At 37.8% G+C, this 58,251-nt stretch overlaps 2 protein-coding genes, 1 long non-coding RNA gene and 2 other non-coding genes across 6 annotated transcripts; 3 read left to right on the top strand and 2 right to left on the bottom strand.

Annotated features, from left to right (window-relative positions):
* The first annotated feature begins 10,611 nt into the window (after nucleotides 1-10,611).
* LOC121324610 (adenylosuccinate synthetase isozyme 1 B) lies at nucleotides 10,612-26,234 on the top strand. Its single transcript, XM_041266679.1, has 13 exons — nucleotides 10,612-10,875; nucleotides 15,589-15,691; nucleotides 15,790-15,852; nucleotides 16,407-16,457; nucleotides 17,985-18,051; nucleotides 18,961-19,068; nucleotides 20,351-20,432; nucleotides 21,134-21,260; nucleotides 21,624-21,778; nucleotides 22,482-22,606; nucleotides 23,345-23,442; nucleotides 24,184-24,333; nucleotides 25,412-26,234. The coding sequence occupies exons 1-13, from the start codon at nucleotides 10,687-10,689 to the stop codon at nucleotides 25,462-25,464; spliced, it is 1,371 nt and encodes a 456-aa protein (XP_041122613.1). The 5' UTR covers nucleotides 10,612-10,686; the 3' UTR covers nucleotides 25,465-26,234.
* Nucleotides 26,235-32,133: 5,899 nt separating this feature from the next.
* Nucleotides 32,134-32,248, top strand: LOC121325062. Its single transcript, XR_005951299.1, has one exon. It is a non-coding gene; the product is annotated as a U5 spliceosomal RNA (small nuclear RNA).
* A 687-nt stretch (nucleotides 32,249-32,935) lies between these two features.
* On the bottom strand, nucleotides 32,936-33,050 carry LOC121325061. Its single transcript, XR_005951298.1, has one exon. It is a non-coding gene; the product is annotated as a U5 spliceosomal RNA (small nuclear RNA).
* Nucleotides 33,051-51,129: 18,079 nt separating this feature from the next.
* Nucleotides 51,130-55,279, bottom strand: LOC121323858 (zinc finger and BTB domain-containing protein 18.2-like). 2 transcript variants are annotated; one of them, XM_041265145.1, is made up of 2 exons: nucleotides 55,174-55,279; nucleotides 51,130-53,695 (listed from the first exon to the last, which is right to left on the bottom strand). In XM_041265145.1, exon 2 carries the CDS (start codon nucleotides 53,679-53,681, stop codon nucleotides 52,164-52,166), a length of 1,518 nt encoding a protein of 505 aa, XP_041121079.1. In that variant the 5' UTR covers nucleotides 53,682-53,695; nucleotides 55,174-55,279; the 3' UTR covers nucleotides 51,130-52,163. The 2 variants fall into 2 exon arrangements, with proteins under 2 accessions (XP_041121079.1, XP_041121078.1); XM_041265144.1 differs by lacking the exon at nucleotides 55,174-55,279 and adding an exon at nucleotides 54,356-55,140.
* Nucleotides 55,280-55,342: 63 nt separating this feature from the next.
* Nucleotides 55,343-57,808, top strand: LOC121323859. The gene is made up of 3 exons (XR_005951189.1): nucleotides 55,343-55,425; nucleotides 55,922-56,049; nucleotides 57,714-57,808. It is a non-coding gene; the product is annotated as an uncharacterized LOC121323859 (long non-coding RNA).
* The last annotated feature ends 443 nt before the right edge of the window (nucleotides 57,809-58,251 follow it).

The raw sequence follows: 58,251 nt of genomic DNA, 5'->3' as shown, positions 1-58,251 counted from the left end.
AGTAAGTGACCTACACAAGAAGGAACCACTTTTTTTCTCTAAAATATCCCTTTAAGGGGGTCCTTCAAGCAATTTTTAGCTTTTATATGTTAATCATACATTTGTACAGGAATGACAGGTTACATTTAGAGGAAAAACATTAGCGGAAGTATATTGAAATAGTTTATCTGCCACAAGATTTGGTCAATGTAAAATGGCTCAGACACTCAATGCAGGTCTGCTAAATAGCTATGCATGGCGGCATATTATACTCTCTGAACTTGTCAATGCTTGTATTCATTCCAGCTCTACTCGCTTCAAATATGATAGAGATATATATTGGCATATGACATTTTATAAAACATTATTGGAACTCTACATTAATGCTGTGCTATACAGCTGAACATTTTGTGGAATTCCAAATAAGCTAACAGTCGCACTTTTTTTGGTCCAGAAGTAACTAAGTGGGTTGTGAAGTTGCTTTCAGGGGCAAGGATTAGTTTCTTTGGGTGTTGTGTGAACTCTCGACTCGAAGTGTGAAGAGAAACGGCAGCTTGTCGGCTCAGTTTCACACTGTGTTTATGCCAGTGGTGATGGTGGACTTAAATTCTTGACAATTTAGTGGCACAGAAGGCAGCGAGTTAGGTGTGCCACGCTTGCCCTTCCAATGACAAGATTAACCCAGATGGCTCTTTTTCCCCATGCAGTTCGTAAAGGTTTCCCGAAGCAGGAAGAGGAGTGCGTTATAGACTCTCTCCTGGCGGACATCCGGAAAGGCTTCCAGCTGAGGAAGACTGCACGGGGCAGGTGCGAATCAGAGTGCACTCCTTCTAGTGAAACACATGGAGGTAAAACAGAGCCTGGTAAGAATGAGAAACCTCCATGTACCTGCATTGCCAGCAGCCATGCCGCCCAACTAATCTAGCTTGTCAGCTTTGCTTTGCACTTGGAAAAGAGCGGTTTTCTAGTATCGAAAGAATAACTGCCTAATCATGCATGCTGCTTGCTTGTGCTAAATACCTCATTTGCTAGTGCTAGTAACCATGATGCATGAGTATTTCAAGCAATCGTGTGGTGGGTTTTTTCTTTTAACACTGCAGACCTGTATATAGGTGTAGAAAAGATAGGTTAAAACTACAGACTACTGTAGTAGTATCGGAAGGTTCAGGCAATCTTTTATGTACCCTCGAGTGCCGAGGTTGTATTGCACACTGATGCCGCACATGCAGTACTGTGTTCCGTTGTGGTCCCTGCATTACAAAAGGAGTGACAAATAATCCCTGGCTGAAAGGTATAACTTATGAAGAAAGGTTGAGTTAATTTAATCTGTTTAGCCTAGAACAAAGACGGGTGGGTTGATTAAGTTTGTAAATCCTTTAAAGGAGATGATAGTTAAGATGCTGATTTTGAGTGGAGATAAAAAAAAAATACATAGCCGACTCCTTTAAGATCTATTAAGAGCCAAGTAGACAAAGTTCTAGAATCAATTCACTACTAAGAACTGGACAAGTGTTGTTCCATTAGTTTTGTGTAATGGAAGGTAGTTGCGAATGCAGGCTTTTGAATTTCCGTGAGGGATAAAGCTCTATTGCTGAGCAATATGCTGTTGGTGCCCATGACACGTGCCAGTTGGTTTTATTTAAAGGCTTTTGAAGAAAATGTAAGAAAGCTTTTGCATTTTTATAACTTCATAATGTTGCAGGTGTGTGTTTAATTTTTTTTTTTTTTTTTTTTTTTACTATTTAGTGTGTGGAATTTACTGTAATCCCATGGCCTTAAATGAGAGGCTGGAGACTGCAACCAAGCTGAAGCCTGTTATGTGTGTGTTTTTGTTTTTAACTCTTCAGGCAAAAATGTCAGTGCGACAAGAGAAGCAAAAGCCTTGGTTACCAAGGCAACCAAAACCAACAGCCGTCAGCCACATTGCGCAGTTGGAATGGACAAAACAAGCGGTGTCGTCTTGCCCCCTTCTGAACCAGACCTTGCAGTACAAGAGGAGGATACTAGTGCTGCATGTTCACAGGAAGGCCTTCCTCCATGCCAAGACACTGCAGAAAGAAAAGCTACACAACACAGCCCAATCACAGTGACTCCTGCAGACACTGGGAATAAATTGGACAATAATGGAAATGACACCCAGGAATCAGGTTTCCCTGCTTTAGCTAGCCACACACTTCATGTTTTAAATGAGCGGTGTGAAGGTAACGGGGATGTTGATAGAAAAGGGGGCCACGAGCCCAATGCCGCACAGTTTGATGTTCACGGAAACAATAAAGATGAAAGTGCAACACAGATTAAGCACGGTGATCTAAATGCACTTCTGTTTGAATCTGCAGTGCACACCAACAGCAATGGCAATGATAGCCCCCAAAATACTGCTTTAGACAGGAACACAAGAGAGAGCGACGTTCCTGATGGTATGAAGGGAGCGAGCGTCTCTGAAGAGCCATCCCTAGCAGTAGAATCGGAGCAAAGCACTTCCAGTTCACGCAAGTCCACAAACTCCCAGAAATCTGCAGACAAAGGGCTGTCTAAACACGTTGGGAAGAATAAAAAGAAGAGTGGTGAAGGTAATCCCAATATAGTTTTTGTGAAACTACCTAAAATATAGAAATGTACAGAATAAAAAGTGTGTGTATCTTTGTAAATAACTATTTAATTTAAATGTTGTGTGTTACGTACAAGTGCAGTGCATTTAAAAAGGAAGAGTTCACTAAACTGCAGTTGTTTGAGGAATGTTATGTTGGGAGTTTTGGGGACCATCTTGTGTCTCATCCGGTAGCTATTTAATGTTCTTGTATGTTGGCAATTGCGTAAGTTCCTTTTTAGTTCATGTTTTTGAATTTGGTTTCTATTTTCACATAGGTGAAACTTAAGTAAACCAACCAAGTATCAAATCTCTTGAATGCTATCCAAGTTCAACCACACTTCAGTCTCACTGATCAAACTAGAATACACTTTTGCTGCTATTCTCAATACAAACTCATACTTGGTCTTTTGCCTGTGCCTGTTGATGAAAGTTGTTTCTTTGGGTATTTGGAAAAGGAACAGATCATTAAGAAATGTGTTTTGTGTCATTTAAGAACTACAGTACTACTTATACCATAACCCTAAAGCACATGAATTCTGTGTTTTGATGTAGATGTGTGGGGAAGGGTTTAAAAGACCAATGTAATCAATAACCAGAAAGTCAAGCACATAGTGCAGGTTTTTTTTTTTTTTTTAAATCAGTGCGTATTATCAGAAGGAAAATATTTACTCTGCATTAACAGGGTGATTTTAGGATTTTTGACCTTCTGTACCACAGCTGCTTTCAGCTACGCAAAGAGTTGCAGCCATTTCTGAATGTTTTTCTGTTGACATAAGCTAGCAGAGAGGAGAAGCAGTGAGTAAAACGTTTTCGTATCTGAACGTAGGTCAGATCTCCGTTGGTAGATTCTATTAAATATATGTACCTGGAAAGGACAATTGATAGGTTAATAGCAAAATTAACTAGCTTACTTCAGTGTGTCAAAGGGCTGCCATGACCCTTGAATTCTCTTGCTGTGCCATCAAGAAACAGAAATCCAGTGTATCAGTTTTTTTTCCTAGTCCACTTCTTGAGCTGCAGTCCCTAGTAGGTTTGAGACAAAGGGCCTTTTTGGCTCAAGCCTGTAGTGGCCATACAACAAAATAAAACTGAAAACAAGCACTTTTCACTAAATAAAACATGTTTTGAAATCATGTAAAAATAGTAGTTGCCACTTTGCCCCATAATTCACTTTGGGATGGGGCAGGGTTTTTAAGTTGCCCTTAAACTGAAAGAAATAAACACTTGAATTGAGCTCTAAACACTTGCTTAATTTATACTGCTTCTTAATTATCTTAATCAATGTGATAATACAGATCTTACAAAAAGCATCTTGAAATGTGTGTAGCTTTATTCAAGATACTAATTTTACAAAATAATAAGGATTTCAGTTATCAATATTTAAGTTGCTATTTATACCCTGTTAATTAGTAATATATAACCCTAATTTACATTGAAGCTCCCTATTAAATAACACTGATCAGCTGTTCACGCGGTCTGAGGTCAGGAACAGCTGGTCAGCATTCATGAACTGAGCGGGAGAAGGTGATATACAACTAGAAAATTTAAAATATATATTTTTAAAACTATTAACAAAATAAATATTGATGATGGTACTTATTTAAAAAGCTATTGTAGTGTCATGCTGCCTCGAGATAATCAACAAAATCAGTTTAGCAAGGGTTTAGCACTTATTTCACGTGTTCATTTCCTTCAGTTTAAAGGCAACTTCAAAATCCTGTTCTGTCTCGTAGAACCCTAGTTGCCAACCCACATTCAACAGTTTTAGATTATTTGGATGTTGTTTAGACCCATTGGTCATGTGCTATGTTTTTTAAAGTTTCAATTAATACTGGGTATGATTTAAATGAAATGTCTACATTAAATAAAACCCTCAGTCAAGCTCTATCCAGTTGTACAGATCTAGCATCTAAGGCAGGGGTGTTCAACCCTGGTCCTGGAGCCCCAATCCTGCAGGTTTTATAGGTGTCTTTACGTCATCAATGGCTAAAGATATGGAACATTTGCTAATCTTGACTAATTAAGCCAATAATCAGTTTTATTAAGTAACTGAGAGATTGGTTGAAATGAAAACCAGAAGACCCTGTAGCTCTCCAGGACCAGGGTTGGAGACCCCAGATCAAAGGTAATTGAGTTGGCTCGCTTGCCCTAACCAACATCCTATAATATAAATGGTTGAACCAAGTCTCAACTTCAAGGTAACTAGGTGTGCAACTGTTACATTTTAAATGTGATTTCATTCAATGTAATTGTTAAAAAAAAAAAAAAAAAAAAAAAAAAAAAAAGATTTTGGATAGAAGTTTAAAGTGCTGACTATAAGGGTATGTTTGCTTTTTAACTTGTGTATGTACCGGGCTTTTTCAATTCCATTGAGCAAAATTGCAATTGGCAGTATTTTGTTAAAATAGCTTCTCATAGTGGCAACAAATTACTTAAGCTGAAGTCACTGCTAGTCATTCAATTGGCTTCAAGTAAAAGCAGTTGAACAATATAATGTCTCTAAAATATAAATTCCAATTGCAAAGAACAGTTATGCAACTGTTTAAATAATTTACCTTGAATGTACTGAGTAACCTGCAGATCAGCCTTTATAGGCTAATAACGGGATTGTGTCATTTGCTTGAAGTAATATTTTAGTATATTTCTTTTTTAAACAGCAGTTTACAAGGAAAATGGACACACAAAGTCAAAAAAAGGTTGTAGTTTACAGTGAGGTAGGTAAAAATAGGTGTTTGTTGCACTAACATTGTCAAAGGAAATGTCCATGTGATTAATTACAGCTCTGGTCACTAACGCGTACACAAATCTAACACAGTCTTTGTTTTTAACCAACTGTGTATTGCATTCCCATCAGATGTACAGTACCTTTTACTTTTCCTACTCCAATAACCTTCAAATCAATACTGACTCTAAAACTTTATATTCTTTTAAATAATATGGGTTTTATTCTGAGTAACTGAAATGCAAAGACAGGAATATAAATAATACTTGGAGCTCTGGGACTGTGGACTTTCATTTGCCATTCATAGCAGCTGTTGCTATTGCCTGATGAGTTGTGTGGCACGATCCTTGCTAAGATGAATACCAGTACATTGGATCTCCAGACAGCCCCTCCTCACTTCCAGTCCTGCCTGAAGTAAAGTTTATATAATTTAGCATAGTAATGGTGCAAAATCACACATGACACCAAAGTAATTATTTTCATGGACCAGACCCTTAAAGAGTTACAGAAGACCCTGCAAAGGTTGCAAGAAACCCATTACATTACCTTCGCTGTGTCTCCTGATGTCTGTATCACATCGTTATATTTTTAAACACGTTCCAGACTCAACTGTTTGTCAGCATTTCTCAACATTTACTCTGGAATCATTCGACAGGCGAAAAAAAACAAGTATATTCTTAGGAACGCTCCCTTCTGCAGCAAAGCTGGTTTTCTGTTCCCCTCATTTCACCACAGTACCAGCATTGTTGCAGGAGGGAGCAGGTTCTGGATACACGGCGATGTTTAGAAGAACAAATCTCTTTCTCCTAGTGAATGTTCTTGAGTAAAAGTTGAATAAAAACAATCCCTAGTTTATTTACCTCCGAGTGAAAATATATCAGAACTATCTGGAATATGTTTGGGGGGAAAAAAAAAAGATGCAATGTGGGCAACTAGGGACGCAACAAAGGTAATGTTTGTCTCATCACCATGGTGATTTATTTTTTTTTTTAGTTCAGTAACGATGCCGTTTGTATGACTCTGCCTTAATGGTGTGATTAAGGTTGTGAAAGGTTTATGTGTCAAAACAACCAGTAAATAGGATCTACAGAGAGCCCTGATTGATTCTGTGCAACAATTCCACCATCTTTCACTGCTGCACCACAAAGATGCAGAACGGCAATGAAAGCACAGGCTGAAGCCCTTGAAAGTCGCACTATCTTTATTGCAACAAGATATGCAGTCTGTCACCTGCAGGTCCTCTGCTTGATTCTGGTCCAAGAGGGAAAGTTACATAAGAGTAATTCATATCAGGAGGCTATTTGGGAGCTCTGTATTAAATATGTAATGGCAATTAAGGCCCAATAACAAGTTGATATTTCAGTAAATTGCTTTTGCGTGATTTATGGAATCAAAGCCTCGATACACTAGCAGTTTTAAGGGGAAATGTTGCAACATATAGCCATCATATTCCAGTCTCTAGGACTCTGTCAATGGGCTTTTGCCATACCAGTCTATCATAGTTGCTAATATGAAATGTGTTGCTGGTGGTCATTACCCTTCAATTGCTAGTGTGTGGAAGATCACATACTTGATTGGCTGATGTGTTGATGAAACGGTGATGTTGCCCTGTGCCCACCCCCTCTACTGTGTTACTAACTGTTGGTTTTGTATTTTATGTTTGCAGGTGGACCACGGAAGAAAGGCAAGACAAAAGCCAAAAGGACATGTTGAGTTTGGGCAGGTGGCTTGCCTTTCTATATGGTGTTATCATTTTGTAAAACTGTATGATGATGTACTTTTTTGCTGATTCCCTGCTAATGCCATGAAGCTAATATTCAAGTGCTGTTCAAGAAGACTTTTTGGGTTGAATCACAGCAACGGGACCTTAAGTATCCCAGGATTTACTTGCAGCCATCCTGTGAATTCAAGGATCTAAAGAAACGAGTGCCAACGATTAATCCGGTCTTGCTTGAGATCCAAAAGGAAGCCGTAAGGAAAAGACTGCCAGTGATAGACACACTCTTCAGGATTAAAGGGATATGCTTATAAAATAATTGTGCCATTTAAAAAAAAAAAAAAAAAAAAAAAAAAAAAAAATTCTGAAAGAAAAATGCACCAATAATGTTACAAAACTAGTACAATTTTGAAATTCACAGCCACTAGGGACTGGTCAATAGAGAAGTGGTCTTAGTACAGTAAATCTAAAATTGGAAAGGGATTGAAAGAAAGTGGTGTTAATGTTAAATTGGTCTTCATATAATGCTGGTCACAAGGAAGGAGTTCACTATATGGAGATAAAGAAAAAAATATTAATTGATACATATTCCAAGCAATTCTTGGCTTGTTATTTTTTACGAGACACTTTCCCACAGACCAGCTGTTAAGTGATAAGGCGGGTGCTGTAGATAGCGAGCACACACAACCAAGCAAAGCTGTCCTTGCTTTTCTGAACACACTAATTCCTTTCTATGTGTGCTGCCTTGCAGCTTCCTTTTAGAAAACTATACTGTTATAAATTAAACCTGGCCTGTTAAGTAAAACTGCTCAAATAAAAAAAAAAGCTTTTAAATCAGGGCCAATGGGCCAAATAGTCTAAGCATGTACTTAGTAGCTGTTTCTTTGCCTGTGTTTCTAAATGGTATAAAAGTTAAACCATTTTAATTGTGTTAATTCAAGGGCCCCCATGCTGTGTTCGTGCGTCCTTTTGTAACATTCATTGACATTCCTTCAGGAAAAAACAAAACCAGTGTCGGCCCAATGACAATAAAAGAGAGTCAATGCCCTCTCTTATAGAAGAATACAGTGGTAAATTTGCAGTCATTTTGCATTTTTCCCATGTTATGTTTTCCAGTTACTATAGTTTACCATGGTTTGCCTTGTCAGAAAACATGTTCGTAAACTTGGAGGAAGGACTAGCCCCATACTTATTATGTCAACTATTAACCAATCAGATTATAAATAAACCTGACACCTAGCTTATGCACAATTGGTCACATCCCTCCACCTCCACTAATCGCCACCCTTTTTTTTCTGTCCTGCTGGCCGTGTAGTGGGCAGCCACAGCAAGCAAATGACTCCTCTATATCTTATCCATTACTTATATATTCTGTAAACTGTCTTGGCATTTATACTGTTTTCAACTTCCTCATATTACCTGTATCAGTAGGTTTGTATTTTCTATTTATTATTTTGAGCGGCACACAATCATAACAATATTCTGCATGCATCTGACAACTTCATATACAGAACTGTAGTTCTTTATATTGGTTTGCCTTCATATCTTAAATAAAACCATAAAATACCATTCTTGCTTTTGGTTTGTGTTTGCCTGAGGCATTTTATGAATGATGTCATTCATTTTAAATCACATTTGTATTTGTAAGAAAACATTCCAGCTAATAATGTTCTCACTGACTGTGTTTAGTATGCAATCCCTGTGGAGTGGATCCCTATGCCACATAAAAACAGAACATGGAAAATTGAAAATGTGCATACGAAAATCTTAAGCAAAGCTAATCTATGATGCATACTGTATATGTTTTGGTAAGACAACTTCTCAAGATCCATACAGTTCACACAATATATATATATATATATATATATATATATATATATATATATATATATATATGTGTGTGTGTGTGTGTGAACCCTATGTGTATAAATCCAGTAGACCTTTTTACTGATGAGAACAAAAACTGAAAATAAGCACCAATAAACTAGCAAAATAAGGATTTCCAGGTACAAGCAATAATATAAAATACAAACGCAGCATGGATACCAGTAATGTTTTATTATATATATAATGCATACATCGAACACCGCTTAGTTCTGTTTGCTATATATGCACATTGCAAATAACCATTTACAACTGTCCAGTGTTGGGGTTGCAGTTTGTTGTGTGATAGTTTAGTAATGTAATATTAGTATGAACATTAAAAGTTTATATAACTGTATACAACATACACTTAAATCTTACAGCTGCATGGCTAATAGACAGCTTCAGGAAAACAAGCCTTGCTTCATGGACATAAAACAGGAGATGTCAGAAACATACACATCTCTCTGTAAAGGTTACTACACTAACAGGTTTAATCATAATGTACAATAGGTCACCATCCACGTACCAAAGAATGTTACAGAAATTCCCTACATTAATAGTACAGTCAGTCTGTATCAGTACAGTGAAAAAGCATGTTACCATGAGCTATGCATTTACAGCATGTGGAAATAACCTGTAATAAATTTCCAAGCAAAGTCTACAACATTTTGGACAAGCGTTTTTATAGCTACAACCTTCATTAGTCCTAGCATTTGTAGGCCAGAATTTATGTTACCATATTCTGAGATTTGGTGTCAAAGACTAACTGATAAAAAATAATATGGTTTACAATAGAATATCTTTATTTATATAAGACCTTTCATAGTGGACCACCATCACAAAGTGTTTTACAGAGGTAGGCTGTGAACTGTGCATTATATGCAGAGTCACTTATAATATGACATTGATTTAACACCTTATCTGCAGGAGCACAAGGAGGTTAAGTGACTTGTTCAGGGTCTCACATTGAGTCAGTCAGAGGAAGGGGTGAAAGTTGAACAGTGATTTTCTGGTTACAAGCCCTGGACTTTAATCATTGGACCACATTGGCTTCTATACTGTGATGGTGTGAAAAACCCTCACATAGTGTTTACTTTTGTGATTTATTTTATATAAATGGAATATGTATTTTGTATCACTAATTGTTTTAATTGACTCCAATATTCCACAACATGCACCTAATCATTCATTTATGTACATTCATTTAATGTATCTACATGAACCTTTATAGTTAAATAGATATATCCACAACAGAAAAAAAAACAGGCCAAATAGCTCGGACCCTAAATTAAACGTGCTGTTAATACCTCACTTCTTAATTGATGACTGGTTTCCATAGCTTATTCTGTATCTCCTGCGCACCACTTACCATCCCGTGATAAGAGCCGGCTAGCGTAGCTGTGCCATCATCTGACATATGACATCAATTACTCTGAAACATAATGCAAACTGCTAGACATTAAATTTATGTAGAACACAGCAAATGCTTAGTAGCTTGATTTGTGCATCCTATATGAAATGTAGGATATATAACGAGTTAAGATTGTGTTACGCACACTCTCAAGTGAAGAAATGACGAAGATGTGCGACACCTTCGTATATCACGCAAAGCCACCCAGCCCATGGTGCAGCCCATTACGTTAGTCTCCTAAATATATCGGGACAAGTGCAGGTGTGTGAGTTGCTGCTGCTGACATCACTCTGGTTAAGTATTGGACCGTATTTAGTTACTCGGTGTTCTGAGTTTAAAGACGGGCGTCTCTTTATTTCAGACTGTCTGTCTTCTGCAGCAGAAGCGGCGTTGGTATAAAGATGTCCAGCGGCTGGGGTGCAAAAGATCACAAGAACTACTCCAACCCTCCGAGCTCTGGGGTCAAGCGACCAAGAAGCGACTTGGGGAACAAAGTCACAGTCGTTCTTGGAGCGCAGTGGGGAGATGAAGGGAAGGGGAAAGTGGTCGATCTGCTTGCAACAGAATCTGATTTAATTTGCAGGTGCCAGGTAAAGAAGGATTTTATTTTATTTATTTATTTTTTTTGACGCATGCATTTTTTTTTTTTTTTTGTAGTGTATTTCGTGCCTAACTTTGTAACTTTTAACAGTTTGCTAATAACAAAGACTGTGTCTACACCAACCAATTAGCATTTAGTGTATCGGTATTACATGAATTCATAGATACGGGGTAGGGCCAGAAATCATTCTGACCGGGTGCAGTGTGCACCACTACTTCAGTAAAGCAAAACCATAAATCCGGCTCTAAAGTCTCTTATTGAATACCAAGCATGTATAATGTGAAGATTAATGTCTGTGTACAAACACACATATAACTGTAGATTTAACCTTGTTGTGCATATTAATTAAAATAGGCGACATATTGCTAGACTAGTGGTATGGAATGCGTGCCACACAAAAAGTAGCCTGGCAACTATAAATACAGGCAGATGATCGTCCAGTGAAATCAGAGTCATTTAATACTCGTCCCAAGTTGGGAAGCCCTGCAAATGAATTCGAGGACGGCTGAGGGATTCCGTTACAGGGAAGGCAATGTCCTGAACCGTCTCTCAACTCCACATTCTCACACTTAGAAATGTCACAGCAAATTGGTAGCATACCACTTTGTAACCTAAACAGCAGTTGCCTAGTGGTGTTTAAGGTGGTGTGAGAGTGTGTATAAGTTAACAAACTGTACCATATGGTATTACGTACACACACACACACACACACACACACACACACACACACACACACACACACACACACACACACACACACACACACACACACACACACACACGGTATATGTAGTTCATAATTGGCTTAGAAATAATAGAATCCACTCAAGCTGGCATGCAAACTCGTCATTAAAGATGCTGGCACTTAAGTGATCTCAGCTGGATTGAGATCAAGTCATTTGAGGTTGGCAGCATTCCTATCTGAATAGCATGCATCATTTACTTTGTGATGGGGATTATTACCCTTCTAAAGGTTTCAATAGTACATGCAGCGTGTGTAATAAAGTATAGTGAAAGCATGGAAATGCACAGCCCTTGGAGAAATTATAAAGCATATTAAAAAGACAAGGTAAACCATGATAAATGCATCGGCAAACTGCATAATTAAATAAATAAGTAAGTGCACTACCAATACCACACAAAAGTTCAGTATCTATTGAGCTGGTTTGAAAAGCACAGCAGGTTCTTCACACCCCTCCTAAGGGCTGCTCCATCACAAGATCTCAATCAGCTGCAGCTCCAGTTTGATCTTGGCAATGTCTCCCGACAAGCCAAAGACAAACAGAGGTTGAGCTGAGGCCATGGTACTTTTTAATAGGGACCCAAACTGAAAACTGAGGAATGCTTAAATCACACTAAAAACAAACTCTAGCAAGCCCTGGTGGCTTAACAAGTATCTCCCACATGGAGTGTGGGGTGAGTCATGCAATCAGAGCAGTGACAAATCCAAGGAAAATCTCCAAGGAAAATCCACTGGAAACCATCTTCATATTGCCTTAAGCATCTGTTTGGGGTCGTTAAAACAACACAGAGGGTCTACATTTTATACAACAACCTCTTTGTACAACATCCTGTTTTATGTTCTTGCCATATTAAACATTTGCTTCCTGCTTCAAATGTCAGGGACTCTTGAGTACCATTTGTGTTTGATTTCCACTTTTAACATTTTAAGCGATATCAAGCATTAAAAGAAACTTATCACTATTATAACACATCTATTTTTGAAAATAATAAGGTATATAAGTGATGGACATTGACAAAACGTTTTTGGATTTTTTTTAATCACGTGATCGTTCATCCTTGACCATGACACGCTTGAGTGACTATGACTGAAGCACATGCACCTAATTAGTGAGACAGTTGATTGGACACTGGATATGGAGTGATTTCAGGTGTTGAATTGCAAGCTTGAATAAAAGCAATAAAGAAAATCATAGAAAAAAAAAACAATATGCCACGTCTGTCAAGAAAGCAGCACCTTTGTGCAATCGACATGTTGGAGGCTGGACTTGGGCAGTGTACTCTAGCTTGCCGTCTTGGGTGCTCCCAGCCAGCAATTTCAAACCTGGTGAGACGATATAACCAGACACGCTCTGTCAACGAACCGGGAGACCAAGAGTCACACATCTGCCAAAGATTGACAGATCATTTTGCAGCATCTTTGTGATGTCAATTGTTAATCAGAATAATAAAAAGTCACTGCACCTGCTGTAAAACAGAGTTAGTCATTTTTTGATCACAGTTTTATCCAAATATAAGTGATATGTTTCTTTTGATGCTCAAATATAAGTGCTAAGTTTCTTTTGATGCTTAGTATATAAATCTTGTTTTATTAATGTTTTGCTTTGCCCTACACCAGTGGTTCTGAACCCTGGTCCTCGGGACCCACTGTGTATGTTGGTTTTCATTCTGACTGAGATCTCAGTTACTTGATGTGAATTACACCTTTTAATTGTTTTCAGCTCTTAACAGTTGCATATGTCAAGTTAACTATAACATTTTATCAGTAACTTGAACTCTGCAACTGTTTAAGAGCTGAAAATAATTCAAAAGGTCTAATTAACAAATTATCAGTTCAATAAAGGGTCTAGTTAAGTAACGGAGAGCTCAGTTGGAATGACAAGGGTTGGGAACCACTACCTTACATCATATGGTTGTAAGACAGGAATCCACATTGTGGTTTTACCTTGCATAATTTTAATAACTGAGATTTACACAACATAACTTACCAATCTTTCAAAATATGCTGTAGGTCACATATGTTGAAGGATTTTGATGTTACATGTTTATGTACTATGTCAGGTGGGCAGCCCTGGTCCTGGAGGGTTGCTGTCCCTCCTGGTTTTTGTTCCAACTGTACCCTAAATTATTTAACTGGACCAATTAAGTGCTTATTTGAAGCTTAATTGGTCCAATTAATTAATTAAGGGTACAGTTGGAACAAAAACCAGGAGGGACACCGGCCCTCCAGGACCAGGGTTGTCCAGCCCTGTACTATATAAAGCAACACAGTATTCACAATCCCAATATTACAGTTTTATCACCACTGTGTGTTATCAAGCTGAACTTTAGCCTTCTGTTATTCTGTGCTGGGCCAGTTACACAGTGTCCTCCTCGACTCACTCAGAAGAATTTGGATTGCAATTTAAAAAATGTATACCACAAAGTATGAGCAAAGATTTCAAAAGTGCGAGGAAAAATGATAAACCTTTTTCCTGTGTTCATGGCCGTTATATAATACTGTTTTAACCAATATTCTGAATATTCAAATATAAGACTACAGAAGGCAAATAATTAACACAAACTTGAGTGCAGTAATTCTCAGTTGTTAGTTGTAATATATATTGTCATTTAAGTATGAGCTATTCCACTTACACATCACTTTCCTCATGTGAGGGATTTTAAACAGGTTATTGAGAGGATGATGCAACAGGCAGTTGCTGTGTCCTGGTTTTGCTGGACTTGTTATGTAAGGACTGAAGTTCATCGGCCATGGCTTTCCCTATGCAGTTCTATAAGCTGTTAGGGATAAACGTAGGTCATGTTCACATCAGAAAATTGAAACGTGAGTAGGGCAGGCTGAATACTGCTCTTGCTTGAACACAAGCGAGTCACCATGCCTCAGCTTTCACTATTAAAATAGCTCCTTCTGAAGAGGAAGCAGTGGTACAACTTGTCCCCGATCAGCTCTCTAGCAGTGCAGGAACATTGTGAGGTCATGTGAGATCTGGGTTCAAATCCCAGCCCAGCCCCTGACAGACTATTGTTCTGGAGAGTCTAAATGCAGGTATGAGGTATAAACAGATCCTACACAGGAAGGTGGGAAAGGTTTCCGATTTGAAGGGCAATGGAGTGCCTTTTTCCTGTTTTACTCAAGTCCACTTTTGAGAAGGGTCAAGAACAGCTATAATGACACCGATATATGTTATATAAAAACTTAGCCTACATTTTCTAAAAACATATTTTAGTTTGCACTATACTCTCAGAAGTCATTTACATCGTCACATATCCATACCAAGTACATATCCATACCAAGCACCCATTCATAGCTCCTCTGTTATGCTGGTGGATAAAGGACAGATTGTGGAAGCACTTTTTCCTCAGCTTTCTGAAAAAGTGCTTCAACGAATTCTAAACGAAAAAGACACTAAAACCACAAATATGGTAACATCTATCACCATCATTCAGCAGTACCTCCACTTCAAAAACACAAAAACCATGGAGAAATACAAGCATGAAATGCCATCTGCATGAATGCTGCACTGCCATCCTGGAGCCAAAGGCTTTTAACACTTTTTTAAGGGTTAACAAAACATATATGGACTGGGTATTCAGGGTTATGTTGAAAGCAATTGTCTCCTTGGGTTTTTATAGTGTCCACCAGGGGGCAATATTGCCCTTAATCTTTGGCTTTGGGGATAATAGTTTCCCAACTATAAGCCACAAACCCAGTCCAATGCCAAACATTTTTACTTCCATCTTGAGAACCATTTCTCCAAAAACTGGGGAAGCATGATGGACCCTGTCTGTCTGTCTCTTTGTAAAGTTATATTTATATTTATATATAGAGGCCACTGGCATTTTTTTCATGATGCTGATAGTGACTTCTGAATTTACTAACATTTGTATTTGTTCATCACAAAAACACAGACTTCTCGTTTCAAAAATAAAAAGAACATTCTCACCCTTCTGTTGCTTTCAGGGTGGAAACAATGCCGGTCACACAGTGGTGGTGGAGGGAAAGGAGTATGATTTCCATCTCTTACCCAGCGGGATCATCAACCACAAAGCCATTTCCTTGATTGGTAGGTCACATTTTAATGGTTACCATACTGCAAGTCTGTATAGTTAACCTAGGGGAGGTGTCTAGCATCTAATATGTGGTATCTAATGCCATCTGCAGGAAACGGTGTTGTCATACATCTGCCTGGCTTGTTTGAAGAAGGTGATAAAAATGAGAAGAAAGGTAAGGACATTTTTGTACTAAATGTTTAGAACAGCTTATCCAGTTGTCAGAAAAGTTATTGAGTGTATCAGATTCTGGATACATACTGATGTCTGTCTGTTCATCCACCAGTCTTTGTCACATTTTTGCTTATATCCGAGAGTCGCTTATTAAACTTTGATTCTTATACGCACTAGTTTGAACACACAGTCCTCAACGTTTTCACTATACGGATCGCTCTATTTTGACACACTTTTTAATATATATTCAAGTCCTGTGACCAGAAAGCCCCTGTGTCCTCTTTGAGTATTGAACAACACCCTTGACCATTTTCTCCATGTATGATATTGTATTTATTTTACAGGTAATATAGGTGGCAGTTTATATGAATAAGGCTGTTTTATGGGAATGATTGTGGAATTGATCATGTATTGAAGTTTAGAATCTGCAGCACACAACACCGAGTTCCCTTTTGGAGTTTGAGTATACAAGGCTCAAAGACCATAGGACTTTATTTAGTTTGTAGTAATGCAGTTTTAACCTTCCAGTCTCACCGAGTCTTTTTTTCTTTATAGGATTAAAAGACTGGCAAAAAAGATTGATCATTTCAGATCGAGCTCATATTGGTATGTATTTACTGTAATCTACAACTTTGGTGAAATCTTCTGTATGAAAAAAAAAATCTGTATTACTGGATTGGTTTGCTGGACAAACATTGGGCAATAGTAGACGTTCTTAATCTTTCAACACTGGTCCAAAATTGAGATATAAAAATATTTAACCTTGGCACTGGCTTTACATTTTGTACTGTGACTCGACCCTGCTGGTTTGTGATGCTCGGGGTGGGTCATTTGTTGCCTATTTTACCCCATTCAGACCCATTGTTTACTAAATATCTTAGTATCCCTCACTAGATTCTTGTTCCTTCTTAAAAAAAAATAGCAAAATAAGTGCACTAGCAAAAGAAGTTTTATCTATTTACTACCAATGGAGAATACATGAATGGGATATTTGTTCAACATTCTGACCCAATAAATGGCTTCTTCAAAGTTGACTGCTATACTATTCAGTTTTAGGGGTGAACTGCCCTGTGTAGTTTTTGTTTTTCTCTCATTTACGGTCCCTTCAACCACGCTCAACCCCGGTTCTAGAGATCGACTGCAATTAGTCCTAAAAGCCAGGGCTTCAAAGACACTGCCATTGCAGCCAACTACATCCATGTCTTTTTATTTTAAATTTGCACAATTCTATTTACTTTTTGACAGTGCTAGACTAATAATTAGGAAAAGGCTAAATGTTTAAGTGGCCTGTAGCTCTTAACCACCAGCTGTAATGCACTGGTCCAACCCACCAGCTGTAATACACTGGTCCAACCCACCAGCTGTAATCCACTGATCCAAACCACCAGCTGTGATGCACTGATCCAACCCACCAGCTGTGATGCACTGATACAACCCACCAGTAGTACTGATACAACCCACCAGCTGTAATGCACTGATACAACCCACCGGCTGTAATGCACTGATGCAACCCACCAGCTGTAATGCACTGATGCAACCCACCAGCTGTAATGCACTGATACAACCCAGCATCTATAATGCACTGATACAACCCACCACCTGTAATGCACTGATACAACCCACCACCTGTAATGCACTGATACAACCCACACCTTGGCATGAGGCAATGTTACTGTGAAAGACACAGGAAGTGCAAGTGCCCTATGAGTTTGTATATGGAATAGATACAACTTGAAACCCCATGGGCATTCATGGGATGGATATCCATTGGATTAATGATAACCATTATAATGCTGTATTATGCACATTATTAAGCATAGTTAAGATAATATGTGTGCAAGTGCATGCTACAAAGGGCCACCTTATATAGAGAAAGCATTATAATGTAGCTAAAACTCAACTGTAAAGATTGCAGCATTTTTTTCCAAGGCATACAGTATAAATTAACTGCCCAGCCGTCTGTCTGTATATCGCATATTTATATTACACATATCCAGAACCTCATACCCAACTGTGATTAAACTTCATACCATTGCTCTTTAGCATAAGCTATTGAAAGCATACAAACCTGGGGGTATATGGAGGCAACTTTTCACATGATTTGACTGTCCTGCACCTTTCTCTCGTTGACAGTGTTTGATTTTCACCAGAAAGTGGATGGGCTTCAGGAAGTCGAGAGAGAAGAACAAGATGGGAAAAAGTAAATAGCACATTTAGACTATCAATTGCCCTTTTAATACTTGTGGCTACAAGCAAAATCCCACTGCGGTGTGGTATGTATGTATAGTGAATGGTACTATTATAGATGTACTTGCAATCATCTAAAAAGGTAGAGCTATGACACAGGCTAATTGAAACAGGTTAACCATACAGTGCGTTCTGTTTAAATTAACAAACTCAATGCACAATACTAGTACAAGTTTTCTTTTCTTTTAAATTAGACCTTTTGAATCTATAACATCACTGAACAATCGGGTCTCATGGTACAGCCCTTTATTGCTGAACAATCTCTCTCTCTCGCTTTCTCTCTCACTGTCTCTCGCTCTTGCTCTCACTCGCTCTCTCTCTTTCTCTCTCTCTCTCTCTCTCTCTCTCTCTCTCTCTCTCTCTCTCTCTCCAGGGAGAGATCTCCTCCTCTCGCTCTCTCTCTCCCTATCTCATATATATATATATATATAATAGATATATACTATATATATTATATATATTTCCTTAAATAATAATTCCCTCCAAACAATAATTATTTATGTGCCATTTTAATACAAATTGCTGCATACAAAACAGGCACACTTGACACAAAGCAGTAGCTTTTGTGTAGTTTTTCATATGTGTTATCTCAATCTTAATAAACAAAATGCATCTTATTATGCACAAGAGATTAAAATAACGATATCCCTTGCTTGCAGAGTGCTGCTTTGTTGAATGTGATGTTCAGCTGCTGTGTTGAATGTGATGTTCAGCTGCTGTGTTGAATGTGATGTTCAGCTGCTGTGTTGAATGTGATGTTCAGCTGCTTTGTTGAATGTGATGTTCAGCTGCATTGTTGAATGTGATGTTCAGCTGCTTTGTTGAATGTGATGTTCAGCTGCTTTGTTGTTCATTTCTATAGCATTGGAACTACCAAGAAGGGAATCGGGCCGACATACTCTAGTAAAGCAGCGAGAACTGGCCTCCGGGTGTGTGACTTGCTTGCTGACTTTAAGGATTTCTCTTCAAGGTATGACCCGGTCTGCTCTGGCTATCAAGAATACAAAGAACACAGTGCTGAACCTTAACCTGCATTCATTCACCAGCATGTACAATAGCATCTCAAATGTAATGAGATTTGTGAGAGCGGTTCAAAACACAATCAGAAGCTAGAACTGCAGCAGAAGTATATTACCACAATCTAGATTTGATATAGATGCCTTCAGGAATGTCCTTACCAAGTTTCATCACAATTGGATTAGCAGCTCTTAAGATGCATGAACTAACATATGATTTTCTATTGAACTGAAATTGAATTCTGTCCTTGAAGTAGACATCTCTGTTACAGCTCTATAAAAAGGGTGGGATCTGCTAACAATTGGAGATTTTATTTAGACATTTACAATATGGTATCCCTAGCACTTTATAGTTTCACACAAGAAAGTGTCAGTGATACCAACAATGGTAAGGACGTCACGCTGATGTCTTACACTAACTGAACAGTCAAAACAAAAACAAAAATCCTAATAAAACAAGGTTTGAGGTACAACGGCTGTGTCCTATCTATTTTGTATAGTCCCACACCAGGAGCTCTACACTGACTAGTCAAATACATTAGTCGAGGTTGAAAACCTGGTCAAATCTGCCTTTACCTGTGCAGAGGGGAGATTTGTCTTAGGGATAAACACTACCTTTTGTCAGAAGCGCTTTTTAAAAGCAGGGCATCCCTGCCGAGCCGTGCCCACTAGCTAGCTGAGGACACGCAGCCACAATCAGTCGCGGTCATTCCCTGCATTCTCCAATCTCTGCTTAAGCAGGGAGTCCAGCTGTTGCCCATATAGCTGACTCCGCTGCCCCTTTAAAAGCCAGTGCCTTGACCATCTCCCTGTCTCAACCTCCCATACATATTTTTAGGGTTCATGTCCCTTACAGTTTAGAAAACAGCTTACATCCTTATGTAGGGTATTTACCGTATTATTAGCACATATTGAAAATAGACTTTTTTGCCTCATACAGTAAGTAGTTCATAGTAGTAGTGTTTGGCTCATAAAGTGACTTAGTGACAAACAGGTTTGAAATAGGGGAGAACTACTGATGGGCAGTGAGCCTGACTGTCAACAAGCTCTATATTTTAATGAAAATATGAATGATTATAAGGCAGCTGTTTAAAAAGTATGACTGGTATTTAAACCTGGGACCTGTGGTGGTTTGCTTAGCTCTGACCACAAGACACCACTGCTTCTCTCCTAATCGCAGTGCTTTTCCTAACTCTGGTGTGCAATTGATCTTATTCTGTTTTTTACTGGTTTCAGATTTAAGCAGTTGGCCCAGCAATACCAGTCTATGTTTCCCAGTCTGGAGATAGACATTGATGGTCAACTGAAAAAACTAAAGGTAAGGACTGAGGAAGTAGATTCAGAATATTATTAAACTGTGTATAAGAGTCTGCTGTCAGTAAGACAATCTGTGGCAGGGATGCAGAATACAGGTTAGTGGTCCCATTTGCACTGCACTTGATTGCTCGGCAAGGTGAGAGCAGCACATGAACACAAGTGTGTGCTACACATGTGATGTGTTCAAAATAGTAATATTACCAAGCAGTATGGCACATCTATTCATTTGACATTTTCTTTGGTTTGTTTTTCAGGAATATTAGTAACCTAATAAAAAATAAATATGTAAGAAAAATAAATTAATGGCTCTCATGTTCTAGAAAGGATGTTCCAGTTAAATACAGAATAGTGCCAGTTAAAATGCAGCTTTGAAGATACCCCAGGCTGGTACACTAACCAAAGCTTCATTTTCAATTTCTTGTATAAAATGCCCCTTGTTCTTTTGTGGGGGCCTTTTATTTTACCTTTTACCCTGGATTACTATAGATGCTTTGCATAGACCATGGGAGGAGAGATCATAATACCCTGAAAGAGAGAACACTGAGAGTGTCTGGGGTGGTACGCCTCTCTCTCCTCCAGCCCTGCCTCTCCCATAGTCTGCAAGCTGTAATAATGTTGCCAGGGGTAATGGGATAAAAATGCAGGTGGAATGGGGATTGCCCTTGAAGACTAAAACTAACAAGTCGTGCTTGTGTTTCTCAGGACTATGCTGAGAGAATACGCCCCATGGTGAGGGATGGTGTCTATTTCATGTATGAAGCTATTCATGGACCTCCAAAGAAAATCCTAGTAGAAGGTGCCAATGCGGCCTTGCTTGACATTGACTTTGGTAAGTCTGTTCCCAGCTTGGATTATATATATATGGGACTAAAAACATACATGTGTTCCTACACAGTCGATTTAAAAACTGCACATAAGAGGGGAACATTGTACATTTTTATGATTTTTTCTCATAAAACCCTTATAAAAGTTGCCCATAATAAAATCATAGCCAGTGTGTTTTAAAGCATGGCAAAATGTAATGCCTAGAGGGATATAGTACAGCATCAATACAAACACATACCCAGCCATGGTAAACCATGTGTAATGCACAGTATAACCACAGTGAAAGCATGGGGAAACTGCAGTGAACATTTCCCATGCTGCACTTTTATAAAGGCAGTGCTTCCTATTGTGTATTTCTTGCTTCCAGGCACATACCCATTCGTCACCTCATCGAACTGCACCGTGGGAGGGGTGTGCACTGGCCTGGGGATCCCCCCACTCAACATTGGGGAGGTCTACGGGGTGGTGAAAGCCTACACCACACGAGTGGGCATTGGAGCTTTCCCCACAGAGCAGAATAATGTGAGTGACCAGCCTTGAGGTGCCTTTACAAAGCAGTCTAGTGTTTTTATGACATGTCTCTCACAACAGGTAACTATGTGTTCAAAGTGATGTGTGGTATAGTAAAATAGTTACTATACCCTCACATGCTTGAATGACATTGATACCCCAGGGACATATAGGTATATTTACTTCTAAATTATAATTGGTCCTAAATGTGTTTAATATCTATGTACTGCTGTTTCTGCATATATCTTTATCAGGCTTACTAACTAATATGAGTGTTTTCTTGTAGTAATGACTGAAACTGACTTGCAAAACTACACAGTATACAGTAGGCCAGGGTTTCCATTTACAAACCAAATTAGTCAGACCTATGTGTGCTTACCCTTATAAACGTTTACAATAGTAAAATCATAGTGAAGTGTAATACAGCATAGAAAAAACAGTTGTATTTTTTTTTAAATGGTAAGTATTGTAAAGCCAAGCGAGGTCCAGTAAAGCATATTACAAAAGATTGCAAACTATGCTAAGCTATGGTAAATGCATTGTACAACCAATGGAAAAGCATGGGAAAACTGCAGAATTATAATGGTAGACTTTTGTAAGTGACAGACCAGGTCAACCCCTGTGGTGATACTTGGTGGTAGGGGTAGAACACTGTCCAGAAGTCAATTTGAGTGATTTTTTTTTTTTTTAAATGTATTTTTTTACAACATTGCAGGACGTTGGAGAACTGCTCCAGACCAGAGGCCATGAAGTAGGCGTGACCACGGGTAGGAAGAGGCGCTGTGGTTGGCTGGATCTCGTCATCCTGAGATATGCAAACATGATTAATGGCTTCACTGCGTAAGTGGACAAGCCTTTCACTGCGTAAATTTAGCCTGTCCTATTAAATAACAGCATCAAGGTCTACCATGAACGAATGCTCTCAAGTGTCGTATTTCAACTCCAGGTTCAATTCCTGACCCGACTGGTCAAACATGATGACGCTTACCACTTATTTATTCACAATCTGTTGTATTTTTCACTATATCCAGGTAAATTGGCACAATGCATAGTAAGGGAAGGCTTAAAAAACAACAACAAAAAAATCTTCTAAAATGTTCTCCTCTAACACACTTTTGGTGGCAGTATCCAATCTTTGTTATCTTCATATACGTTATTATATTTTAATAAAATGTTAAACGATTATAAAAAGAGTTTTACTGCATTGTAGACTGTGTATACTGTTTGAAAGCAAACCTCTGGTCAAAATTTCTTTGAGTAACTGGACTAAGTTATAGCCCATTTGTTAAAGAGTGACTAGCGGGGTTCAGCAATATAGCGTTACACGTCCCCACGTGTTGCTACAGCTGTTTAAATAACTTACCTGGTCATTTTTCTTTTCATTTTTAACATCCTGACCACTTTTTACCTTTATAACCTTAAAGTCTGTTTCAAAGCTCTTTTCAAAATGTGTGTACTCGTGGACCTTGGACGTGTTTAATAAAGTAAACCACAGTGTTTTATTTATTTATTTTTTTTGTTAACCTGTGGTCTTCATTGTGGGGAATAATACCTTGTCTTCCAACTTGTGCTCCACAGTTTAGCTTTAACTAAACTGGATATCCTGGATGTTATGGATGAGATTAAAGTGGGAACCGCCTACAAGTTAAATGGGAAGAGAATTCCATATTTTCCAGGTATGGTCTTGGTATGGTGTGTGTTTTACATTCTCCCATTACTGTTTTAATAACCCCACAACAGCAGGGCTATAGTGGAGGTACATCAGGCTTACATGTTTTGCTCTTTCACTTGTGAAAACAGGTCATGGTGGCCTGTTTAGTACTGGCATTTGAGTGATTGGGATAAGGAAAGCTATCATAACAATTTGACGAAACTTAACATATTTCACAAGACAGTTTTGCACACTGCACATCTAAGTTATGGTGATTCACTTTTTATATAACACTTCTGTTTCAATAGCACAATACTTTTTTTCTGATCAGTTGATGGAAGTTATCGTAATAACTAAGCATGCTCTCGTTCACTGGGGTTTAGGATCTGTCCTCTAAATCACTGCAGGAAGAAAAAAGTGCTCTAGCGTTTATCTTTTCCATAACACAATATGGAAAATGACAGGTACATTATTAGTTGTAGTAACAGCTGGGGACGTGTAACACTATTTTTTGGAACCCCGCTGCTTACTCTTTAAGCTATTCTTCTGGGTTGCTTTTTACTAGTTCTCCGTTTTTACAGAAATTAGTTCTTGGAGTAAAGACCTTATTTAATCCCAACTCTTCAAGGCTTTTTACTCCAGTTTGCAATTAAAACAACAAAAAAAAAGAATTGGAAATAAACTTACTAATGTAACTCATGTGAAAGCAACGTTCTCTTGTAACATTTTTTGCAAATTGCAGTGTCTGAGTGTGTGTTTCTTTCAGCTAACCAAGAGGTCCTGCAGCGAATAGAGGTGGATTACGAGACCCTGCCGGGCTGGAAGACAGACACCACTGCTGCCAGGAAGTGGGATGACCTGCCGCCCAAGGCAAAGAACTACATCCGATTTGTGGAGAACCATATCGGTGTTCCTAGTGAGTCTGCACCAGAAATTCTACTCTTGTGAAGGCATTTACCCTGAGCAAGTCTTCAGTGGAAAAGTGTACTGTCACATATTCAAGTGAAAACATACCGAGATATATAGCAAAGGAAAGTTAAATTCTATTTAAAAGCATGGTGGGGGGGCAAGTATTTAATATGTTTCTCTAAAGCATGCCACTTCTTAATCTTGCCTGATTTTAAAATGTATCCTAATTCTGAATGCTCACATCTAACAAGACTGATTAGCAACCTTCTAAACATATTTCAGTTGGTTTTTTCCAGTGTAAAAAGACTTTTGTATCCACTGCTGGACTATATTCAATCTCAATATAACTATCAACTTAATTACTTATTCCTGCAATATAATAGTATTACCTTATTTGATAAACCTTAGGTACGTGCTGCAAAACATTGAGGAGCAATTTTTTCAACACTTTCTCCTAAATCAGTAGCTCAGTAATGGCAATGGCTCTGTACTAAGCAGCAATTACATCAATAGCAGCTACAGTGGTAAGCACTGTTGTTAGAATGGTACCTCACTGGTAAATTTACATTTATTTGACATGCCGGTGATATCACAATGGTAATTGAAGAAGCAGTTTCAGTGCCAGTAATTTCAATAGTATCATCACCACTGTGCAGCAGTATTTGTTCCAAATCCATTGTAATTGTGTTGCCATTGCTGGTGAGGTTGTGTTCTGCAAATCATTGTTCAAGGTAGGGTTTCTTCAGTGTGATACACTGGTATAAAAATGGTATCCCAATAAACCACTGGAGCCCATGCAATATGCACGTTAACAAACGTCAGTGTCCCTAGAGATAAAGTGTAAATTAACAAACCACTGACCTGCAAGGTCTACATTGTGATTAATTAGGATGCACAGCAATGGAAACTAGTGAAGAATGTAGTGAATAGTCGCCAAGGCATAAAATTTTAGTGTGAAATTTAACATGCAACTCTTCAATTGAAAAGCACGGACCGAGTAGTCTTACTGATGGCCTGGTCAGACTGAGGCAGTTAAGAGCATATTAATATGAATCTTTCTTCTTGTGTTCTTCTTTTCTTTCCAGTTAAATGGGTTGGTGTTGGAAAGGCCCGAGAGTCAATGATCCAGATGTTCTGAATACCCGTCTGCCTCCACTCGATCAAGACCACGAGGCTCCCTGACAGCCTGCTCAACACACTGTAGTTCCAAGTGATGTTCATGGTGATGCATAAATAGTGGAAATCAACTGAATCTTTACTAGGCAATATGAGTGGTGACACTTTAAAAAGAGACAAAGGTGTGGTCTGAGGTTTTAAACTAAAAGCCATACCCTTTATTGGCATCTGTACTGTTTTCACTGCAATTGAATTTCTTACACGTTTTTTTAATGTATCTAATTTGAAACGTCTCTGAAAGGACAACACTACTGAGTGTCCCTCTCTTCCATTTTGGTCCGCACTTATTGACTGAAGTCCTCCTTGCTTTCTTTGGTGGACTGAGACTGAGTTCCTTTCCCATTAGTGCTTTGCTGAAACTGTGGTTGAAATACGCTAGTAGATGTTTTGATCAACATAGAGGGAGAGAGATGTTCTTCAGAGCAGTGAAATAAACAATGGTACAAGCTTAAGGAAATAGGTATGAAAGGGAGGAGAATGGATTTGAAACTCTTGGTTACTAGCCCTGCCCTGAGGATTCTCTCCAAGTATGTCACCAGTATGCCCCTCACTTGAATTTATTGTGGCTCATCAGCATGGTTTGTATTGTTTCTTTGAACCCAGTCTATCCAACACTTGTACAATTTAAAGCTTATCTGCAAGACAGTTGTATTTTTTATTATAATTGCATTATATTTTTTTCTGTAAACCATAGGGACATATTGGACAAATGATTAAAAAGCTTGCTGAAAATTCCCCTTAGTTGTTTTTTTTAATGGCATTGGTTTCTTCGAGGTAGGATTCAAGAAGCAAGGGGTTAACAATTCCATACTCTTACCTTACATTCATTAACTCACGGGTGTAGTTTTGAAAGGAACACTAAGATGCATTTCTCTTTAAATTAGCACTGGTAATTATAGGATTAAGAAACTCAAGTGCACATGTAACAGACTACCTGAAAGTAAGGCATGCAAACTGAGAGCTTTCTTTAAACTAGGATAGCACCAGACCTCTCCTTAAGTTATTCAAACTACACCTTGAACAAACAGTTTTGAATAATTAGGGCTCTCTTGTATTATGTGTATCTGTTTGGCATTACTTACTTCAATAGGCATCCCGCTATTTTGATTTACTGTATCTATTACATTGTATGTTCTAAAGTGTAAAGGCTAAGAAGTATTGTGATTGAACTGCATGCTGTCTGAATGCATTTATACTGCATTGTCCACCCTTTCTCCATCAGGAAAAGCAGAATCAAGCAGCTCTTCTTCTAATAAAATAAGATCAACCTACTCTTAAACCCTGACCAGTATCTGAAAGCAGCTTTTCAAACCAATGTCCTAATCGTTAATCATTTACAGGGGTTGGACAAAGCAATTACAAACTACAGCCATAAAACTGTCAATGAGGGTGAAGGGCCACTCTGACTAGCCAGAAAACAGCACTGATTTACCAGTCTGCAAGACTGTACTTACTGGGGTGCTATCGTCATCACCCAAAACTGTCCCTGTTGGATTTGAGAAGCTAAAATGTCTGTCGAATCTTTACTTTATTGACTGTTTTAGTAGAGTATCCACTATTATACACTGCCACAACCTTTACAACCAATTAGATTGCATTGTCACGACATTCCATTACTATGGCAACTGGGCACACTGCTCCAGAAAAGATCAAAGTAAAAAGCGAAAACATTTAGAACATCTGGGGCAAAAAATCAAAAGAAAGTAAACAGGACACATTGTAAAGTATTTTTTCATAAAGAAGTGGTGTATAAAAGCGAAGATGTTTTTAGTTTACTGTGGTTTGCCATGTTTTTTTTTGTTTTGTTTTATATACTTTCCATACCTCTCTGGTGCTTTACAATGGTTACCTGTGGTATCATGCTTTCAATATGATTTAAAACACTTTACAATGCTTATATGGGCAGGACTTTCTAAATTGCATCTTCAAGCAACATTATCGAGTGCCGAGTAGTTTTTGCGTGCTGCATCATGCCAGGACACATCACAAACAAACACAATTCATGAGGTATTGAGTTTGAGTTCAAAGGTTACTCTCTACATCGGCCAATGAAAACACCTGCTTTAAAAATCAAGGCACCCCTCAGAACTCGAACTGTCAACTTAAAACAATAAAATGTACCACAGTAAAAAAATATCTGGCATGTTTAAAAACGATTTGCTTTAATCTGTAATGGGCCTAAACAGACAAATGGCAGTTTACTGCAGTACATTTTTATTGACAGCTAGCTTCACAGCCCCAGAGTCTCACCAATGCTGGACTGCCTCATATTACCTCAAGTGAGGTAGCCCAAAATTAGTGCTAATTAGAGTCTGAAACCAGCTGTAACAGAAATCACACAGATATCTTTTTATTTTGACTAATTCACAATGTCCAAATGATAGCTGTTACCAAGAAAACAAGCATGCACATCCTCTTTATTCTTCAAATCTAGCAAGAGCTGTTGCGCTCCATGCTGTCTGTAGCAGTGGTCCAAGCGCAGAGATTCCTGGGTTGACACAGCAGAAATCAGAGGGTCTCCCTTTTCCATGTACCCTGGAGGTGAAAGTGACAAGAAAATGAGATCAAGTCATTCAGACCACTGACTTGGTTTCTTTTTATGTAATGATGCGTGTGCTAGTGATTGCCAGCAGTGGTACTACAGTATACGGCAAGCTGTGAAGCATTGGGAGCAAATAACTAATAATACTGGAAAAGATTCCTTGTGATTTGTTGCTAAATTCACAATCCCTGTTTCAGCTCTTTGAAACCTGCTTGACCCTACATAATTCTATGAACTGATAGATATGTTCTTGATACTACTTGCAGCAAAGGGCGGTTATAAATGATATATTAAAGCCCTGTTCTAGGTTATGGTTTGAATTTATTTTTCACATTTAGGCATGGTGCCACATTTGCTACTTTTACATTACATCTTATATGCTCCTACTTGTTTTGCATATAACTTGTCCCCTTTGTAGATATCACAACTTTATATAGCTGGTCTCTTAATGCTGATGTGGCTGTTGTTGTGCATGTGAAATGTTTTTGGACAGATTATGATTTGGTAAAAGCTCAGATAAAGTCAATATTCCATCGTAGGCAGAACCCACTCTGCCTGTTAAAAACAAAGTCGGCAGTCTTTGACAGAGACAGAAAGTCATACCTACTAATGATCATTGGAAATTGATTAGAAAGTGGTGGATAAAACTCTTTGTAACAAAAACACACAGAATCTATTTTAATGTTCATCTAAACCAGAGCTGGCTAACCACCATCTTTTTAATTTAAAAAGCCATATTGACGTTCTTAAAGAGCTGCAAAAAAATGTCTACTACTCATGGAAGAAAAGAAAGGCAGTCACATGAAATAAGTTTAATTTACTAAAACTGAATAGTTGACTACAGTGGCAAAGACATTTTTAAAAAATAAATAAGGTTTAACCAGACTGCAAAAGGCACCACTTCAGTAAGTTTGTGCTCATTAAACATCTGCCATGCTTAAACACAACATAAACTTATCTGTCTAATCTTGACAAACCCATTAAGAGCCTTGAATGGGATTCTTAAACTCTAAATGAAAAGAGCCATATTGGGGAGCTCAATAAGTTACACTGTATAAGGCTTGAGCTATTTGTTGGTCAGCTCTGATCTAAATAGTGGCGGATCTAAACCTGTAACTCGATATTATTGCACTGCATGATTTATTGTCCCACTATTTACCATTACTACATACAATAAAAACCCAGCCACTTATAATTAAAACAGACCACAGCGTTTTTAACCAAATCTCTGGAAAGCGACCCAGCCACTGCACAGACTACCACCATGTGAAATGAAGCCTACATCCTCGTTGAGGTTGTATGCTTGATCGTATTCAGTCTTCCAGCGGTAGGTGGATGGTTGTCCGTACACGTCTTTGGGGCATCGACGAGCATCCTTTCTGGTGAACTTCTTCGTACAAACATTGTTTTTTGGAGATAGGAGGTTTCCATTGCTTTCTGCACACCCATTGCTGCAGACAACAAAGAACTATCAAAAAAGCCCTATGAAGTTATTCAGTGGGTTGAAACAACAGCACCATATCCAAACATTCAATTGCTAATGTTTTGGGGTTTTTTAACTGTTTTTTTACCAGGCTTTTTTTCATTTTTTTAGTTGTTCTTTTTGGCATCAATTGTATACCCCATGGGACAACTGGCAACTGAGTCAGTAAATGGAAACTCTTTATACAAAATGATGGTTTTAAGGGTGACAAGATTACAGCTGTATACTCCGAGTGGTCATTTGTCAAATCACTCACTTCAGACATTTGTAGTAAGCCGTAAATAATTATCTTAGCATTAAAAAAATAAATAATAATAAAAAAAAAAAAAAACATTGAAAAAGCTTGCCACTTACTTGTTGTGAGCTGATGGGGGTGTACTAGGAGGCTGTGAGGATGTTGTTTTCAAAGTGGCCATGTCAATCCTGAAACAGGCAGTGGAGCACGTTTCTAATGTTTTTTTTTTTAAAGTGTTTTAAAGATCTGTCAGTCTCTGACTTTCTGTATGTCTAGACCAATATAATTAGTTGTAATTTAAACACTTTTTAATACCTAAAAGTATATAATAAAAATGGAATGTAACTTATTAACATGACAGATCCCTTCACTTTGAAGACTGAAAATACATGTCCGACCTTCCCTAAAACTAGTTACAATTTATGACGAAGGTACCATGCGAATACATGGTACTGTCGTTCACTTTAGATTCCACATGGGGGCACTGCTGTCACAGTATAAATGCTTGGTAGGCAATTAAACCGTTTACACTAGATTCATTGCTTTTAAAATATGGCCGGGATTGCTACTGCATTTGTGCAACACGTTGTGCAATAACATATGTAACAAAAACCCTAAAGACACCATATGGTGCGCACTATGCTACTCTTTTCTATCGATCACAGAGCACGTACTAAATTACATAGGGATTACGTTTACAACCACAGCCTACTGCTACACTCTCAGCAATTAAATCTGTAATAAAGAGAAGAAAAGAAAAGAACTGCGGAAGGAGACTGCATTTGCACCAATAACGTATAATAATAATAATAATAATAATAATAATAATAATAATAATAATAATAATAATATCATTCTAAAGCTATTTAAAAAACAACATTGGAACAAAATGACTGTATTGGGAGATTAGAAACATGCTTGCTGATTGATTACGACTAAATAATAGAGGTTTATCGTTATGGACTACGATGCTGGAGTTATCAATTAATGTTAGTGTCTATTTTATATTAAACTTTTTTGTACACTTATGTACACAAATGACATGACACAAGTCGTATAGTTACCCAATCGCATTTTTTTGTTTTAATTGAACATTGAAATCTAGATACGGTGTCACAGCGTGTAGTGCCAGTACTGCGTTACCAATAAGCGCAATGTTTATTCAGTGGAGGGAATCCGCGTTTGTCGCGCAAACAGCATAAACGTATAGTCATATAGTAAACATTCATTTGTGCCGGTTTGTGCCGTTCAAACAAACGTTTGTGCTATTATTATTATTATTATTTATTATTATTATTATTATTATTATTATTGGGCTTATTTTTGTTCTGTAATAACAGAATGAGCTACTTGTGAGAAGTAACAAATACGTAAACAGGAGCAAATTACCTACTGCTCAATTTTAGTTGCAGGTAACAGCATGCTTAATACCACATGGAACTGAACGCATGTACAGTAGAACCTTAGTTACAATACTTTAGAACCATAGCAACGCGACTGTTGCATTACTGCGCTGTATCTTTTTATTATATGCCAGGTTTAGGGTGTAGATAGCAGGCGTACACATATATATTTAAACCACTGAAAACACATTTACAGATTTAAGAACAATCTATGCCCAAGGTGTTCGTAATTCCGAGGTTCTGCTAATATGATATAGAACCCTCGCATTAACTAAATTCACAACATCTATTTGTGTGCAGCGTGGCCGGCAATATTTAAGGATTGGATCTGTTATATATGTTTTTAATGGTTGGCTAAAACGCATATTCGTAGGGATTTATTTATTTTAATTAGCGTTGCAATTTCAGTGAAATGCTACAAATTACCCATTCAAATATGTATATTTATAGAAAGGGGAACTCACTCAGTAAGACATTTAGTGCAATTTGATAAACCGCAAATGAGAAACGCGTTTTATATTTACTCCCTATATGCTGTTTTCTTCTGGCTCCCATACTGTCAGGTTGCTATCATGTTGTCAAACAGTATCTTTAAAGGAATACCTGTTGTAACAACATCTATGTAAATGTAAGATCTCTAAACACAGTGATCTGACAGTAAAACACTGTTTTGGAAAACGAATAGCTTTGGTTGAGCAGTCCAAATGATGGGCGGAGGAAGCAGCGCCGCAGGCTGAACCCACATTTGCATACCCATAATGCACTTAGGTAGAATCTAATTTCCTATTATGAAATGCATGCTTTTAAAATCTCATATCTTAATCTAAAGGTCGACATATTGTTGTCGTATAATGTGTTTGTTATTTATTTCGAGACATGGAAATGTAAAATGCTAATTTAAAAATAAGTAACCGTCACTTGCTAGGATAACAATATGACTGGGTTGCCTCGTGAACGGCGGTGTTTGTATACTCTGGTTTCTCTTCAAATCGTATAAATCTTTCGCCTTTTACTAAAGATTTCCGTGGAGAGGAACATTTATGAGTTTCAACTAATTTTTTGATGCCCTGCTTTGGCGGGGCTTCCTTGTGTTGTATAAAAATAGAAGAGGTTAATACGTGTCTGTGTTCCATAGTGTTTGATACAAGGGGTTCAACAGTTAACGTAAGCGATTTTGAGTGTTGTATGAAAAGTATTAATGTAGCTAAAACTAGCGTTGGGAGAAGTGAAGCCTTGGATCATTTAGTTCGCAAAAAGTTTCACTGAGTCGAAGCAAAAGCAGCGCTTCGTGCTCTTTAGTGACCTCGCTTGGTAGATCTGTACAATGCAATATTGAGAGTAAAGCGCCCCCTATCTCCAGAGAGAAGGCATTTAGTAAAGTGGACAAATTGCACCAATGCATTTTTTCTCGGTTAATAACTTAAACAACCGTTTCAGTGTAAAGGAACATTTCAGTGCGTTTTCTAAAGATAGAGTTCGGCTGTTTTTATCAAAATTGCTTGGAATATTTATTTTACATATCAACCACACATGCGAATAACAAATAAAACCTTAAATAATTTCATTATTAAATACAATATATGGAGTAGTGTGTGTAGTGCGATGCACCGCTACGTGCAACAACAAAACGGTTTGAGTTTGCTTCACAGGTTATATGTACACTAGTACATTCCATACAACACCGTCTGTTTCAAAGGCGTTTATTAGTTGTATAATGGCGCACTAACACTTATCTATTAGAACGTACTCTATTTTTATACAACACAAGAAAGCCCCGCCAAAGCAGGGCATCAAAAAATTAGTTGAAACTCATAAATGTTCCTCTCCACGGAAATCTTTAGTAAAAGGCGAAAGATTTATACGATTTGAAGAGAAACCAGAGTATACAAACACCGCCGTTCACGAGGCAACCCAGTCATATTGTTATCCTAGCAAGTGACGGTTACTTATTTTTAAATTAGCATTTTACATTTCCATGTCTCGAAATAAATAACAAACACATTATACGACAACAATATGTCGACCTTTAGATTAAGATATGAGATTTTAAAAGCATGCATTTCATAATAGGAAATTAGATTCTACCTAAGTGCATTATGGGTATGCAAATGTGGGTTCAGCCTGCGGCGCTGCTTCCTCCGCCCATCATTTGGACTGCTCAACCAAAGCTATTCGTTTTCCAAAACAGTGTTTTACTGTCAGATCACTGTGTTTAGAGATCTTACATTTACATAGATGTTGTTACAACAGGTATTCCTTTAAAGATACTGTTTGACAACATGATAGCAACCTGACTGTATGGGAGCCAGAAGAAAACAGCATATAGGGAGTAAATATAAAACGCGTTTCTCATTTGCGGTTTATCAAATTGCACTAAATGTCTTACTGAGTGAGTTCCCCTTTCTATAAATATACATATTTGAATGGGTAATTTGTAGCATTTCACTGAAATTGCAACGCTAATTAAAATAAATAAATCCCTACGAATATGCGTTTTAGCCAACCATTAAAAACATATATAACAGATCCAATCCTTAAATATTGCCGGCCACGCTGCACACAAATAGATGTTGTGAATTTAGTTAATGCGAGGGTTCTATATCATATTAGCAGAACCTCGGAATTACGAACACCTTGGGCATAGATTGTTCTTAAATCTGTAAATGTGTTTTCAGTGGTTTATATATATATATATATATATATATGTGTGTGTGTGTGTGTGTGTGTGTGTGTGTGTGTGTGTGTGTGTGTACCTGCTATATACACCCTAAATCTGGCATATAATACAAAGATGCAGCGCAGTAACAGTACTAAATATGAGAAAAGGGGCTATATTTAAGTTACCATTAAAATTGTAACTGTAGCAATTGTGTGGGGGGGGTAAAGGTCGTTGTTTTCCCGCGAAGTTCCAAGCCTATTATTTTGGGCTCTGCTTCATGGCTATGTTTTAAACTTTTACTTTATCTTTTGTTTTATTTATTTTACTGGAAACACAATGCCCAAAAGAACATATCCTTTCAGTGAAACGCTTACCCCGCAGTACAAAATGCACATTCGTGTTATGATGGCATTAATGTTTGCGTTAATATACATATCCGTTTTAGCCTTTATTTCTGATTAATTTGTTTTTTAATTATCTTAAAACTTGGACCCTGTTAATACGTTCTATTGTTGTGCAAGTTCTCTGGCAAAGCAAACGTAACAGTCGTGTGTCTATCTTCAGAGAAAAGGAAGAACTTGCTGTTCAATGAAACAAAAGCAATTACGGGGACAATCTGGAAGGCAGATGATAACAGTAGAAGCCGTCCTGGAGTTCAGTCTTCCAGCCCGGCTGCAGCTCTTATACGGGGCCAGACTTTGATAGGACAGGACGGGACGCTGAAAAGAAACACTGTCTCCCCCAACGCTGGTATAATTTACTTAAACTTGTGTCAACTTGAATATGTTTCTGGTTAGAGTATTTTTGAATGTATGTATAACTTATGAAGTAGCGACTAGTCCACAAGCAGTTTGTCAACTTAAATAATAGGGGTGTGTTTTAATAAGCTTTGCTTTCCCACTTTATTGATGCAGCACAAGAAATTGAGTGTCGTGAGACTGCTACATTCAGAGTTTACCATGGAGACACTGGAGAGTAAACCATTTTAAAAGTCTAAATGTGAAACATATGCTCAATGAATCTCAGGGGTAGGGGCCTCCACACTTTTTTAATACATTTTTTTTTTTGCAACTTGTTCAAATGTGTTCCTTTTTCAAACAGTTGCCTCTGGGGTTCCTGCCTGCTCTGTGTGTTTGAAGCCTGCCAGTGTGAAGGAGTTGTGTGCATAGTGTGAGCGCTTCCCTTGCAGGGCCTGCGCTAGAACATGCAGCAGCTGTACCAGTGTGTGCTGCTCTATGTGCACAGTGACAGAGTATGTACAGTGCTGCTTTAGATTTTATATTGCAACTTTGAATTGTCTTCAATATAGTTTTCATGTTCTACATGTAAAATGTTTTCCATAGCTAATTTCCCTTAATTGGTGTTACTAATATTTGATTCAGTGGGTATTAACTGCTGGACTGAGTAGAGTCTTAAGTGAAATTAGAATTCTGGAACATTGTGTGGCTCCTAAGGCTGCGTTAATGAAAACCCTATCAAAACTATGTTGACTCGAAGGACTTCTAGTCCTGGTCTTTGTTCCAACCCTGGTCCAAATTGTTTAATTTAACCTCCATCTAAACTCCAAATGTAGTCGGTTATCTAATTTTGCCTGTTAAATGCAATGGACGCCCCTACGGGACCATCATTGGACACCCCTGCTAGAGTAATCATTCTTGTGTCTCGATTGACTGAGATGGTCTGTCAGATGCAGCTTTAAAGTGTTCAGTTTAACCTAATAGTTTTGGTTAAATCTATTGAGACAAATGAGCCATTGTCATTGGGGGTGGATCAATACACTAATGTATTGCAATATGCAGGTTGTGATGTGTCCAATACATGTGATTGGCTACTTTTTTTTAATTTCATTTTTTTTTTATGATGCGCAATATCAAATGATCACTTAATGACAGATTATTTTAACTCATAAATGAGTCTGAGTGCTCATACCAACCATAAAACTCACTTCATTCAAGGATCACTTGGTGAACTACAAGGAGTTTTATATTTAGGGCTGGAATCTTGCTGGTTTTTATTTTCCCAAAATCTACCTCCCTTTTAAAGTATGATTAGTAGTTAAGCTGTCTGTGCACCAAAGTAAAGGGAGAATTACTAATTTAAAGAGTGGGTTTAAGAATTCTTTGCTACATATCCAGGAGATCTTAAATGATGGCCGTGCTATCGGTGTATACTCCATGCTGGGTATTATGCTGAATGGAAATCTGTCGGACAACTCTGTTAAACTAGTGGAAATTAACAAAAGCACCGCAATAAACTAGGCAACTGCAAGAGTGAAGTGCAATTTGTATCGGCGATGAGCAATTAAAGTGACTTGTCACGTCTTGTTTGAAATACAAAATTAAGCGTAACCGAATCGGGCTTAGTCATGATATGAAGGTAAAAATAAGTGACTTTTATAATTAACAGGTTTCTCCGAGTTTAATTAGGAAACATAATTGGCTCCAAGTTTAAAGGGACATTATGTGATCAAAAATAAAACCTGGAAACTTAAAGCTTTGGTTATAGTGTGCTTTTGGTCTTGTACAGTGATACAAACCATACATACCTCTGCTATGATAGAGGCTGTTTTGATTTAAAGAATGCGTCACTATGCAATAAACAATCCAATAGTTACACCCCTAATTGCCAGTTACTGTATCAAGTGCTAAAGGCAATTTATTTGGTATAGGAATGTAGTTTTGTAGTAGTCCCATGACCATGTGGTAATGGATCATTGGTGATCAATGACTTTAGCCAGCATTTGCATTGTGAAATGATTAATTTTAATCAAGAGTTTATTTTTCTTTGTTACAGTGACCACTATGGCAGAGTGCTATGCTGTGACTGTGCTGCCTAATGAAGGGAGATGAAATCTTTTGGACTGGCAAATCTTTTTCAATAGAAAGTTTCTGGGCTGCTATTTTTACAATTTTATTTTGTATATTTACATTTTATGTAGTTAATGTGATTGATTAAAAACGTTTAAATTAGCTATACTGTTTCCTTTCCAGATATTTCCACACCCTTCTCGCTTCCCAATGTCTGAAATTCAAATATATGTTTAATACTTAGCATGGGCTGTTGAACAAAACTTGAACATGTAAAGTGTTGCAGTAAGCTAGAGTTTGCAGGGGAGTTATTTCACGCTTGCAGCGTAGTATGCATTCATTCTATACACGTTCTACTGCCTGCAATTCTAAAGCTGTATGCAGTTCTATATTTATATTAATACTGGTGATTGTCCCTGTTTTCCCTATATCTTTTTTTAAAACTCTTGCAAACAATCTAGAAGTTGCTGAAATGTGAAGCTTTAGTACTTGTGTTCTACCAGCAGTATGAAGTGGTGTTCACAACCAGCAGATGTCAGCAAACACCCATGTTTTACTAATGGTGTTTTGGCAATCACATTTCAAATAGGACCCCACCTGAACTACACTGATACAAAGGAATATCTAGAGATGTGTTCAGAATTATAAATCCCCAAATACTGTATTGAAAATCATTAATGCAAAGGTGCCCTTTGTAAGCATATTATATGTGTGACCACCAAGGGCACCAATACAGGCCTGACACAAATTATGCAAGCTTGAAGTGTGTCTGAGTGCCTCTATACCAGGGGCGTCAAAGTTCCTGGAGGGCCGCGTGTCTTCTGGCTTTTGCTCCACCTGGGCTCTCAGTTACTTAATTGGTCTAATTATTTGATTAACTGGACACATTTAACACTTCTCTTCAGACCTCAAAATGTTTCATAGGTAGTGCATTTTAACCATCAACTGTAAAAGACCTTGGGAAAATATTAAATGTCAAATTGAACAAATAATTAGATCAATTAACTTCATTGAGAGCTTAAGTTGGAATACACACACACACATCCATCTTTTCCATCTTTGAATGAGTGTGTATATGAGTGCCTCTATACAAAGGTTTATATATATATAATTGTGTGCGTGTATACATCTCTGAATGTCCCTTAATTGTTTGGAGTAGTATACAGGGTCAGCTGGGGCCCTATTATATACAACACAGGAAGTGATTGGGGAGAGAACAAAACCTCCATGAATTTGGCTTCATCAAATCCAGATCAATTGGCAAGTGGTGATATTTTACTAATGAGAGGTAAGTTTTAAAGCTGTTTTCACACCGTCAGGTATTTTTTTAAAATTAACTCCATTATATCTTACTATTATGGTCCGAAAGGGACAAACGTGTTGAAAGCACAGTAACGTTATCAATAGTTAAACACCCATGTTCTTGAATAAGTGTTGAAATGGTGCTTGGTAGCTCTTTGTGATAATGAAAAAGGCTTTTATATCTGAAAACTAAGTTCCAGTCTGACCTGTGAAACCTGTCTCATTTGTCACTTCCACTCCTGTTATATCAAAGCTGCTGTGTGGCGTGCAGGTGCCAGTGTGCTGTCTCATTCCATTCCAAAGATAATGTAAAACTATAAGAAACCAAATGGTCTTGATAAGATACATGTGCATTCCCTGGCATTGCAAGTGTTTGCTCTTACATCCAGGAGCGTTCTTATCCAGTGTTGTGAGCTCATCTGTTTTGTTTTGGAGGCTTGGAAAAGGTGTGTGTGTGTGTGTGTGTGTGTGTGTGTGTGTGTGTGTGTGTGTATATATATATATATATATATATATATATATATATATATATATATATATATATATATATATATATGTGTGTGTGTGTGTGTGTGTGTGTGTGTGTGTGTGTGTGTGTGTATTATTCACGATGCCCTGTACTCAGCGATTCATCTTTACAAAGCTTTGAGCAAGATAAAACACATCACCCACATTACTGTGGTTAAGGTTGGGTGACAGAAATATTTAATATGCTGGAGAGCTTTTGCATACGCAGGCAAAGTACTTCAGCTCAAAATCCATCCTTTAGTTTAAAATGTGATGCATGTTTTAATCTAATAAAGTTTTATAATGGGGAATGGTTTGTGAAAAAAAAAACTAATGGGTCAATTTTGGATCTGTTCGTCCTAAGCAGTATACACTGCAAAGGTTTGTATTGTTCCATCTGTCCACACACTTCAGTGCACATAACAACCATGCACACCATTGTGGTTGGGCAACTGGATTGAATTCAATTTCTCACAAACCTTCTCAAGTTGCATACCATACCTCCACATGTATAATAGGTATGCTGTCATGCCACCTACAGAATCACTAGCATTCTCCAGCATTTTCAAATAAGAAGATAGGTGTATCTGATTAACTTTTTATTTTTTCCTGCCTCCATGACAGTTTCCCTGTTCAGTCACTCCAGAGCAGCCAGGAACGCAAACCTGGACTGGAAGGCAAACTTCCAAGGAACAGGACAGCAGGTGTCCCTTAAATAGACACAATGCATTTGACTGCTTTTAGTTTTTCTCTATATGCAAGTACATGTGGAATCTATGAAAGGTGTCACTACTGTAAAACTCCTCTTTCCAACTGTGTCAAGTGAGCCTCCCTCTTGTTAGCTTTATTAATATTGTTACTGTTTTGTCAGGTTTTTTTTATTCAGGATATTCCAATAGCTGATGTGTTAATAATACTAACATGAGCGTAAGACACGTACCTTACCTTTGAATTACAGAGCTTGCTGTTTAAATGAATAATAAGACAGTCTTCTTTGAACCATGTGGTTAGCAGTTCACATCCAGCCCTAGTCTTTTCATTCAAATCAATGGACTGAGATGACAGTTCATTATAATACACACATATTTCAAATCCAGCTCTCTATATATAAACCACTGCATTCTGGTACTGCTGCTGTAGGTCACATGGTCTGATTGCAGAGTGCAAGTTTGAACAACATCTGAATCAATTCCTGGGAAGCGGCTCCAACCTTTTCTCTATATTGACTCTGAAATTGATCAAATTAAAACCTAGAAAAGTGTAAACGTGTCAGACACCCTCTACATCCCCAGAATTAGATATTCTCAATAACATAATATTACTACCAAGTTTCCTGACAACTTATAGGTAGTTCTCCAGGTATGTTGCTGAAATGTGACATATGTATGACAGCTTCCACAATACAGTATCTTCAACGTATTGTATTTTAACCCTGGAGGGAAATAACATGGCAATAAAATTGATTTTAATGGTTAGCACTTAAACAGGTTATTGTTCTTAGCAGAAATAATCAAACATGTAAAGCTATGTGAAGCTTCAGGCAGTGCCAGACACTTACTTTGCAAGACTTTGATCACTAAATGGCTTGATATAAGCTTGAGTCGCAATGTTGCCTGAAACAGTTTGGTGTGTAGTAATCAAGGAATGAGTCAACATTATTTGTTACAATGTTAGTGCCAGGAAATATTTCCTAACCCTCATAAAATCATAAAACTCGACTCTTGCATGCACCAGCAGCAGTATAGATCTCTCGCCAGCGTGGTTTGTATCAATGAGGCCAGGCTCTGCTCTGAACCCTGGTGTGGATATAGATGAGACAGCGCTCCGGTGAGCTGGTTCACTGAGCAGGCTGCAGCTGTGACTCTTTCAGGCTATCTACATGCCACAGCACATCTCGTACACAGCTATCTACTACTGTCGCTTGCTGTGTAAGAAAAGGAAACCCAGTGGAAGTCAAATAGAGATATGGAATAATTTCAACTACACTACTTATAGTCCAGGGCATTTCTTTTAATAGCCTCTGGAAGAAAATTTAGATCTTCTAAAAAAAAGATTGCTCCTAAAGAAATGGGTAAAGCTGTAACAACAACCCTAGTTTCTCCTTAGATTAACAGCTTTGTCCCTTTCCGTTTTGCTCAACTCTATTTTCACAGATTCATGTTTTATAAAATGAACAGCCATTTTTCTGTTTTCAAAAAATAGCAGTTAAAGACTGGAGCCCATGTTTTGAAACTATACCTCCTCACCTATCACAGATCTTTATATCCTATGGGTGTTGCGCAACACTAAACCCACAAAGTTACAGTACATTCTTGGACATAGCAGCTGTCGGTTAAAGCTGATGTTTTATCCACTCTCTTATTAAGCATGGTCAGACATCAGACCCAGCCTGTTTTCCCTCCGGAATTGAACACAGCTCAGTAAAAGCTTGTGCCTTGATGTCTTTAATCTATTTCTGTGTTACAACTTTAGTTTACCAGCTGTGCTAATTAACAAACTTTTGCCAATTGTGTTAATTTATAATTTTACCGAAAAACATGATTGATTTTTGAATGCTATGAATGCAGTTAATTATTGTGCTTACCCTTCTCCTCAGGACAGAGGACTAGGCTGGTGAAATGAGTTTGGCAGTCTCAATTTCAGCCCTCATTAACAGCTGTTCTTGCGAATCCTGTTGCGTCCTGAGTAGCTGTTGGGTATTTGGGATTTAAAATGAACACGAGCACACCTACATGTCACCAGACAACCACCTATTTAATAATTAATAATCAGAAGACTATGATTTAATATTTCATTAATCAGTCACTTTTAAAAATGTAACCACCTGTTATTATTTGTCATTAGAGTGCAATTGTGTCCAATACTATATAATATATATATATATATATATATATATATATATATATATATATATATATATATATATAGTGATGCTAATACTAAAGAAGACGAAGTGCAGCAGTACAGTTGTTTGTTTGTTTCAGTGCTGAACATGTCGTTATCCGCTAGTGCTTCAACTTTATTTGGATGATTGCCTTTAACTTGTTTTTATTTCCTGTTCCTCTCCAGTTTCTCTGAGATACAAACGTACCAGCTTTACATCTCTTTTTTTATAACATATTTTCATTTTGTTGATCATTAATGAACATTTCTGTACTGTGGGTGTTGAGCTATTGGAAAAGAGACAATTGATTTTTCTCCTTATTGGTATATGACATATCAGACTTGACACACCAAACCGTTCCAGGCCTTATATGTCAGCAGTAATATTTTAAAATCAATCCTGGACTTAAGAGGCAGCCAAGGCAAGGATGCCAACGCAGGTGTTATATGTTCAAAGGAATTTAGATCCAGTTAGAATTTGAGCAGCCAAGTTCTTAAACGGGCTATGTTATGTAGGTGAAAAAAAGATACCTTAGTTACAAACATGCGCTTTAATGGTGAGACAAGGATCAAAGATAACACCGAGATTTCTGACTTCAGAACTTGCGGTGACTTCCATGTTTTAGTCATCACATCCTGCTGAATTTTTAAAACAGTTTAAAGCACCCCTGTTACATCCCCTTAGAGCTCTCAAAATCATGTCTAACCACCAAGAGTTTAACAACTAACCAATCCCTGCTGCAATACTCTGACCCTAGTGAAAATCCACTACAAGCAGGGGGACAGGTTAAGGGTTACACTCTGGTGTACCAGATGTACTTGGAAATTAAGACTAAGAAACCACATTGATTTGTGAAACTTCTGTATATTAAAAAGTCACCAGGATGTGGTGACTAGAAATAAAATGATACAAAGTGGAACTAAACAAGATGAATGTATTGGTCAAAATATCTCAGATATGGGTGTATTCAGCAAAAGCACTCGCGTAGAGTGCAGGATGCATCCTATAGTCTGGACGTCACCGGTTCTAGTCCAGGCTATTCCTTTGCCGACCGAGGACAGGAGCTCCCATGGTGAGTCTGCAGTGTATAAAGAAGAGGGCGGTTAACAGCACACCCTTCGGAGGACAGCGTGTGTTCGTCTTCGCCCCTCCCAAGTTATCTCAGATATTTTACACCTAACCCAAGGTGGTCTTTCCGCATAATTGTGCCAGATAAGACAAAAAAACTTACAGAATGCCTTCTTGGCCTTGCTTCTCTTTCCCTTAAGAGACTTGGCCTACCCTCTTCACTACTGAGATGTTGATGGAAGTACAGCTTGACTGGATAGAGGATTGGAGGGTGGAATGGTTGCAGCCCCACCCCCACCCCCTCCTTTAGGGAAGAGAATTAGCCCATGGTGAAGGGGGTGAAGGTCACATGAAGTGCATAGACAGGTACAAGTGTGTACAGTACAGTGTTTACAGTACATGCGGAGGGCAGAAGTGAGATGATGGCGAGGAGTTATTGAAGGCACGGCTTGTCTCTTGCCAAGCTTTATTTAGTTTAAAAGATGCACTGGACAAGTATTTTTTAGTTGAGAATTATTAGGAAATTCACCTGATTTTAATATTTAATACAATGGCTCTCAAAAGTACTGACCCCCCTTGGACTTTTCCACATTTTATTGTGTTACAACATGGACTCAAAATGGATTTAATTAGGAGTTTTTGCCACTGATCAACACAAAAAGAGTCAAAGTGAAAAATAAAATCTACAAATTGTTCTAAATTAATTACAAATATAAAACAGAAAATAATTGATTGCATAAGTATTCACCCATGACATGACTAAATAAGCTCTAGTGCAATCAATTGTCTTTAGATGTCACATAATTAGTTGAATGGAGTCCACCTGTGTGGAATTAAGGTGTTTCACATGATTTCAGGTTAAATACACATGTCTCTGGGAGGTCCCACAGTTGGTTAGTATGTTTCTTAACAAAAACTAATCATGAAGACGAAGGAACATTGAAAGCAAATCCGGAATAAGGTTCTTCAAAAGCACCAATCAGGGGTAGGATATAAGAACATTTCCAAGGCACTGATTATCCCCTGAAGCACAGTAAAGTCCATTATTAAGAAATGGAGAGAATATGGCACAACTGTGAATCTGACTAGAACAGGACGTCCACAAAAACTGACTATCTTCACAAAACTGATCTTTATGGGAGAGTGGCAAAAAGAAAGTCATTGTTGAAAAAAAGAAATCAAATCTCAGCTAGAGTTTGCCAGAAGGCATGTGGGAGACTCTGAGGCCAAGTGGAAGAAGATTCTATGGTCTAATGAGACCAAAATAGAGCTTTTTGGCCTCAACGCTAAGCGTTATGTTTGGCGCAAGCCTAACACCGTACATCATCCTGAGAACACCATCCCTACTGTGAATCATGGTGGTGGCAGCATCATGCTATGGGGATGCTTCTCTGCATCAGGACCTGGAAAGCTTGTGAAGATAGAGGGCAAAATGGATGCACCAAAGTACAGAGAAATCCTGGTGGAAAACTTTCTGAAATCTGCTAGAGACCTGTGTCTTGGGAGAAGATTCATCTTCCAGCAGGACAATGAACCAAAACCTACAGCCAAAGCCACACTGGAGTGGCTTAAAAACAAAAAGGTCAATGTCCTGGAGCAGCCCAGTCAAAGCCTGGACCTCAATCCAATTGAGAATATGTGGAAAGAGCTGAAAATTGCTGTTCACCAAAGGTCCCCATCCAACTTGATGAAGCTTTAGCAATTTTGCAAAGAAGAATGGGCAAAAATTGCAGTGTCCAGATGTGCAAAGCTGGTAGAGACTTATCCAAATAGACTCATGGCTGTAATTGCTGCCAAAGGTGCCTCTACCAAATATTGACTCAAGGGGGTGAATACTTATGCAATCAATTATTTTCTGTTTTATATTTGTAATTAATTCAGAACAATTTGTAGATTTTATTTTTCACTTTCACATTATGGACTTTTTTTGTGTTGATCAGTGGCAAAAACTCCTAATTAAATCCATTTTGATTCCATGTTGTAACACAATAAAATGTGGAAAAGTCCAAGGGGGTGAATACTTTTGAGAGCCACTGTAAGATTGATAATCAAGGCTTCAAAGTCAATGTTCTTAATTTATTGTCTTTAGCGTGCTTCAGATTTTTTTAATTATATCTTGTTATGCTATTATCACTTATATTTGGATAATCTTTTTTTTTTTTTTTTTTTTTTGCTTGCTTTTTGAAAAGAAGCATATATATACCAGCAGTGTCTGACAGGTCAGGTGTCAAGGGTATATACCACTGTCTCATTACAAATCACCAAGTTAACAATGTGGCACTGTTATTTTAAGATAGATAGGGAAATACATATGAAATGACTGAGTTAATAAACTGCTCTCCCAAAGCTAAGTGAACATTGTCTTTTGTCAGTAACATACATCCCCTGCCACAACTGTAAATTCAAAATTAGAGCTATCACTATGGTGACAAAGTGGATGACCATGACTTACATCAGCATTGTGTATAGAATAGAATAAGAAAACGCAACAAATAGTTTCATGAAAATTGTGTATCTTAGCTGTCATTACATAATCAGTTGATTTGTTAGTATCATGGTGAAGTATTTTGAAATGACTGGTTATATATAAATATCCCTAGAATCTAACACTACATGTATGTAAATGAGCTGCCCCTCATATGACTTGTTATGTACATCATATTCCTGACATGATTTTATTATAAAAAATACCAATAAACAAATAATAATAATAATAATAATAATAATAATAATAATAATAATAATAATAATAATACAAAATAAAAAAAGCAGAGATAATTAGATTCAGAGTATAAAGCTCAAAAAGCTAACAGGTCTTTCAAATCTTGAAACTTGCTTTCAACAACTACATACAGCATCCTCTACCAAAAAACATACCCTAAAAACACATTTTTTTAAAAATCCTTCCAACACAAAAACCATTTGGTTTATAATAGGACCGATATCCTCCACAGCATTCACCAACTGTAGATAACCAGCCTTGTCTTAACTTCATTTTTGCCTTGGCCTGTTTTCTAACAAATAATGACTGCTGTGTCAGGCATTATACCTGCATTTCTTATGATACGCAAGCAATGGCTATTAATACTACAACCCTTTTGTTTTACATTAAAAAAAAAAAAAGAAAATTAAAAGTCTTAGTTCACATTTTGATTGACACCAGCTAGCCTGGCTCTCAACCCTTGTTTACAAACAAGCTCTCTGGATGATGCTCGGGGGGAGGGTTATCAAAGATCTGGGAGACAGCGTCCTCATTGTTCTATGACAGGCGGACCAGTGTGCTGCCACGTAGCGCTGTCTGTGCATTAAGTAAGTGCTTGTGAGTCCTTACCAACAATGGGGCGGCTATGCCACTGCAATTACAATAGGAGCTGGAGGACAGAGCTGGGGTGTATTAGTTTACAGTTGTCTACTCTGGCTGGCAGCGTGAAGGAACAGGGGGGTGGGGTGGGAATTAAATTCATCTCCAAAGGGGTTTATAAAGCAGAGCAGCTGGATTTCTTTAGAAGTACAGAAGCGACTAATTGCAAACCCCCCTCCCAGAGAAATTGATCAGTCAACTGGCAAAGAGCTACCGAATTGGGGGCCCCAAGTTACACTCAACTTTTAAAGGAATTTCTATTTTCACACACATTTATCCATAAATCATGTCTGGTGTCCAAAACAAAGACCCTCCCCAAAAAGCAGATGTTTTTAATTAAAGCTGTACTTCCATGATTGCCACAGTAAACATGCGTCCAAGCTGAGATTGATGGACATTTTTTTTTCTCTCCCAAACAACCTTTATTCACAGCATTACAAATCACGTATGACACATCAACCAATCACTGGGAAGGACTGTCAAAATTCCAGTACATCTTATCTTGTGTACAGATGTCACCCCCCTGCATAGAACATATGGCAAAATTCTGAAGTTTCATAGCAGTATCTTGTTTTTTTTTGTTGTTGCTATTTATAAGAAGTAAAATAGTTTGTGTGTAGGGTGTCTCGTGTTACACAATAAGAGACACTGCACACAAAGCATTAACTTATAACAAGAGGAGTTGTTGTTTACGTAACACATCTAACAACAAAATCTTTTTATTCAGGGAGTGTCAGAATTCACAAGCCAAGACAGCATCACCTGCAGTAACATGCTTTTGTCTTCTTGTGGAAGATGCGATGCCAGTCACTAATCTAAGCAAAGTAATAATCATATCGGCAGAGTCGTTTTTTTCTAGATATTTAAAAAAAAAAAAAAACGGTACTTGCGTTTAAATAAATTATATACAATTTCATCAACTAGTCGACGTGTTACAAAATTGCTAGCTTACAAATTCTAATTAGATATGGCATCATGAACTGGGCATGCCAATACACAGTGACCAAGGGAGAGTCACTAAAGTAGTGACTCGCAATTAAGGAACGTTTATGGACTAAGTTGTTTCAATTCAATGAATCATAAGGCATATGCATTGGATAGAATTTAAATAAATGCTTATTCTCTATTGTTTATTCTCTGTGTGTCACAGAGCATTTGTATTTCAACAGTACACTTGTTAAGAGTGACTACAAATGAAACTATATTAAATATTCATTGTATATACACTCAAGCAGAAACTGGACGAAAAAAACAAAAACTGCTGTCACATTGCCAATTGGGTGTAGGGTCACCATGGCACCAATTTAAGTTGGTAAAGCATTTACATTTTTTCTGAAGATACTACCTCTTTTTTTTCCTTCAGCACAAGTTGGTAGAAAAAATCTGCAGCAGTCTGTTCTCCATAACAGCCGTACAGTTCTTTAGTGCTCCTTGTGAAACATCAATACATTTGCGCAGTCTTAGATACAGAAGAACCTGCCAACGACATGCTTACTTTTAGCTGTTTATCAAGGTCTGTGAGATCTGTTGTCTTGCCTATCATGACTAAAACCACAATGCAACCCTAAAAGAGAGCCACTAAACCCTAAACACCTGTTGTTGCCCACCCCCCCCACGGGGGCTCCATTGAGCACATGCGTTTTCACAACCCTCCCATGCACATGGTATAATAGTAAAACACATACAATCGATAAAGGTTACCTCACTGTAACAGTACTGCTGCAGCTTACTAACTTGACAGACTGGAAGATCACACATCACTTATACACGGACTGTCCAGGCATAGAGTACAGGACCAAATAACCAATGGTTTTAGACTGGGAACCCACAAATTGATGGAAATTATATAGTGTGATATGTATATATACATACAATACATATATATATAATATATATATGATATATATATATATATATAGATATATATATATATATATATATCTATATATAATATCCCCCTATAAGGGGGAGTTGGGTCATGTCAACGATTTCCCTAGATAAAAGTACATTGAATTAGACTTCAATTGTAAGAATACAATTTCTCAATTGTATTCTTACTTTTTATTTTGTTCAAAGCTTTCTTCCAATAAAACTCAAGTCTTCATTTCTTTAGTCTCGGATAACATGAATATAAACCCCCCTTTAGAATAGTATTGTATTAATTAGCAGGTATAGTTGAATAGAGATGTTGGCAATTAAGTGTATGCAGCAATATTCCTGACACCAAGGTTAAAACAAACAGCTTCAAAGAAATCGACACGCATGAACACAGTACATTCTCTTTTAATTTATGCAAAACTAAATAAAAAGGACAAAACAGGCTTAAATCAGGATTGTCACAGTTTCACAGCACACACTAAAAAAAAATGCAAACAAAAATCCACACAAACAAAATCATAAATAATCGCCCAGAGCACTAACCAACCCTATTCGTTAGCATACCGATTGTCCTCTACAGACTGCAAAGCACTAACACAAGCATCTGATTTTCTAGAAAATAGAAAGGTTTTTTTTTTTTTTTTTTTTTTTTTAAAAAATATAATTAGTTGAGATACCGTGAAGTACAATTCTATATATATATAAAAAAAAAAAAAAAAAATCCCATTTGACATTTAGTAGCTTTCATTATACACGTCAAAATTACAGCAGATTTTACATGGAAACAATAAATACTCATGATTATACACAGTTTCACAGTGCAGAAGATTCCAATTTCAATATGTTTAATATTTAACCCTTTAACTCCTAGCTGGACAATCTATAAATGACCAGTACAAATGATTTTTAACCTTCCAGCATTTATATACTAACAACCCCACACAGATACACACATTTATATATGCATTTGCCTATATATATTTGCCATATAAATTATAGATTTTAATAAAATATGGGTTTGTTTGTAATTTGCTTGTTTGTAAATCCTTTAAAAGAACCATGTATCTGTTCCTTAGCACAGCAGGCTAAAGGCAATATTGTATACAGTATAACAGATATGTATCTACACATCTGTGTATTGTACACAAAGTCACTTATACAAATAGCAGACACAGGTACAAAACACAATTAGCACTCATTTTAAAATACCTTACCTTAAAAGGTAGCTAACCTGTGAAACCAGTTGTTTGAATTAATTTCTGATACAGTAAAATTAGAAATATTATAACATAATACACAACTAAAAGTGTTAGATCAGTGTTCGATGTATCCATAATTTGACTAATCTGGTTCAAAAACTCCCACTTGGTATAGTTTTGCCTTCAATAAAAAAGATAAAAACATGCAGCTTCGAGCAAAGATCCAGCAAATCTGGTTAACCTTATTAAACAACACAACACAATAATACCAAGTAAACAAACACACAATACAAATAGGCCATCAAATAGACAGTTGATCGCTATTTACTTCTAATTCTTGATGCTAGGATTTAAAGATAAAATGCAGTTAGATACTTCTAATCAAAATGCAACATAACACTTCCTAGTGTGCAATCCTTGTTTTCTTTTTTAGAACAGTAATACAATGAAGCCCTTATCTTAGGCATACTTAGAAGGACGTCCTTTGCTTTCTCAAAAACAATGCAGCTGTTTACAGTTGTTCCTATACTCCCTTAAATAAATACACAGGGTTCACCGCAGGGAATTTATTAGTGCAAGGTGTTATGTTTGAAGTATTCCTTACTAGTAAAAAAACAAAACAAACAAAAAAACACAACAAGCAAGGTAATTAAAGTAAATAAGAAAGGAGTAATTTGCAGGCTATTAATCCAGACATTCCTATGAACAAAACAACAGTCATTCTTTTCTGCGTTCGATTCTATGGAGGTATTCACCAAGAAGAGTCTATCGGCCAGTAGTGTTCATTATTTACTTTTAAATGAACTCCTTCGCAAGCACAGCTTTTGTTTTGCCAGTCTCTTGCTGAGGCAGGCCTTGGTTGCCCTGTACTGACTAAACGCATTTGAGTCAATTTTAGTGATTCAAAGTCAGGTAACTATCATGGTTTTGATTGACGTACTGGGCTTTTTTTTTTTTTTTTTTTAAATGCCATATACAGTGTGAAGACACAAAGGAAATTAAACTATGCATGCTGAAAACAAGTGCTTACTTTTACTTTTTCTTTTGTAGCACATCTTAAGCTTTTTCTTCTGTTCCTATAATAAGACACACTGGGCCACATTCACAAAGTATTTACAGAAAAAAAACAAAAAACAAAAGTAGAAATATTACACAACTATCAAGAAACAAGTAAGACATGCGTAGGAGCTCTGTAAGTTGTGTAACATTTTGTTTTTCCTTAAAAATAACCATTTCATGGTATTTGTATGACCACAAAAGCGTAAATCTCTTGAAAATAAATTTGAAGTCTGGGACAAAACTACAAGTCCTCTTTTTTTATTTTTAAACAATGCTTTCAGAGGACATACATAATGAAACAAACTTGGTGCTTACTGAATCTGACCCCTTTATACAAACAATTAATATTATAGGACACGTAAATCACAAAGAAAAAAATAGTTGCCAACCCCTATAGCTAAAACAGTCCTCCAAAGTACTGATCACTTAAAATGAAGAAGAGCCAAGTGGCAAATTTATGAACCCAAGCTGAACATTTCCAAATCTTGTTTTAAATGACAAAATCTAAGTGCTTGGAAATGGATAATAAAGATAATAATTAAAAACACACTCTAAGAAACTCTAAACCAAAATACAATAAAAAAACCCTAACTAATAAATACTAAATCAAGTTTTATCAGGAGAGCAAACAAAAAAGAAAAATAAATAAAAAAATAAAACTTAGTAGATTTTTAGTGCTATTCCCAGCCACAGCAAAATACCAGAACTCACACAGTATTCAACAGAATCCAATCACAGTACTAACATAGCACAGCACTGAAAAGAGGCTCAGAGAAACAGTACATTTTGAAAACATATGTGACATTATTTAACCCTGCATGTTTGCCCAGCCTGTTTAAATTTGTACATGCATTATGTTCAGTAGTTCATAAAATAGCTGCAAAATATCATACAATTATAACTTACTCTGTTGCTCACCAAAATGGAGTGTCGATTATATATCTATATATGTAATATATACTTTTACACTTCCCCCTATTAATTAAGCTTGTATGTGCACGTGGGGAATTGGGTTCACATATATACCAAATCTAAACAGTTAATGTCTGACACATACTGAAAAACCTGGAAATAGTTTGCTGATATTGCTTAATAGGATTTATAGTCTGTGAATAATTGACATAATATGTTGCAGCATTAGTAGACATTTTTGTGTGTGTGTGTGTGTGTGTGTGTGTCTATATATATATATATATATATATATATATATATATATATATATATATATATATATACCGATAAATATGCATCATAGCAACAAAATTGAAAACATAAAAAATACATAGGTCAGCTTACACAGTCAACACAAGCAGAGATGCAGCAAGCAACCTCAGCTCCCCTTCAGCTTAACCTCTAGTTGCTGCACTGAATCAATACGTTTTCTTCTTTCTTTCAACAGCAGGGCAATAGTTTTGTGGTTAGGACAAGAATGTGGGGACTTACTTGAAAAAGAACACTGCAATACTGTCTTGGCCGTTTAAAAAAAAAAAAAAAAAAAAAAGCCAAACAAAACCAAAAAATAAACATAGCACGGCGTAAACTCACCCTCTTTAAAGTACACTTAATTTTTCTTGATATGGGAACCGTTGGCAATGTCAGTGCCTTTCTTTGTTGTACACTCTCCACACAAATCAAAGACCAATACTTATAAATGAACGTGTGTGTGTGTGTGTGTGTGTGTGTATTTATAACAGAGTATGACATATTTAAAAGGTCATCACTTCCATTATATAAAGAGTTTACAGACCAAACCACACCTGAATACTGTATGTATGCTAAGAAGTAAAGCCTACTTATATATCTTTTTTTTTTTTTTTTATGAAGCTGTCAATTTTATGGTGCGTATCAACTACAGAATGCATATTACGTAAATATAAACATTGCCGTCACCCTACAGTAGAACGCCATCCATATACTTGGCAAGTTGCTGCAAATCTGAAAGACTGCATTTTGCATAATCGAAGATACAGAACTTACCAAATTGTAATGAAAGTACTGCTATTTCAGCTTTTGTGATTGCTCCACTTGGTGTTGGTTTTAACCAAAAGGTATGTTACTAGCCTGCATGATCTGCTATTTAAACTGGTCTTTCCAAAAAGAACTATGCCAGATAAATGGCTTGTTGAATTGAAATTGTAATTGGCTAGTTTTACAATGCAGCCATACCACAAGTGCCAAGTGTGGTGGTGCTTGTACTGTATACTGACCTGTACATATCTACATATACTGTATATAAAATATATATATACCATCTACTCCGGTAGTAATTCTTCATTATCCAATAGCCAGAGTCTTCACAAGACCACAGTGGAATTTACGGATGTGTCGATAGAGGTCCCCAGACTGAGTGAAGCGTCTCTCGCACCATTTGCAGGCGTGGGGCTTTTCGCGTGTGTGGACCACGGCGTGGCGGGTCAGGTTGTGCGAGTACTGGAAGCTCTTGCCACACTGGGCGCAGGTGTAGGGCTTTTCTCCAGAGTGAGTCCTCTCGTGGCGCTTTAGGGTGTACATGCAAGAAAAGGTCTTGCCACACTGGGAACAGGTGGGCACCGAGCCATCAGGGGACAGCTTGGAGCGGGTGCCGTCCTTCTCCCTGAAGTGGGAGCTGAGGTGGAGCTGCAGCACGTGGGGGCTGGGGAAGACTTTGCTGCAGAGGGGGCACACGCAGATCTGCTGGCCGGGGGGCAGGAGCACGCCGCTGGAGGTGGAGATATCAGATGAGGCCAGGTCTTCCTCCTCTTCCTCCTCACTGCCGCTCACCCCTCCTCTTCCCTCAGCTCCGTCCTGCTCCATCACATCTTCATCCTCCCGGGGGTGGAGGGCGGCCGAGGAGCCATTGTTGCCTGGGAAAAGGGCTGCGAACCCTGTCACCACTGAGCTCCTGGCTGAATTCCCAAAGCGCTGGCTCTCAGGGCTCATGGGCTCACTGTCCTCCTGGTCTGACAGCAAGTCGTGTTCGTCTTTAACAAGTGGCTCGCTGCCCTGCTGCTGGCTGTCGGAAGCCAGCTGTCCTGAAACGTAGGGGTGTAAGGAATCTCTGCTCGACAGAGGCTTGAAAGTCAAATCCAGAGCACAGTCTGCATCATCTGAAGCCCGAGACCTCTGAGACAGAGCCCCCGTAGAACCACTGACATCAGCTTTTGTTTTTCCAGCTGTTCGGATGCAGGACTCGGCCTCCGTTGACACATAATTGACACCTACAAGGTCCGGGGACCTGCCAGGGTGACCGTTCGCCTTCTGCCTGCTCTGTGTAGACCTTTCACAATCCGTGACAGCCAGTCTTGCCTTGCTGTTGTCTGTGTCAAATTCATCTGCCGGGATCTGCCGCTGCTGTACATGCTCACGCTGCTCTCTGTCTGAAGAGCTCCTCTCCTTTTCCAGGCAGCCCAGTGCTGCCCCATCGTTAATCTTTTCCTCCAAAGAGCACAACTCTTTATCTTTCAGCCTGCTTTTGCACACTTTCACAATGTCATACATGTGGAGGTAGCTGGCTGCAGCCAGCACATCTTCCACAGGCAAGTTGTTGAATTCCATTTTCCCCTCATACATAAATTCAAGGAGCAGGCTGAAAGCAGGGGCTGTCACAATGTCATTGTTCAGATGCACAAGGTCCCTTTTGTCTAGCTGGTCTCTGTAGAAGAGATGGAAGTACATGCTGCAAGAGGCCAACACTGCTCTGTGTGCTTTGAATCGCGCCTCTCCAACAAGAACAGTGCAGTCGCAAAGGAAACCTTGGTGACGCTGCTGACTCAGACACTGCAGCAACTGGCGGCTATGGTCTGGGAACTCCATTCTTCCTTCATAACCTGACCAAAACAGGAAAAACTGGATATTAAACAAACACAAGAAAGTCATTCAACGAGTGCAGCAGCGAGTTAGCAACCAGCAACTGTCTCAGCAAAGAAAGAACAACAAGAACCCTCAAGCAAAGAAAACTGTTAAAATAAACACAAAAAAAACACGCACTTCAGCAATTTGCTTTGTTGTGCAAACATCCTTTGCGTCTAATAAATAAGTTCCGGATAAAACAAAGATTACACTTAGAACAAAACAAAAATATCTGTCTTAAAGTAAATAAAAGCCACAGGGGGAGGCAGTGTGACACCAAGCTAACCGTTGCCAAAAGACTTTTTTTTTTCCCCATAGCGAATTAAAAAGTTGTACAACCTTGCTGGCGGACCATCATTAGTTCTGTTCTACAAATAATTACAATTACTGGAAAATTAACATGTTTTTTATATCTATGAATAAACGAAACGAACATTAGTATAACAGCTGATCTTTTTGTGGAAGAATGCACTTTATAACGGCTTTTTAGAAACAGTTCTTAAAAGAATACACAATTTTTTTTTTTTTTTTGCAATTACATTTTCAATATCAGAGCACCGGTATCGTTATTAGCAGCTTCCCCTGCCTATACCCAAACAGCAGACTCCTGTCACTGCCACTTGCTATGACCAACTTACATTTCTCAGTAGCATGCCGTATCAATCCGATCAATGTATCGGTAGTTTTAGTGCTTCCCATGGAATTATAAGGAAACGAGCAAAGAAGTAATAGGTTTTTGCAACTATATAAAATGAAAGCCTGCACATACAGTACACAGAACAGCAGCCTCGGAAATACCAACACCAGTAGTACTCCAGCAAGCGGGATTAAGAAAAGCAGAGGAAGTTAAACGAAGTGAGTGAGTGCTCTGTTCGCTAATTACACTGCAAGCTGTAGAGTCAGCTGCTCTGACATCACCGCAATGGAAATGCTACCTCCAGCTGTGCTCCTTTTAATACCATATGTTACTCCAAATCAAGCTACCAGCTAACCCGCAGCTTGCCTCCTTTAAAGTCCCAGAAGCCCTTTTATAGGCATATGAGGCGACACAAACTTTATTTTGTGCACCCACTCCCCGTTACAAACACCAGTTCTACTCACAACGCAGTTAAGCCAATTGTCCTTAAACACGCCTTTGTCTTTTTACTTACAGAGACATTTATAACGCCAAACATTATACAGGAATTTTTAAATGTATCAGACACCAATTAAAGTACTCCAATCCACCTGTTCTATTAAGCGTTATATTAGTTTTCTCCCTATCGTTTGCTGTCTATTTGCCAGTGAAAGTAGTCGTCTGTCGCTATGGCCAAGTTAGGGGGCAGTAGCAAACTCCGAGCCCAAGGAAGGAGGCGTCCAATCACAACGAAACTCCGCTCCATAGCCAGCGCCAGACTGAGGGCAGGTAACAATAATAAGTTTCGGGTGCCGTTTCTCGTTAAAGCGACATACTTACACGTTGGTCTTGTAGCCGAGGAGCCTAGATTGACCTGTTTACAGCAGCAGCGTTGGCTAGGAATGCCGTCGTCCTTTCATGATGAGTTCCCAGATGTTTGTGTCTCAGCCTGTCCCTGGCAGCCTAGCAGCACCCTGTGTTTGTCAAGCAAGTAGTTAATGGTCCAGTCTCGCGATAGTGCCTGCTACAATAGCTACTGATCTGCATAACATCACATAGACTGACAGTGGGAAACTGATTCTTGTAAAAGAAGTGAGTATCGTTACTGTATTCAATACAAAAATATTAGTAATAATAATACCCAACAGTACTAAATGCAGATATTTGAGGTATTTGCTACGTTTTTCGTAGCATTTGCATTTATGTAAAGATTGTATTTTCTTGTTTTCTGTTAATTTTTGTAATATTTTTGCACCTTCACTTTACTAATCTTTGTTTTTCTCATATAGCTTTTTTTTTTTTTTTTCTGAACGTAAAACAAACTGCTCATGTTTCAAAACGACTTAGTTTCAGGTAAACGCTCCCGATTATGTCTAGTGTTTAAGCATGATTACACTTTTCGCTTGTGTGACTAAAAATAACGTAGTTTAATCTCTTATTATGAAAAACGTAATACAGTTTGCGGTGCTTTTCCATGCTGACATGTATTTAAGCATCGCTTTTGCCAATAATGTGCTTTAATACACTTTGCGTTTCCTTAGCCATGATATCCAGATGTGCATTTCGTAAAAGACAGTTCAATTCCCAGTAAAACAGATACAGATTCAACGCTGAGGTTTGATGTCTTGATAACGGCAATCTCATCTCAAGCCCCTTTCCAAGGGAACACGTGTGTCCACATCGCTCACCCACAGGAGATGAGTAGAATCTTTGCAGGTAAGTTGTCAAGCATGCCCTCGTTTGGGGAGGGGTGGGGAAACAGTGTGGAACAGTCACAACACTTTGAGGGTGTTGAATATTTGTAATAGCCATGGATAAATCCAACGTGAATAATGATAAACAGGTATGTTTGTAGATCATGCTATTTTAAATTTTTCTTTTGAGATTCTTAGCTATCTATCTATCTATCTATCTATCTATCTATCTATCTATCTATATATCTATCTATCTATCTATCTATCTATCTATCCATCTAGCATTTTTATAAATCCCTTCATGTGTTCACATCACAGAGCGCTTCACATAAAAAAAATAAGGGACAGTTCTAATAGTTAAAGGCAGCTCTGAACAGGTGGGTTTTCAGTAGCCGACCAAAAGAAAAAGTTGAGTCTGCATGTCGGATTTCGTCTGGGAGGGCATTCCAGGATCTTGGGGCATAACAGCAGGACGCTCTGGAGCCAAATGTTTTGAGATTAGCTCTAGGGATCTGTAGGATTTCCGCGCTAGACGAGCGTAAAGTGCGCTTTGGAGCTGGAGGGACAATTAGGTCGGACAGATATGTTGGGGTGAGATCATGCAGTGATTTATACACACGTAGAATAATTTGACAGTCAATGCGGATCTTCACAGGGAGCCAGTGTAGAGACTTCAGGACAGGGGTGATGTGCACAAACGTTCCACTCTCAGTGAATCAATCCACGATACATGAATAGAACCGATTGATTTATAATTAGGGCATCTGATTTTCTGGCGATTTTTTTTTCTTCCAAATTCGAATAGAATTATTTAATGAAAAAATTGAGTGAGAGAAATCGGGTTAAATCGGGTAAAACCTGAAAATCAGACGCCCAATAATAATAATAATAATAATAATAATAATAATAATAATAAATGCCAGAAGCAGATTGATAATGTTTAATGATTAAATCCATCTTAAATGTATAAGACTAAAGAGTTGGATTTAATTAACCTGTACTTTGGTGAAATAAGCAGCATTTGGATTTTGTAGTATTTAACAGTTATACTAGAGAATACACTTGGATTGCATCAACCACTTTGAAGAGGTAACCCCGGGATAACCATAGATAGGTGGTCGACACATTCCAGGGTGATTCTTCAGTGCTCGAGAAAGCTCTACCCTAACCCTAACCCTAACACTAACTCTAACCCTAACCCTAACCACAGCTGGGTATCAAGTCAGCCCCAAAGTGACACGATTTGCAGCTGGTTTCTCTCTTGCTTAGCAAAAATATTTATTTTCCTATCATCTTGAAACTTGCTATTAACATATTTTTTATCTTAAACTACTAAAGAGTTTTGGATTCTGTGGATATATAAAGGTATCTTTCTGCCTGTTCATCCATCTGTATGTCTGCATGTCACATTTTTATATATATATATATATAAATGTAATTGTTACTAAACATTTAATTGTATTTTTTTTATTCTGCACTATTCTGTTCATGCTGTTGATATATGACATGGTAATGATTAACTTTTTCCTCATACCGATTGCTCTAATTTTGAACTTCCAGCCATGTCTGGGGATGTATGTTACTGACACACTTGCTAGTTCTGTAATACCAATAAAGGAGTACATTTTACACTGGAACAAACGTTTAGAAAATATAATCTTTTACTTTTTTTTTCTCTTTTCATAGTTGAATTTAAAGTTGACTGCAGTATACAGTTGTTAAAGCTGACACCCTGGGATCCTTGAAGAAGCTGCTTGATGAGATTCCGGGATCAATAAGCTACTAACAACCAAACGAGCAAGATGGGCTGAATGGCCTCCTGTCGTTTGTAAACTTTCTTATGTTCTTATGTTTAAAGCATAGCAAAGTTTAATGAAGCATAATCCAGTATGGTAAAGCACTGGGGAAAAAAAAAAATACTAAACATGTTTTCTATAGTCATGGCATGAATATATGTAACTGATATTATTATTATTATTATTATTATTATTATTATTATTATTATTATTATTATTATTATTATTAACACTAAAGATATACCACAATCCAAATCAAGTAGTTGAAGGTGATAGAGATCCAAGAGTTATTTCAGAAGTGTCTTGCACTGTATTGAATCCAGTCAGAGGCAGTTGTGTCAGTTTACAACTGGTTGTACAGGTTTAAGAGCTAGTTATGCTGGTTAGAGAAAAAGTGAATCAAGTTACTTTAGCCAAATAACAACAAA

The sequence above is a fragment of the Polyodon spathula genome, chromosome 12, assembly GCF_017654505.1.
Source record: "Polyodon spathula isolate WHYD16114869_AA chromosome 12, ASM1765450v1, whole genome shotgun sequence".
In the NCBI taxonomy this organism is placed as follows: domain Eukaryota; kingdom Metazoa; phylum Chordata; class Actinopteri; order Acipenseriformes; family Polyodontidae; genus Polyodon; species Polyodon spathula.
The sequence above is the reverse complement of the archived record's forward strand: the minus strand, read 5'-3'. Positions and strand labels throughout refer to the sequence as shown.

Bases quoted from the DNA above. Each gene is read 5' to 3' on its own strand.
- LOC121324610 (XM_041266679.1), top strand. From the start codon at position 10,687: ATGTCCAGCGGCTGGGGTGCAAAAGATCACAAGAACTACTCCAACCCT. The intron at 19,069-20,350 runs GTATGACCCGGT...TACTGGTTTCAG, and splicing joins TTTAAGGATTTCTCTTCAAG to ATTTAAGCAGTTGGCCCAGC. The intron at 23,443-24,183 runs GTATGGTCTTGG...TGTTTCTTTCAG, and splicing joins GAGAATTCCATATTTTCCAG to CTAACCAAGAGGTCCTGCAG.
- LOC121323858 (XM_041265144.1), bottom strand. From the start codon at position 54,416: ATGGGAAGCACTAAAACTACCGATACATTGATCGGATTGATACGGCAT. The intron at 53,696-54,355 runs GTAAGTTGGTCA...TGTTTTGGTCAG, and splicing joins ACGGCATGCTACTGAGAAAT to GTTATGAAGGAAGAATGGAG.